The sequence below is a fragment of the Spermophilus citellus genome (assembly GCF_964194105.1).
Source record: "Spermophilus citellus genome assembly, chromosome: 4".
NCBI classification, from domain to species: domain Eukaryota; kingdom Metazoa; phylum Chordata; class Mammalia; order Rodentia; family Sciuridae; genus Spermophilus; species Spermophilus citellus.
Genome location: NC_138185.1, coordinates 173,228,654 through 173,300,742, shown reverse-complemented (window position 1 = coordinate 173,300,742; position 72,089 = coordinate 173,228,654).

Genomic DNA, 72,089 nt, shown 5'->3' with positions numbered 1-72,089 from the left:
AATTTTCCCAATATTACTTTTCTACTGCATAATTGGAAATATAAAATGAGCATGTAAAATAGTAAGTACATCAGTGGTTTATAAACGTCATGTTTAAGGGTTTAAAGACTAATTGTTAAATAATATAAGTAACTGCTCAAGAATGCTGTTTTCTGAATTCTAAATATCTCGTGCTGGTTCCTTCTCCTTTCACATGTGCCTGATAGGCACTAGTTGTTGGGATGACTTACATCTTTTCTTTACCTCTATGCAGATATCCTGCTTCCTCAGAATGAGTCTATTGCCCGATATCACTGTCTGCTACATCTTGACACAAGGAGCTATAGATCTTGATTTACCCCTAGATAGAAAGGCAAAATGCACATACAACCTCTATATTTTAAAAAGGAGCTGTAGATCTTTGATTTCCCCCTAGATAGAAAGGCAAAATGCACATACAACCTCTATATTTTGCAGATTTCATTGAAGATTAGCTATAATGAAGGGCAGAGGGCAGCTTCATTTGAACTTCCTGGGTCACCCTGTATAGTTCCTTATGCTCTTCTCCACCTTTTCCTTCTCCTTCCACTTTTAATTACTTTTTGACCTGGAACTCCTAAAGGGAAAAGGAAGATAGGAAGGTAAGGAGGAAGTGCAGAAGTGCAGAGAGGAGGAGGCACACCTTTAGATTTTCCCATGTAGTTCATATCAACTCTTTCCAGGCACATCCCCATGAGTCATTCTCAGCCTCCCTGAAAACAGCCAAAACTCATACTGATATATATTTCTCCCTTAATAAAATAAAATAAAACTTATTTTAGCTCTCACACATTTTTTTTCTAATCATAATAAATGGAAATAATAAAAAAATCTATGCATACGAACACTACACCCACATTAGAAGGCTACAGCCAGTTTTAATTTTAAAATGGAAAAATTTATTCTTTGCATTTTTATTAATAGGATACAGTAAATCCAACATTAACTTCTAATGATACTAGGCTATTGTGAGCAAATTCATTATTTTAGCATTACGATAAAATGAATAGAAATGAATAAGTAATATATGCTCAAAAGCTATTATAAGAATACTATCTTATATAGAGTAAAATATTCCTTTCAATTATTCTGAAAAATTTATATACATTCACATATTCCTAAGGCTTTGCATATAATTACATATAAGCTCATAATTTCTCGCCAACAATAGAGAGGAATAAAAACTATAATTATAGATCACTTTTTAAAATGTCTCATCATTATTCAAATGTATTTCTGTTTCTTTTGTATGCATACAATTTTCTTATAAGTAAATACATAGAAGAAATGTTTTCTCATATGTATGGCATGTGTATTTACTCTTCATAATGATATAAATATTCCTAAGAGAATTTCACTACTAAGATTTAGCCACAATATTTATGGATTCTTTAGCACTTATTGCAATAGTCATGTATGTTTGCATGTGGGAAGAAGGTGTTTAACATAATTTTAAAAGAGAAAACACATTTACATATTTCAAAAGCTAAATACATTAAGGGGGCAGTATTCATGCTTAATTCATCAAAACCTAATGATTTAACAATACTCTAAGTTATTCTTCTGTATCAAAAGGCTCTTTGAAAATTCCAGCACCACTTCTTACACTCTCAACTAATATTGTAATGATTTATTATAATTCTATTTCTCTTTTTAACTGCACACACAATTAGTTCTGTTATGTATAGTCAGCATTTGCTAAAATTCACTTACAGAATTACCAATTCATTTTTGCTTCACTCTTTCTTGTATCACAAGCATTAGTCCTGTGGTCATTTTTCTTTATCCTGAAGGATATTCCTTTAAATTTTCTTTGATAAGGAACAATTCTATGTAGGTCATAAAACATCTTTTGGAATAGAGATTATTAGATTGATTTTTCTTTTTATCAGTACCCTGTTTTCCACAGTGACTGTTCAGCAGCAACCTATCTGACTTAACCAACTCTCCTAAGGACTTTTTCCCCTCAAATTGCTTTAAAATTTTTTATTGTTTTTTTTTTTGTTGTTGTTGTTGTTGTATATTTCTTCTATTTATATTGTTAGGAATTTCTTGAGAATCTTGGGTTTGGGCATGTGCCTTTCCATTCTGGAAAATTCTTACCCAATGTCTCTTCAGTATTATCTGTGACAGTTCTTGCTGGTCTCCTTGTGGAAGGGCACCTGGACCTTCTCACTCTACTCACCATGTTTTCTAACTTCCCTCAACTTTATGGTCATTGCACTATCTGTATGTTCTGAATATTTTTCTACCCTATCTCTAGTTCCTTTGGGGGCGGTATTGAACTGCATTTAATTCACCTGGAAACCCATATATTAGATTTTTCTTTTGGATTCTCAATGGCTAATATATTCTCTTTCTTCCACTTTTTCAAATATGGTAGGTCGTTCTACCTAGTTTCTATATTCTTAGAGGTTCCAAATACTTCTTTTTCCTTTAAAGGATTTGAACAAAGTAAATATTTGATTATTTTGTGTCTAATGATTCTGACATTTAAGTCTTGATAGGTCTGTGTCCGCTGTTTCTTGGTTATTGTTTTCAAAGCTAGTTTTCACTCATGGCCTTTTCTTTCAGGTACTTTATTATTTTTCATTATCAACTTCAGGTTCTCCTTGGAAGCATTTGATTGGAATACTGTGAGCCCTAGGATGGTGTGGATCTCCAGCGAGCAGCAAGTTGAATTACTTTTTGTATTTTTAGTTCTTTTTAGCCAGATGGTTTGTCTGAATAAATCAACCTTCCATAACACAGGAAATAAAGACCTTTGTACACTCAACTTTTAAGTACAATCTTTTAAATCTAAATTAAATTTCCTCTAAAAAATAATAATGCTTTCCGTTAGTCATCCTTTAGTTAATATTCATGTTTTAATATTAATTTTTCTCTTGGGTGTGTAATGTAAAGACATTTCTGTAGCTTCCTTTTTTTCTCCTTTGCTTTTTATTTTTTAATTTTTTAATTTTATTTTTTATTGGTTGTTCAAAACATTACAAAGCTAATGATATATCATCTTTCATACATTTGACTCAATTGGGTTATGAACTCCCATTTTACCCCAAATACAAATTGCAGAATCACATCGGTTACACACTCATATTTTTACATAATGGCATATTAGTGACTGTTGTATTTTGCTACCTTTCCTGTCCCCTCCTATCCCGCCTCCCCTCACCTCCCATCTTCCCTCTCTACCTCATCTGCTGTTGTTCAATTATCTCCCTTGTCCCCCCTTTCCCCTCACAACCTCTTATATGTAATTTTGTGTAACACTGAGGGTCTCCTGCCTTTTCCATATGCTTCCTCTTCTCTCTGCCTTTCTCTCCCCCCACTCTCTTTGTTTAATGTTAATCTTTTCCTCATGCTCTTCCTCCATGTTATGTTCTTAGTTGCTCTCTTTATATCAAAGAAGACATTTGGCATTTGTTTTTTAAGGATTGGCTAGCTTCACTTAGCATAATCTGCTCTAATGCCATCCATTTCCCTCCAAATTCTATGATTTTGTCATTTTTTAGTGCTGCGTAATACTCCATTGTGTATAGATGCCACATTTTTTTTATCCATTCATCTATTGAAGGACATCTAGGTTGGTTCCACAGTCTAGCTATTGTGAATTGTGCCGCTATGATCATTGATGTGGTAGTATCCCTATAGTACGCTCTTTTAAGATCCTCAGGGAATAGTCCGAGGAGGGCGATAGCTGGGTCAAATGGTGGATCCATTCCCAGCTTTCCCAGGAATCTCCATACTGCTTTCCAAATTGGCCGCACCAATTTGCAGTCCCACCAACAATGTACAAGTGTACCCTTTTCCCCACATCCTCCCCAACACTTATTGTTGTTTGACTTCATAATGGCTGCCAATCTTACTGGGGTGAGGTGGTATCTTAGGGTGGTTTTGATTTGCGTTTCTCTGACTGCTAGAGATGGTGAGCATTTTTTCATGTACTTGTTGATTTATTGCATGTCCTCCTCTGTGAAGTGTCTGTTCAGGTCCTTGGCCCATTTGTTGATTGGGTTATTTGTTATCTTATTGTTTAATTTTTTGAGTTCTTTGTATATTCTGGATATTAGGGCTCTATCTGAAGTGTGAGGGGTAAAAATTTGTTCCCAGGATGTAGGCTCTCTATTTACCTCTCTTATTGTGTCTCTTGCTGAGAAAAAAAACTTTTTAGCTTAAGTAAGTCCCATTTGTTGATTCTTGTTATTAACTCTTGGGCTATGGGCGTCCTATTAAGAAATTTGGAGCCCAACCCCACAGTATGTAGATCCGTAGCCAACTTTTTCTTCTTTCAGACGCAGTGTCTCTGATTTGATATCTAGCTCCTTGATCCATTTTGAGTTAACTTTTATGCATGGCGAGAGAAAGAGATTCAGTTTCATTTTGTTGCATATGGATTTCCAATTTTCCCAGCACCATTTGTTGAAGATGCTATCCTTCCTCCATTGCATGCTTTTAGCCCCTTTATCAAATATAAGAAAGTTGTAATTTTGTGGATTAGTCTCTGTGTCCTCTATTCTATACCATTGGTCCACCCACCTGTTTTGGTACCAGTACCATGCTGTTTTTGTCACTATTGCTCTGTAATATAGTTTGAAATCTGGTATCGCTATACCGCCTGATTCACACTTCCTGCTTAGAATTGCTTTTGCTATTCTGGGTCTTTTGTTTTTCCATATGAATTTCATGATTGCTTTATCTATTTCTACAAGAAATGCGTTGGGATTTTGATTGGCATCGCATTAAACCTGTAGAGAACTTTTGGTAATATCACCATTTTGATGATGTTAGTTGTGCCTATCCATGAACAGGGTACATTTTTCCATCTTCTAAGATCTTTTTCTATCTCTCTCTTTAGGGTTCTGTAGTTTTCATTGTATAAGTCTTTCACCTCTTTTGTTAGGTTGATTCCCAAGTATCTTATTTTCTTTGAGGATATTGTGAATGGAGTGGTTTTCCTCATTTCCATTTCAGAGGTTTTGTTGCTGATATACAGGAATGCCTTTGATTTATGCGTGTTGGTTTTATATCCTGCCACTTTGCTGAATTCATTTATTAATTCTAGCAGTTTCTTTGTATACCCTTTTGGGTCTGTTAAATATATTATTATGTCATCTGCAAATAGCGATAATTTAAGTTCTTCTTTTCCTATTTTTATGCCTTTAATTTCTTTTGTCTGTCTAATTGCTTTGGTTAGTGTTTCAAGAACTATATTGAATAGAAGTGGTGCGAGAGGGCATCCCTGTCTTGTTCCAGATTTTAGAGGGAATGCCTTCAGTTTTTCTCCATTTAGGATGATGGTAGCCTGAGGTTTAGCATATATAGCTTTTACACAGTTGAGGTAAGTTCCTGTTATCCCTAGTGTTTCTAGTGTTTTGAACATAAAGGGATGCTGTACTTTGTCAAATGCTTTTTCTGCATCATTTATTTACACTGTTTCATTTCATTTTTTAAAAGTATATGTGTGTATATATGTGTGTGTGTGTGTGTGTGTGTGTGTGTGTGTGTGTATTACTAGAACTGAACCAATTTATCACTAGTATTTATGGAAAGGTTCCACATAAAATAAATGAAGGAGACTTGAAGATAACTTCAAAAATTCATTTCCTCTTATGCTAAATAAGTGAGGTAGCAGCAAAAGAAGAAGAAAGATTATTAAAAGCATCTTAGCTCTTATGAGTCAGAAAATAATCTCTCATCTGATAAAATCTTCAAGGAAAATCCAACTCACCATTTGAATAATTAAGAAGAATGAAATAATGGAGTGGTCACTATTTCTAGTCTACTTGCTCCCCTGGACACGTTAACTTTTGCAACCTTGTTTTTTTTTAATATGTAGAATGAAAGTGATAATACTAGCCTTTTCAAACTAAAATTTCATATTTAAAACATGATGCAAATACTAGAAATTTGATTATTTATACTTTTTCTGTTATTAATCCTTATTTTATTGACGTTATCAATTTGATTCTCTTGTTATTTCACGTGTGTAAATTTCAGAGTAAAAAATCATATTAATTCAATTCTATTTTATTTTTTTCAACAGTAAATCATGTATTTGTGTATGAACTATAGTAAAGTCAGGGAGCTGCAGAGCGAGCACAAGGGATCTCTAATTCATATAACCAACAAGGCTGGTCTTTTGACAAAATAAATAGCAACTTCCACAAATATGTGCTACTATTTTACAATCTGCGTGGCTATGATTACTAAAGCTTAATAAAATAGAAAATTTTTATTAAGAAGGAAATATTTATTGTCTGTTGTTAAAATAGTCACTAGACATGAAGGAAAACTGTATGTGTAAGTATGTTGATGAGTGATTACAAGGAAGGAGGTTGATTAATTCATGTTCAGCAAAAACTAATTGAGCACTTCCTCTGAGCTGAGCACTAAGTGGAACTAAAAGTGCTGCTTTGAGAAGATTTATAGCATAGTTAGGATTATAGACCCTTGACAAGCAAGCATGTATGCATGGTTTCATGATAGGAAGAATGAAGGGGTAAGATTCAACCCTGTATTTAGTTCTCTCATCTCCATCAGGTACTCGAGTCTAAAACAATCTGTCCATTCATCCAGGCCAGGCATGTGCAGGCAGATGTTTGTGGCTCTGTGATGTCCTGCTCTGCTGAAGAGGAGACACCCTGAGGATATCCACCTGGCTTTACAGGCTGCTGACCAAAAAGAGGTGAAACTCAGAAGCAGGACCTAGGTTTTTGTTTGCTTTGTTTTTTGATAATACATCTACAGATGCATTCATTCAACTATCCTGCAAAATATTTGCTTTGAAAATATTCCCATCTTCAGGCAGCAAAATAAGTAGTTTATAGAACTTGTGAATCAGTAACTTATTTTTTCATACAATTCTGATTTGCTCTAGTATATTTTTAAACCATTCAAAAATATTACCTATTGAAACTTAAAGAAAGTATAAAGTCAAAGGTTTGCCTCTGACCTCATCATTCCCACAAATAATACCTATTGTCCTCAATTCTGCTTGGTTTCCAATGCCTTCCAGCAATTGTTAAACTCTGCGTTGAGAGATACAAATTGTGAGAATGCACCCCAATGTGGACTAATTTATTCTCATGAAACTTATTACATGTTGAGATAAAGTAAATTCAGATGAAAAACACCTGGATAAATTTATTTTAGAAAGATAATATAGCTTTTCCCTCTTTTTTACCTTTTTTTTGTCTTTTCATTACTAGTCAGAACAGGGTATTACCCAAATTGAGACATGTACTGCGTCTAAAGGTTTTCTCTAGAGTTTTTGAAATAAAAGGTAGGATTTCAAAAAAGAAATATAACAGTGTGACATTTTTAAGCTGTTTTTAACATTACTATCTGAAAGAATAAAGTCTTCATTATTCATTCCCAACATCCCCCCTCCTATCTCTCATATCTCTAAGCTATCATTTTATGATTTCAAAAAATGGATACCATTTATGTGTGATTATTTCTACAACTCATGTAAATTCATAGAGATAGCATACTTTAATAAAATTCTGCTTTCCATGTTTTTTCTAAAACATTATTATCAAAATATAGATTTTTATTGATAATTTCCACTTGTTATAAATGATGTGAAAAGAGAGCTTGTGATTTTAAAAATCAGGTAATTCTAAAATTAATAATTATAAAATTAATAAAAAGTTTAAGGTATAAATTCAATCTTTTGTGTATTAATTTTTAAACAGATAAAATTTATTGGGTAAAACATGATACTTTGAAGTCTATAAACATTGTTGAATAGATAAATTAAGCTAATTAGCACATACTTTATCTCACAGCTATCATCATGATAAGGAAACAATATTCATTCTGTTTAGTATTTTTCAATAATACAGGATGTTGTCCTTAAGTACAGCTACCATGCTGTACTAGATCTCTTCAACCTTTTCCTCTTAAATGTAATTTTTTATCACTTTACCAATATCTCCCCAAACCTGCCCCCTTAGCCTTGTTAATATTACTTTACAAAATCCTAAACAATTACATGGAAGTCATACATATCACATTGCAAATATTATATCCTCATGTTGTAAGGGTCCGGCGAAACGTCGGAGAAGGAAAGACCACACGAGACTAGCTTCATGCAATGGCAAGGGGGATTTTTTATTAGGGATCCGTTCCAACGCGTTGGGACTCTGTGCTCACTCAAGAAGGGAGAGCAGCCCAGAGCCCAGAGCAGAGGTCAAGCAGAGCTTAAGTACACTTTTTGGAGAGGGCAGTGGGCTTTGCATACATCAGAACAAATCATCATGAGGCGCGGGGAAATTGAACAACAATTCTGATACATGATTAGTCCATTCATTGGCGGGAACAGTTTGGGTAGGGGTGATTGGTCACTTCTAAGTGGGGTACACATTCAAACTGATTGGTTCTGGGGCCTATATGCTTACGTGCCATGCTACCTGGAACCCTTAGCTATTAAACAACCAGGGAATCAATGGAGATATTTACTGAGCAGCTCCCGCATTGTCCTAACAACTTTACAGACATTACGGGTTCCGGGGATAGCAGGGGAATTGTTTACTTTTTAGCCCAGGCCTTGCAATCTAGAAGCTTTACAATGCCCTAGTCTTTTACACTTTAACTCAGACTTTTGCAGCTTAGAATCAGCTTAGAAATTTTACCCTTACAATGTTAATTGCATTTTGATGAGTACACATAATAAACTCTTTTTGCACAATGCTTTTTTCTATTCCGGTGAGTTTTTTTAATAACTTTATTTTATTTATTTATAGGGGATGATGTTTTTAAGCATTTTATATATATTACTTTTCCCTTCAGAGCTAAATGTAGATTTTTTACTATTATTGTAAGAGGTATGTTGTATTTTTTTCAGAATCATTACTAAGCATGTATAACTAGTGCATATAATAAGCTTTATGGAGATGTCTTAAAATCTTTAAAATATAATAGGAAGAAGAAAGAAAGATAAGGAAAACAAAGGATAATCTCCTCATGCCCAAAGTAGGAAAACAGGGATAAGAAATCTACCTGGTCAATAGGGAAGCATTCTTCCTTAAAGTACAATTAAAAGATATGAAAGAAGCTCCGATGTTACCAATAGTCACAATATATCTGGGAAAAAAATGATATGCTGCTATAGCATAGATGGTGAACTCGAATATCTAGAACACAAGGACAAGAGAAGCAATCCTACACTACATATTTTGTACCTTATGGTTTTGAGGCATGCTGGCCTTAAGATCACTATTTTCCCAGGAGGTGATTTCTGCTAAGAGACACAAATGGCACATTTTATAAATTATAATATATTTTTATGCAGATATGTCATTCTTCAAAACAGCCTTCAAAATTTTGTTCTTTATTTTTTTAAAATTTGTATTTAAGGTACTGCTTATAGAATGCAAGTTCTGTAACAGTAAAGGTATATGATCTAGTGAAAACTTAATGTGACCAGTCTTTGAATTTATTTATTTACTTTATGGTTTTAAGAATTTAGTGGAATATAATCAGTCTTTCTCTGTTGGTGTTCAAGTTGAGTTTTTGTACTTTTATGATGATAAGACAACTTTGAGATACGTGACTAATTACTTCTATCCTAATAGAGCCCAGTTAATTCTTCGTTTTCTAACTTTACAGCAAATATATTATGGGTTATGGAGTCGTTTTAATGTACTGAAATCCCATGTGTCAAAGATTAAATATTGATAATATGATGGGTCTAATTAAGGGGTAGAATTGTGCTAGGAAGCTCTGTCATAAACAAGTATATTGAAATGTACTCATGTGCAACTGAGAGGGTTGGAAATACAAAGAAATCCCATTTTAGTGGGAGTGGAAATCAGAAACTCATATATCAAGAGGTAAATAAAATGAATGAAAAAGCAATTCAAGGTTTTATATGTTTATATATCACATATAAACATATATATATATATATATATATATATGTATCTCATATGTGATACATATATATGAGATCATGATGTAAGAGTTCTCCTATAACAAATGATCAAATATCTGTCAATGTTATGCAAGGTAAGTGGGAGAATTCTGGCCACATGACCACAGTTGGCACTTTTCTATGTGTTTTAAGTAGAAAGAGCTAAAGAGGAAAGGAATACTGTTCTTGCCACCCAAAAGCATTCGGTAACTAATTCTCATGGGTCTGTTTACTTTGCTTTAAAGCAACACTCTTTCCTTCAAATTCTGTTGACACCTGTTATTTGTGATGGGAGGTAAGTGCCCAAAATAGTTCTTAAAATAGCTTGTTTATTCCATTAACATAAAATAACTCCTATAAACACGTAAAAATGAACCTTAAAATCCTGAAATGCTAGGTATTTCTATAGAAATGTTATCTCTTAGCATTTAACTTATTTATGCAACAACATATTGTTTATGGTTGATTAGATTGTTAAATTTACAAGCCAGTCATAAAAGGAAGAAAAGGAGCATTCTCTAAGATGTAACTGTCATGGCACATCTGTACTAGTTCCATGTGAGAGTTCATTGTTTATTGTTGTTGCTTTGACAAGGCCAATAACCACTGAAGAGGCTATTTCAGTACCATGAGCAACTTTGGAATATCTATCAGTTTGGGCAATATGTTAAGAGACATTAAAAAGATCAGAGTTTAGCAGTGGTAGCCCCTAGCGATATCCATTAAAAGGCATGGCACAAGTTGAAAAGCTCATTGTAGAGCTACCTTCAGCATTACACTGCAGGACTCCACTACTTTCCCAGAAAATGTGATCCCTCCAGGCACTCTGATTTCTGATTGTCAGCCAAAGTAGCACCAAAGGCCAGAAAGTTAAAAAAAAAAATTAATTTCTGTCTGCCACCAAAATGACGCCATAATCTTTTTCTCCTTGAAAATTGTTAGGAACTGTTTAAAGGCTTGGGAAAAAGAAATTTGGTAGAAATATCTTTCCTGAGACCCTTCCAGATACTCACTGTTCATCAAATATAAGAGAATATCTGGCCACGGACACTTATGGAAAATGATACGATAAAAAGTATTTGCTTTTTAAGGTGTAACAGGTACTATGTTAAACACTTTAGATTTATTATCTTTCGCGAGGTGGCCAGCACCCCACCAGCGTAGTTTCCTGCTTAGAAATTGTGAGCTACCTGAGAAAAAGAAAGTCTGAAATAATTAGAATTAAGAGAAAGAGCCAAAAATTAGATTTAAAAGGGAAACAGAGCACCTGATAGGTCTTCCAGTCCACATAGCAGCTGAAACTGAACAACTAGAAAATGGCTCTGTTTTTATATTTAGAGAGAGTACATCAAAGGCAGGGGTGAAGTTTCAGTGGGAGAAGTCTTGGTTCTTGGTGTGGCAGGGGTTGTGCAGTCAACTGGCTGATTGGCATCTTGGCAAGCCACACCCATTTCTGAGAAGCTGTGTGGCTCTATGGCTCCACAGGGTCACAATCTCAGGTGCTGCACAGAATGTGTCACAGATCTGGTAGGAAGTCACTTACTGCATTGGGCAGTCTCAAACCAGCAGGAGTTCCCAGATACCAGACTTTCCACCCAATGGCTTCCATGTTGTTTTGGTTCATACACAGTTCACTGATGGCTCCCGACAATTAGCCTATTTAATTCCCACACTAACACCATAAGGTAAGTAAAATTACTTCTCCTGTTGTACAAATGACAAAATGAGATGGAATGAAGTTAACTGATCTGCTCAACATTGCACAGAAGATGACAGAGGTGGGACTCAATTCACATAATCCAATGCTGAAGATTGCTTTCCTAATTACTATTAATATACTGTTTCAAAAATAGCATCAGAAGATAACATTTCAAACTTTCATCTCTTCTGTGTCAACAAGAGACTACCCTTTACTCCAAATAATCCCTGGAACGAGTACTTAGAAACCTAAGTAATGTTGAAAGAGGTTAATTGTTAGACAAAATAATTAACTAATTTCTATTCGATACCCTTTGTTCAAGAATATCATTAAATCTTGGATGTTCTGTATAACCACATAATTTTATTTGGCAGTCCTGTTTTTAATTATCCCTTTTCATTTTCCTTTACAAATTATGAAGAGGTACTTCCTATTGATACTGCATTTTTTCCTCAAACACAGAATCCTTGGAAATGGTTATGCTGCTTCTGTTTTTTAGAATAAATGTGGATTCATTAGGCAAATCTGGTGTGTTTCCCAGGAGTAGTGGTGAGACCACACCACCCATAAGAATGGAATCTGCCACAAGCTTTGTTCATTCTTGTAAAAGGCAGGAGCAGTTCAAGAACATGGGCAAAGAGTGTTCGTAGTTCTACTGGGAGATAAATAGGAACATAGACTTGAATATTTGTGCTAAAATAGTTTAAAACTGAAAAGGTAATTTAAGGTACTATACCTTGGGCTAAGATTCTTAAAGAAACAGACATTAAATGCATCTATGGAATAATTTATTTCTTATTCATTTTCATGTTTCACTTAAGTATCTTATTAATGGTAATCAATAGAAGAATGAACTCATTGCTTGAATTGGATTTTACATGTGTATTTTACCAAAGAGTCATTTTTATTATGTAAACTATTTTTTAAATTGGTATCAGTTTTCAGTCTGATTTCCTTTACAAAGTCATTCCAAGTTTATCAAGGATTCATAATTCAAGAGTAAATATTTAGGTCATGGCTAGGCACATTAACTGCAGCATTATCTTGCCACCAAGTGGTAGTTTAAGGATTACATTGCAGAAGCCTGTTGTATTTTCACAAGTATGTTTTAAATCATCTTTAATTTTATAAAAATCTTTGAACCCATTATAAAAATGAGAATAAAGAGTAGCTAATAATATTTGTTTTTCTCAAAATGTTCATATTTGAAGAGTCATGTATGATAGAAGGAGTTGGTATTCTGTACTTACCAATTTGTTTAATTAAAATCCCATAAAGTTTTAAACTGTCCAAGATCAACCCAAAATGATTAAATGTAAGCACTCTAAGAGCTTTATTAAGGACTTTGAATATAAAGGCATAGTATATTATTCTTCCCTTTAATTTCTGTTAAAGATTGAATTCTATCCTTTAAAAAGGCATATGGAAGGTGACCTTATTTTGAGGTAGAGTCATTGCACATTTAATTAGTTAAGACGAGGTCAGACTGGAATAGGGTGTCCCTGTAACCCAATATGACTAATGTGCTTGTGAGAATGAGGAAAGATTGCATGAAGACATGCAAGGAAATATGGCCTTGCAAAGGCTAAAGCACAGATCTGAGAGATGTATCTGCAAACTAAAGAACACCAAAGATTGCCTGAAAATGCCAGGATTTTCTCACACTCCCTCTTTTTCTTCCTCCCTCCCTCCCTTCTTCCTCTCTTTCCTTTACTGACACTTGAACTCAGGGCCTCACATTTCCTAGGTAAGCACTCCACCACTATGTTTTACCCAAGCCCTTTCTATTTTTTTTTTTTTTTTAAGTTGCAGGGTCTTGCCAACTTCCCAGCCTGGCCTCAAACTTGCAATCCCTGCTTCAGCCTCACATGTAGCTGGGATTGTAGGGGTAAGGCACACGTTTCAGAGGGCCCTGTTGATACCTGGATTTCAGATTTTGAGCCTCCAGACCTGTAGATTGTTTCAAGTTACCCAGTTTGTGGTCTTTTGTTACAGCAGCCCTGGGAAACTAATGTAATATCCCTTTCAAAATTAAAATGATGTGTTAGATAACTAGTTTGAAACTTATGTTGAGATTGCAATACTGTATGGAACATGTAAACCTCACTGAGCTCTTCCAAAGTGAAATACTTTTATGGAGTTGTTAGTTCACAGACTGATTTCGGGTTAAAAACCAACATAGCTTCAGAGGTGGTAATGTCAAGGTGGAGATGAGAATAAACAAATGGAAAATTAACAACAAACCATTGGGGTTATTCCCTGTGTTCATTAATTACCTCTATCAAATAGGAAATAAGCTATCAAATAACCTTTTCCTATTTTAAGTAAAAGAGGTAGTTTTGCACCTTGGAACCAAGTGCTCCCACTGCATGATTACATCTGAAAGCGAACATTCCCAGTTTCTTGAGAAAGAGAGTCCAGGACCTGTAACAAGGCAATATATTTCAAATCATTTATTCTTTAAAGGTCATTAAAGAATTTGCAACTATGAGCTAACCGAAATTAATGCTCTGGGAAAAGGAAGTATAGAGACTCCTACAAATAGAGCATCAGGATTCTGAAAAGGCTGACCAATCTGAGGTAAGACTCTCTGGATCACTCTTTATGGTTGTACCTTTTCAAATCTCATAGAAGAGATTTCTATGAGAAAAAAATCTCACATTTTCCTCTTTCTTGGGTTCAATCCTATAGACTGGGCATTTTATAACCCAATATTTATCTGGTTTATTTTTTTTTTCAAATTAGCCCCAGACACCCCATCATACAAGTTCCCATGCTTTGACATGAATCATGTCAACATTTTCATTGGTTTAATTTTCTCCACCCATTTTTCATGTTACTTAATCATTTTAAAATTTAAGCCTGTTTCTGTCATTGTACTACTTAAAGCTTTTCACTAATTCCAAGCTTTGAGAAATTTGGCGAATTGGAATATTTGTCCCTACTCCTTACAAAATAAACCCGTCATCCGTGTAAGAGGAAAACCACTTGGTAGAGACAGCCTGAGAAGATGTCACATTCTTCTTATAAACGTTGGCTGATAACAAGCTCTGCTATGTGGAGCAGTCATATAATTTATGCACACAATTATTTAATCTGTATGAAAGTTAAATTACAGAGGGACATCCTTTTCTCCTATCCCACAGTCTATTTTGGCAAAGATGGAAACACAAATATTTTCTTATTTGGTCTTTGGCCTTTCAGTCAAGTATATGTCCCAAAGCTACAGGAAGGTACAGTACCAGCTAGATCCTTTTTACAACAGTTTCAGGCACTCTGCTTCATTTTTCCTAAAATATTTGTAGAGAACATAATTCACAAGCCTATTCCCTTAGGCACTTTTTCTTGGGTTCTAATTACCTGGGCCATTAAAGGTGTTATATTTCAACTATTGCCTGTGGGTATTTGAGTGAGAATTTTTGATAACAGAATGGAGGAAAGAGTAAAGTTCATAACCCTTACTTGCTAATACACCTTCTCTGAACAAGTTCTAAGATCTCCAGGGTAAAGTTACTTTAAACTTGTTAATATCAATTTAGTATAACATTTCTCTAGAAATCTAATTTTATATATGTGTGCGGGCACGTTATATATATGGGGCAGGGTTGGAGGGATGGCAAAAGTACTTGACCTTATGAAGGTTGTATAAAGAGGACAACAATCTATTCAAAGCTAATTTTGCAGCCACATTTCTAAATAGAAAAAAAAATCAGAATAATATAACTCTTAGGACTTCAATTTCCTAACCAATTAAAATGAAATTGAATTTCAAATTCACAATATTTCAGTGCTGTGTATGTATTCCATAGTCTGATTTTATCAGAACCCTCTCAAATAATTTTTACATCATTGCCAATTATAACTTGCTTAAAGAAGTTCAAGCAATTGTTTAACTTTAACAACCAGGAAAATAGCAGTTATTCTAGTCCTCACATAATGATATCCTTACACGGAATCTACAGGTGCTATTAATGCCTCTGAAATTAGAGCAAGTTTGAATCAAACATTAAAATGTTCACTGTGAATGAACATGGGAGTGTGCGCTGTTTGTCAGCTTTTTTCGTTTGTTCCCTTTTTACCTTCTTAGGACAATATTTATTTATTTATTTTTATTTTATTTTATTGGTTGTTCAAAACATTACAAAGATTGCAGAATATTTATTTCCTTAGTTTATCCCAATTTAAGATAAATTTAAATCAGTGATGTTTATAGAGTGTGTTTTCCAAAGGTTATATGGTTTCTCATAAGTGATTTATAACTTTAACGATATAAATTTTTTTAAATTATGGTAGCATGTAAATGTCACTAAATGCATCATATCCAGATTTATTGCTTTGGAGTAAACAATGCAGATGAGAACATTTTAAATGCAGGTAGCATAGTACACAAAATATTCGTACATTTCCCTATTTGAATGTAAGACAGGTTTTATTCGGCTAGTTGGATAAAAGTGAAATTTATACTAAAAATTAAAGATACTTGAGAAAATCACATGGATAATTAGGGTCACTCTCTTACATTTTACTAATTAATTATTTGCTATAAAATATCAATTTTCCTAAATCAATTTAGGGTGATTAATAATAAATATAAAATATAAGCAATATTATGTACATTGCTATATGAATTACATATTATGAATTCTTATTAATTTGCTCACGTAAACTGTAGATTTAATTTGAACACCTGACCAGGATCACAATTTTAAACAATCCATTTATCAGAAGAATAATACTCTTTCTATAATAGATAACAGAGAAAAATTTCTTCTTTTAAGCAAAGTTCTGTTACATAATGAAGGATACAATTTATAGTATTCTTCAAGTAAACAATAACACTTACAGGTCTGGTTCCAGCAGTAAAAATAGTATCAAACATTTAAACAACACTTTTATGTGCCAGGCACTGTCTGAAGAAATTTTCATATTTTAACTCATTTATTTCCTGTGGTAATTTTATGGAATAATTATTATAAATATACCCATTTAACACAAAAGAGTATTAAAAACCAGAGAAGTTAAATAATTTTTCCAGGGTCACACAATTGGTAAATATTGGGTCTAGAACAACAAATTCAGAGTCTCCAAATTTGTTGTTCTCATAACTACATCAACTGCTGTCTGACTTAGGATGGTATAAAGCTAAAGTACCTTATTTAATGAAGGAATCACCATTAGCCAAAGCTAATCTAATTAGGATATTCAAATAATTAAACACATTATTAAGAACTTATCTTGGCCAGACACTGAATTTCTTCTGGAGGAAACCATGAGAAATATGATAGTTTAGGGTAGGAGGTGGGGTGGCTGAGGCACATGAAGGGCCTCTGGGAAAATTGTAAAAGAACCCTTACAAGGAATTGCAAAATAGCACTCTACCTTGGTAGTTCAAAAAGTACAAATGTTTTTGTAAACAAAGGAGCACAGACCTTACCAAACTTTCTTGAATGGGCACCTTGGTTCAACATACAAACTGTAAAACGAGCTTGAAATAAACATAGTCGCTGGCTCAAAGAATTAAAGAAAAAAAAAGGGACAAAAGAAAGATAATATGGAAAATATAGAAAATATAGAGCTAAATGGAGTACGGAGTGGAATAGAAAATCTTATTCTATATATAAAAAAACTTAAAAACTCCATGAAAAGATATTGAGCACTGATAAAAAAATTAATAAAGTTGTAGGATACAAAATCAACACACAAAATTAGTAACATTTTTATATGTCAATAGTGAGATTGCTAAGAAAGAAAGATGAGGCAATCCTGTACATGAAAACAACAACAAAAAAAAAATCAAATGAAATAAAATACCTAGACACACATTTTATGCATGAAGTAAAAGACTTCTTCAATGAAAATTGGTAAGTTTTGATGAAAGCAATTGAAGAGAACTCCAAAAAATAGAAATATAATCATGTTCAGGGATTGAAAAAAATTAGCATTGTTAAAATGTCCATACTATGCAAAATGAATTACTTATTCAATGTTATTCCTATGATAGTATCAATGAGATTTTTCATGGAACTAGATAAATGAATCCTAAAATTATAAGGAAAAGCCGCTAAATAGTCAAACAATTTTGAATTAAAAGAATAAGGCTAGAGGCATCATAGTAGCTGTCTTCAAAATATACTACAAAGATATAGTAACCAAAAGAGCATTGTATTGGCATAGAAGAAGACACACAAACCAATACAACAGAATGGAATAATCACAACTAACCCCATACATTTACAGTCAACTGACTTTCACCAAAGGCACAAAAAATATACACTGGAGAAACACAATCTTCCATAAGTGGTGCCGTGAAAACTGAACAAAAGACAATTAAAATTTAATTCCTACAAATACCTACAAAGTGGGCCAAGGACCTAAATATAAAACCTGAAATATAAAAATTCTAGAAGAAAACTTAAGAGAAAATAATTTGAGACATCAGATAGGCAATGCTTTTTGGAATCAGACTTCTAAAACAAAAATAGACAAATGGGATTTTGTCAAATTAATTAGTTTCTGCACAGCAAAAGAAACAACACAGAAAAGAGACAACCTACAAAATGGCAAATATTTTGTATTCTGTTAATTTAAAAAAGAATGATATCCAGACTATTCATGGAACTTCAAAAACTCAGTAAAAACAACAATAACAAAAAAAAAACACAAATAATGCAATTAAAAAAACTGATAAATTATATGAATACACAATACTCAAAAAAATCAAATGGACAACAAATATTTGAAATTTGTTTAAAAATAGCTCAACATCATACCCTAGATAGGATGGCTAATATCAAAAATACAAAAAAAAATGCTAGTGAGAATGTAAACAATAGGGAACTCTTATATATGTCTTTATGGGAAAGTAAATTAGTATAGCCTTTATGGAAAAGAGTATGGACATTCCTCAAAACATTAAAAGTATATCTACCATATGATAGTGATCTGTCAATTTAGAGAATGTACTTCCATTCTAAACTTAAATGCATTCCCATTTTAAACCTAAAATGAATTATTTCTCAATTGTTATGATTTGGATCTGAAAATATTCTCCAAAGAGCTTATGTGTTAAGCAATGTAACATTGGTTCAGAGGAGAAAGTTTGGATTATGAGAGCTATAACCTCATCAGTGTATTAAACTCTTCCACAGAATCATAGTTTGAATGAGTGTCAGGTGGTAAGTATAAGTAGGTGGGTGTGGCTAGAGGAAAAAGGTCACTGGGGGCATGACTTATGACTTTATCTGTCCCTGGCCTATCCTTAGCAGAAAGATGATGGAATTGGAGGACATTGGGTTAATTGAAAAAAGTAACAGAAAGACAAACGATGCATTTTCTTTATCATGTGTGGATGTTACAAAAAAAAAAAAAAAAAAAACAACCAACCAAACAAACAAAAAAAAAAAACCAATAAAACGAAGAAACAAAGAAACCAACAAACAAAAAACATCTATCTGAATTTAGAATAGTGTTTACTAGAGGTTGAGAAGCCTGGAGTTAGGGGATAGAGGACTATTGGATAAAACAGAGACACAAGTAATAAATTCTAGCAGAGCATAATGGGAACTGGGGTGATGATGACTCACAATAACCCATTAAATATTTTATTAATAACTGGAGGAAAGGAGTCTGAAGTCTCCAAAAATTAAATAATAATGAGATGATAACATTAATTATCATGATTTAGTAGATACACATTGTATACCTGTATTGAATTATCAAACTAAATTTCATAGATATTTATAATTATTATGTGTTCATCAAAAATTTTATACCCTACCTGAGATGAAATAATAACTACCCTGATTTGATTATTATACATTGTATACATGCATTAAATTATCACACTGCACCCCATAAAAATCTACAATCAAAATAACAATTAATTTTAAACAGAGATACATTGATATTGAAACCAAAACTAAATTATCTTTCTAGTGCCTCTTTAAAATATTGGATTCTATGTCCTCATATACACTAGGACTGGGATAGACATCTGATTGAAAAATAATATAATATTCCAGACTGATTAGTGAGGCAAATGAAGAAAAAAAATCATAAAGGGCTAGCTGAACTGCTTTTCATATTCTCATTGTACAATAAAACACATAAAACTGGATGTAGTGGCACATGACTATAATCCCAGTGACACATGAGACTGAGGCAGGAGAATCACAAATTCAAAGTCAGCCTGGGCAACTTAATGAGACTCTGCCTCAAAATAATAGAAAGGCCTGGGGATGTAGCTCAGTGATTGAGTGCCTCTGGTTTCAATCCCTAGTAGGGTAAATAAACAAACAGAAAAACACACTAAAATTGCTAATTTAAAAAGAAGTTAAAAAAGCTGAAATAAAAAAGTGCTTACTCAGAGTTCAGCGTGGATCATAGTGTCACAAGAATTGATGCCTTTTAGTGGAATTATTAATTCACATTGATGCCTTTTAGTGGAATTATTAATGCACATTGAGGCAAGACTACAGAGAATAATTTGATGTTCTTGCTGTCTCATGGAGAAGCTGTTTTCTAGGTACTGTCAAGAGAGAGGCTTGGGCTATCTGAAAAGTCTCAGATCCTCAGCAGACAGAAAGTATGGCTAATGTATCCTCAAAAATAAATAGACAAACTTTCCCCAGTGAATGGAAGAAGGAGTGAAGCATAACTGCAAAAGAAAAAGAAAAAGAAAGAAAGAAAGGAAGAAAGAAGGGTAGTCAATGAATGTTTTAAATGTTGAGAACAGGCAGTAACTTTTCTTAGATGTTAGCTGGACTATAACCCCCAAATAAAGCATGCTTCTTACCTAATTTTGGTGTCAATTTTCACTTCGGCTGTACAATTAATTCAAAAATGTACATGAACTAAACTAGTAGGGGAACAGAAATTAAATTAAGTAGCTGGTCATTCTGTGGACAGAATGTCTCTGTCCACATCGTTTTCAATGGAAATGGAAACATATTGTGGTATATGGGGAACAGCTGATCTGTCATTGCAACACACCAACCTAGTTTTGACTGGGCTTCACACTTCCATTAGCTGCGTGGCCCATGGAATGTGGCTGAAACTTATTCATTCTCTGTTGAACATTTTTGAATAGGGGATGAGATCCACTTCAAAAAGTTACCTTGGGGAATATATAGCATAGTCTCTCAAGTGTCTAGTGCAGGGCCTGCTATATATAGATGGCACCTAGGAGATGGTAGATATTACTAAATATTGCCAATTTTCTGCCACTTTGGGATGATCCATAGCATAATAACTTCATAATTTACAGGATAGAAGTATTTGACTGTCATGGAAAAATATTCTGAAGTAGTTCTTTGGAAAATAATTGATAGTTGTATAAATTTACCTTTCAATCCTGTTAAGCACTGAGCTATTATGTATCTGGAGGCTACTCCATGAATTAGACAATTTACTCCTTATCTGAAATTTCAGCATCCCAAACACTCTCAGCAAAGAAAACACAAATTTTGCCTACATTTCCAACTATAAACAGCAAAAACAAGAAATTCATTCATATGTATATATTTAGTGAATTTTTTTTTAGGTCATTCAAAATCTTTCTCCTCAGACGCTGCCTCCTCCTCCTCCTCCTCCTCCTCCTCCTCCTCCTCCTCCTTCTCTTCCTCCTCCTCCTCCTCCTCCTCCTTCTCCTCCTCCTCCTCCTCCTCCTCCTCCTTCTCCTCCTCCTCTTCCTCCTCTTCCTCCTCTTCCTCCTTCTCCTCCTCCTCCTTCTCCTCCTTCTTCTTCTCTTCCATTCAAAGTCTGCTGAATTTCCTAATCACTAGTAGATACATTGGCACTCAAAGAACATATTGTAGGCCATTTTCCTGGAAGCACAATTGAAGTACAAACCACAATGACAGGCATGTCATTCCAAACTGTGCAAAATCTACACTCAGATATGAGAAAATCCAGGTATATCTTTGGTTGCAAACCAATGTATTCAGTTATTCTGGTCAAAACAAGGAGATTTTTCTCTCTGAAACAGGAATAGTAAATGACGATTCTATCATCCCTAAAGAAAAGGAAGATAGTAAAATACCATGTCCCTGAATACCTCCTTTCTGTTCCCCAAATTCTTACCAAATTAAGGAAACAATGAGAGCAAGCCTGGGCCATAAAGTCCAGATACAAATTATCATACAAGACACCCGGTTTCTCTTTCACATACTGGGAACTAGGGCAAATTACTTCTGTATACGGAAAGCTGCTTTCTTGTATATATACTATGACAGTTGCTCCTTGGTCTGATGGTCATAGGCAAACTAAGAAAGCTAATATTAATGATGCCACTTTGCAAACAACTGAGGGCTTGTGGAAAGAATACTTGTCACTCTTCTAGCCAGCCACCGCTGGACAAAACACTGAGAAAAAGGAGGCATGGCACCATGGGAGACAGAGGTCCTATCTGTCAGCGTGTTCCCGCTGAACTAACTATTCTTGGAGCAGTCTCAGATTCCCTGTAAGATTTCCCCAATAAACCATATGTCTCCCATGCTGTCTCTAGACACCTTCTTTGGCCTGTCTGCAACCCACTCCACTTCCTTGGCACAACTCAGCTGTGGAGGAGACAACTACCATTAAAAGAAAAGGCTATTTAAAAGTCTTTCATTCTCAATCATGAACATTTGGCAAGACCAAAATATCATCTTTAAAATGTCTTCAGGGTTGTAAAACACTAACGTACTAAAGTGAGACATAGCTATAGATAAAAAATGAACAACAACAAAAAAAGATTTCTTTAAAGTACTCTCAGATAATACAATGTTCAAAAATTTAACCATAATGTAATTTTGAAATATTTTTTTCTGACCAGTTTACTCAATCCTGCATGATTAATTCTTTTTCTGTCAAATCTGGGACCGTATTTTTTTGAAATGATAATAGATTATTTTTTTTAAATAGAGCAGACATAATATGATTTTAAGGAATTTTAAGCTATTTAAGGAGTATGGGAATTCTGTCATTTGTGCACATTTCTAAAAAAAAAAATAAAAAGCAGGACAAAGTTAGCATAAAAGCACATAAAGTTATTCAGGTATGATAAGAAACTTTTCATACCTGGGCAGAATATACTACCTTTTCTTAAGAGCATACTGAATGCTCCAAAACCAATTTGTCATTTTAACAAAGAAAAAAACATATTCTAGTCTTGCAGTAATGTAACAGTTGGCAGTAACGAATTCACAAGACTTTATTTTCTTTTGAATAAATCCATCCAAACAGCCAACTTTGTCAAAATTTTAGCACATTTCATTGATTCTTTTTAGACTTGTTATTTACAGGTATTTAAACCAAAAGACATCAAGTATTCTTCAAACTTTCTATGTTTTTCTATATCCCACAAGTTGATCTTTTAGAATCTTTCTTCACTTTCTGGCACAACATACATAATTTTACTTTAAGATGTTAGAATTTTTTCCTTTGGCAATCAAAATCTACAGTCCTGATGCACCCCTCACTCACATATACATTTGTATTTATTTAATAACATTGATTCAATTATACATTTCTACTTACTTGATAACATTGATCAATTACACTCTCAATTATATTAAGTACAATTGCAATGAAAAATCATTAATTTCTATTCCTACAAAAAAGGGAAAGCCAGGAGGTAGACATTTATGCCCATCAGATATCGAGTAGCACAGCTCACAAATAAACACTTGTTTGTTCCCCTACAGTTATGGGTTATATATTTACATGATTTAAAGTGGGAAAAGATAGACCACATATACTGCATTACTTTTTACTGCTGCTTAACAAATTTCCACAATCTTTGCAGTTTAAAATAACACAAATTTATTATCTTACAGTTTCCATAACTCAGGAGTCTCGCCCTAGCTTATCTGAGTTTTCTGCTCAGTCTTACCAGGCTGAAATCAAGGTGCCCTAATGGCCTGTTGGCCTGACTCCAATCTTTGAGGGTTTTTTCTAAACTCATTGCTAGCTGTTGGTAGAATGAAGTTCATTGCATCAGTAGAACTGATGTCTCATTTTCTTGCTGACTGTTTTTAGGGGTTACTTTCAACCTCCAGGGACTATCCCCAAATTCTATCTACCTGTTTCTCACATAACATGGCATCTTACATCCTCAATGTCAGCAAAGGAATCTCCACTCAGCTGTGACAAAGTTTCTCAGAAGATAAGGTAACCACAGGAGTGCCAATTGTATTCACAACTATCCCCTAATTCAAGGTTGAATTACACATGGTTCTGGTCATTAAGAAATCATTAAAATTTTACTTACCTCATATGCTAAATTCCAAATATATGTAGATATTTTTCCTCTTATTATTTAGTGGTCTCTAGGGAATGCATACGTACCTATGATAAGGTTTGCTTCATAAATTAGGCACATACATAAATAATAGCTACTAATATAATAGGTGAAGCATCATACTGTAATAAAATTGCCACATCACTACTCTTTCTCCTTGTGGCCACAATTAAATTAAAAGGTTACTTGAATACCAGCATTGCTGTACTTCGGCAATTGATCTGATAACCAAAATATGTACTAACTGGTTCGTAGCATCCACAACCTGGATACACTGGACATAGTGATGATTCACATCCTGGTTGGGAAGAGATAGTGTGAAATTTTATCATGCAATTCAGAATGACACACAATTTAAAATTTATAAATTGTTTATTTCTGGAATGTCCATTTAATATTTTTCAATTGAGGAAATTAAAACCATAAATAAGAAAGGAATACTGTATAGGGAGTTCAGGAATTTTGTGTTGGACTAGGGATTGAACACAGGTTCTCACAAATGCTCACATGCTAGGTCAGCACTTGACCCCCAGTCCCGTTTTTTAAAATTTATGTTGAGACAGGGTCTCACTAACTTTCTCAGGCTGACCTCAAAAATGTGATTCTCTTGGGTAGCTGGGTTACAGTGTGCATTACCATGCTTGACTTGAGAGTTTTGGAATTTTTGATTAACAACATGCTCCATGAAAACACATTAAATATTAAAATGTACCTTCCCAGTTTATGTCACAAAAAACTAAATTACTCTCTGATCTAGCAGCCTCTTTGTTAAGGCATTTTTTTTCTATGAAGAATAACACGTTTACAATATTAGAAACATTCTTCTTCATTTTGAATTCTCAGATTCTGTTGGATTAATACAAGTACTTTTCTCTGTCAGCTGTTCAAGATAGGAATTCTTTAATGTTACAAAAATTTATAATCTGCAATGTAACATCCTAGGAAAGATTTCACGCTAATAGAGGCACTCTTTTCTTACAGATAAAATGTACAAGATAAGAAAGAGTTTGCAACTTTCATTTCCCTTCTTCATCCAGACATGAAAGAAACACAGGTACCTAAAGATATAAAAAAAAATTCCTGTGGAGTTAAATAAATGAAAATAAACCCTTTTAAGGAAGCAGACATCTAAGAAAATGTAATTTGTATCCCTGTTAAATGTCTATACCTTTTTTTTTTCAGTTATTAGACATACAGACCCTTTGGTTTCCACTTCCCCTCCCACTTGCTTTGGGATGTCAAACCCCCAACCCATGAAATTCCTTAAACAAAGGAAATAAAAGACAGACATCTGAAAGTTCATTATTGTATTTCGGCTTTCAAAGCTTTCTCACTAAAACAGTGGTACACCATGCCCTGTGCAAGGCAGGTGCTCAAACACAACCACATACACATTCTCTGACTGTGCAGGCCAGACTGGAACCATCTGCTGCATCACAGACCAAACCAGGTATGTCATACTCTTGCTGTGATACACAATGATTAGTAGTGTGGTCCTAGCCACATTTGAACCCGGTTTCAGTCCCAGCTGAGAAACTCTTTTTCATTTCCTGAGCTTTAAAACACAAAGGCATGGCAGGTCATAGGTCTTGGGATAAAAGAGCTGTTCAAACAAGCATTCTGTGAGCACTCAGGGAGGACTCAATGATAGGGAACATTTGGAGCTTCACAGTTGTGCTTATCATGTTCCTTGACCCATGGTTCTAGTTTCCAATTCAATAAAACTTTGCAAGAGTAACATCTCAGTGGAACTTCTGTAAGATTCAGTTGTAACCTTTAAAATATTAAAAAAATACAATGCTCAAAAAATAGAAAGCATGTGTCAAAATTTCCCTTATGTAATGATAAAAACAAGAACATGCATACCTCATTAGACAGAAGAACTGACATTTTACATAGATCAGCCAAAAAAAAGGAACAATAAAATGAGATCAATAAATTGCAAACTGTACAGTATTTTGTAAACTCTGGGGACAGTCTCCCTTTACTGGAAAGTAAATTTTATCAGTTTTACAGATGATAAAATATTGAAACCCCAAGCAATTATGCAAAGTTGCATTCCCACAAAGAGTGAGATAACCTAGAAAATGCAATAGCATAGGCTTTAATGATTACACAGCTATGTGTTACCTTATTTTCAAATTTTGACAATTTTATGAGCATATGCAAGGGATTTTTTTTCTATAACACAAAATTCATATACAAATATATGTTGTTATACACATATATGTACATTGTTATATACACATAATTAGTGCATTATAAAAACATGAAAAACACATTAACTCACAACTAAAAACAAGGATGAGAAAATGGCAAAATTACAATATTTTTGGAGCCTCTTTTGTAAACAACTAATGTCAAGTCTCTCCATTTTCACCTAGGAGAAAGTACTTGCCAGAAATTTCATGTTTATTATTTTGTGGTTACAGATTTTGTAAGTACCTACATGTGCCTAATCACATTCTCTTTAGTTTTGTGTGTTATATACTATATATTTAACAGCATTCTGCTTATTATTCTGAATAAATATAAGATTTATATATTTTGACGCATTTCATCAATGTTCACTATATGAACATGTTGTGATTTATTTTTTCCATTTCCCTATTAATGAAAAAATAATATTATTTTACCCTATTATAAACAAACTTTCTGGATGCATTAGAGGTATTATCTAGTGCAGATCTACTAAACATTTAATAAAGAGCATAGGGTCATAAGTAATTAACATCTTCAACTTTACAGGATATTAAAAAAGGATCATCAAAAGATTTACACACATTTTTATTCTCAAGGAGATAACTTAAACATTTTTTAAATTTATTTTACATCTTACATTATGTTTTTTGTTTATAACATATTTAGAAGAAAATGTCAACAACTAGAGACCATCAAAAAAGTACTGAGTTGAACAACTTAAGTTTATTAGCTGTTCCAATGGGGGAGAATGCTTAACTTAGGGAACTATGGGGCATCTCAGTAAAACAGTGTAAGACAAAAAAATTCATTTATGGTTTAGTCCTCTGTTGTTTAATTTGAGGGAGTGTCTAAGTAAACAGAGACTTAGCCTGGATCGGGTATTGTGTTTATGGAGAAAATTGTATTATTGCTCCTCTCAATAAGTCATATATGCAAGAGTGCAGACCAGAGTAAAGATAAAGCTATCACTAGTAACAAAATACCATTCCTCAGTGAGAATAAGGGATGTTTGTTGGTAATTTGTGAATTGTCTAGTAACCTTATTTTTATGGCACTTTAGCATGGTTTTAAATTAACCTAATTTGGTATAAATATTCTGTCACATTGTCATGTTTCCCACAATAGAACAAAATAATTTATTACTAAGTAGTATATTAGTTTTAATAATGGGTCATAAAATATTGTGTTCATTCTTGGACATCAAGAACTATTTGATCTGCTATTCTTGCCTTTTAAACCCAAATATCACAAAGTTTAGGAAAAGATACATGTGAGTATGTAGTTTGGGATTCTTCTATTAGCCACAAGATGGTAAAATCTCACATAAAGCTGCAGTGTGATAAATCAAAGATACACATAAATAAAAAAATAATGAATACAAGATATATGGATCCCAAATGAGCATACTAATACATTCTCAAAATCTTTTATCCTGGAAAACACAAGTTAATTTCTGTTCAATGAAGCTAATTCTAATAAGCCCATTAGAATGCCTTAAATTCTACCCAAAGAAGCATACCTACTCTGGGTAAAGATGTAGAGCAACTAGGTCACTTATGAACTTAAAACCTCCACTTGGAGCAAGGAAGAAGGCAATACTATGGAGCTTATTGAAAGGTAAATCTTTGATCACAGTGTGACTCAAGACTTTCTACTTGTACTTCTACTTTTCAGTTTACTCAAGTGAACTGAAAGCCCATGTCCACACAGATTTCTATGCAAATTATCATAGCAGATTTCTTGAGAGTCATCCACAATTATAAAATCTTACATATTTATTAAATAGTGAACTGATAAACAAATTGCAGCTTATTCTATGGTGGAATATTACCTAGAAATAAAGAAGTTATAAATTATCAGTACATACAAAATGGATCAATCTCAGAATAGTTATGTTGATTATAAGACACCAGAAAAAAATGAGCATACCATATTAAAATTTCACTTATATAATGTTCTAGGAAATGAAAATTAATATTTAATGATATAAGGCAGATCCCTAGATAGCTGAGGGTTGGGTGAATGGTTGGGGATGGTGACGGAGAGGGCGAGTAGCAGGTTGCATGGAGAACTGACAAAGACACAGGAGGAAACCTTTGGAGGTGATAGATAAGCTCAGTATCTTGATTAGAGTGATGGCTTCATATATTTATTCATACATCACACTTATTAAATTGTACAATTTACATTTATGGGTAAGCCTTACTTCCATAAAGCCATTTAAATAATTTGTGATTCCTTTGAACATGAAGTAGAGCATCCTAGGTAACTAATACAACATTATTAGCTCTCGGTTTTTCCATTTCTATGAAACAGTGTGTCCAGGTCTAGCTTTAGGGCCAGTATTCCACTTCCCTTTAGGACACTAATTTCCTTAACAACACATTTATAATACATCTATTGTAGTTTATCCAACTCCTAGAAGATTATTTTTTATAATAGCTAGATGTTATAAGTGGATGTCCTAGATTACAAATGTGTACATAAGTGTGTGTGTGTGTGTGTGTGTGTGTGTAATACTAAAGACAAATATGTGATAATACAATTCTGCTGGAACCCTAGAAAAAGAGGAAGGAGATCTTGGATATAATCCAGATGTTTATAAAGTTTTCACAGGGATTATTTCAAGTCTTTTCATATATGAGGGTATTTGCAAATGATACAGAGAAGACTAGGCTTTTCTTAGAAATGTTTTATGTTTCTTTTTCTGTGAAAGATGGAAATCCTCAGAGGTACCTATAGGAAAGAAAAGGGTAAAACTAGGATGCAAAAGAATTATGATGGATCATAAAGTGAACATAAAGAGATTAGCACAGATTTTAAAAGAGAGATTAACAAGTAGGAAATCTGCAAAACTACAAATATGTAGAAAAATGAGAAATCTCTAAATCATAGAGCTTTGATATGCTCAGAATGTCGGAGTCAAGACGTGCTTCTGCCAGTTATGAAATATTAAATTGGGGAAAATGCTAAATCTGAGAATCAATTTTCCTCTTCTACGTTGGCATTGGTCATTGTATATAATACATAAATTTTTGGGCATCATTGTTTATTGTGATTATTGAATCAGATAAAACAGTGACTTTCAAATGTTTTACTCAGGCAAAATTATACTACATCAAGCACAGAGGTACACCCACAAACACATACACATGCACATGCATGTACAGATACACACACGCACCGTACACACACACACAAACATGGTATAAAATTGAAAAAAGTTACATAGACTAATATCTAATCTTAATAAATGTCTCAAAGTTTTGAACTCTGAATATATTAGATTTCATTCTTTATTTTAGAAAATATTGTATGAAAGAAACACACTAAGATGATTCTCAGGTAGAAAGTGGGTATAAATCACAATTTTATAAACACAGAGATAAGACACATGTGTCACTTTTATCTTATTTATGCTAATCTTTTCACATAAGGGAATTTACAAAATGGTAAGAAGATCATGCTTATCTTAAAAATATTTTATTTTTATTTTTCTCTGAAAAATGGAATCCCCCCCAAAAAAAAGAGGAAAAAGAAAAAAGAAAGAAAGAGTAAGACTGAGCAGAATTATAATTTATAATTATTCTTGACCATAAAGCAAACATAAAGAGATTCATATAGAAGAAGAGAAGACATTAAGAACTAAGAAGTTTGCAAAGATGCAGATATGCAGAAAAAAGAGAACATTTAAAATTTTTAACATTTTAATGTCTTTGTTGCACTATTCTAAATTTTTTGTTCTTTTTGGTTTTCTTTTGTTTTTAATGATTTGTTGAATAGATTTCAATTTCACCATTCATAATATGAACATGTATTTCTTCTATATATTTTGTTTTAAGAGTTATATACTTCTGAGTTTTTAAATAATGATAAAAGTGAACATAATATTCCAGGAAATTGTTATTAATGAAAAGCAAATTATATTTTTAAAACTTGCCTATGAAATTACAAATGAACATTTCAGTGATTAAGCATAGAAACTTGCTCATTTAAAAATTAACTCAATTATTGTATCTGAAATAGTGTTGACTCATTTTTTTTTATTGTTGGTCGTTCAAAACATTACATAGTTCTTAATATATCATATTTCACAGTTTGATTCAAGTGGATTATGAACTCCCATTTTTACCCCGTATACAGATTGCTGTATCACATCAGTTACACTTCCATTGATTTACATATTGCCATTCTAGTGACTGATGTATTCTGCTGTCTATCCTATTCTCTACTATCCCCCTTCCCCTCCCCTCCCCTCCTCTTCCCTTTTCTCTCTCTACCCCCTCTACTGTAAATCATTTCTTCCACTTGTATTATTTTTCTCTTACCCCTCCTTTCCTCTTATATGTAATTGTGTTTAACCCTGAGGATCACCTTCCATTTCCATGCGATTTCCCTTCTCACTCCCTTTCCCTCCCACCTCTCATCCCTGTTTAATGTTAATCTTCTTCTCAAGCTCTTCATCCCTACCCTGTCCTTGGTTACTCCCCTTATATCAAAGCAGTCATTTGGCATTTGTTTTTTAAGGATTGGCTAGCTTCACTTAGCATAATCTGCTCTAATGCCATCCATTTCCCTCCAAATTCTATGATTTTGTCATTTTTTAAAGCAGAGTAATACTCCATTGTGTATAAATGCCACATTTTTTAATCCATTCATCTATTGAAGGGCATCTAGGTTCGTTCCACAATCTTGCTATCGTGAATTGTGCTGCTATGAACATCAATATAGCAGTGTCCCTGTAGCATGCTCTTATTAGGTCTTTAGGGAATAGACCGAGAAGGGGAATAGCTGGGTCAAATGGTGGTTCCATTCCCAGCTTTCCAAGAAATCTCCATACTGCTTTCCAAATTGGCTGCACCAATTTTCAGTCCCACCAACAATGAACAAGTGTACCCTTTTCCCCGCATCCTCGCCAGCACTTGTTGTTGTTGGACTTCATAATGGCTGCCAATCTTACTGGAGTGAGATGGTATCTTAGGGTGGTTTTGATTTGCATTTCTCTGACTGCTAGCCATGGTGAGCATTTTTTTCATGTACTTATTGATTGATTATATGTCCTCCTCTGAGAAGTGTCTGTTCAGGTCCTTGGCCCATTTGTTGATTGGGTTATTTGTTATCTTATTGTCTAATTTTTTGAGTTCTTTGTATACTCTGGATATTAGGGCTCTATCTGAAGTGTGTGGAGTAAAGATTTGTTCCCAGGATGTAGGCTCCCTGTTTATCTCTCTTATTGTTTCTTTTGCTGAGAAAAAACTTTTTAGTTTGAGTAAGTCCCATTTGTTGATTCTAGTTGTTAACTCTTGCGCTATGGGTGTCCTATTGAGGAATTTGGAGCCCGACCCCACAGTATGTAGATCATAGCCAACTTTTTATTCTATCAGACGCCGTGTAAGACGTCTTATCTATTCAATGAATGAACATATATTGAATGCAATCAGCATCTGTTCTGACTACTTAAAAACTGAAGTTTTTGTCCATTTATTTTCTTTACAAATAAAGTAGCACCTGCACTATAGAGATTTAATGCAATTCCATCAAAATCCCTGTGAAATTCCTCAGAGAAATTATATCCCATCTGATTTAAATGTTTGATATGTCAACAACATTGTACTGCCGTGTGTAACTGATTAAAACAAAATAAAAAAAGAAATAGAAAAAGCAGTTATGAAATTCATAGGGAAAAATAAGAGACCAAGAATAGCTAAATCAATCCTTAGCAAGAAGAGTGAAGCAGGTGGCATCACTATACCAGACCTTAAACTATACTACAGAATAATAGTAACAAAAATGGCATGATATTGGCAGCAAAATAGACTTGTAAACCAGTGGTACAGAATAGAGGACATATAAACAAACCCATATAATTCCAGTTATCTTATATTAGACAAATGCACCAAAAACCTATATTAGAGAAAAGATAGCCTCTTCAACAAATAGTGCTGGCAAAACTGGAAATGAAATTCATGAAATTAAGCTCCTATCTCTCGCCATGCATAAAACTCAACTCAAAGTGGATCAAGGACCTAGGTATTAAACCAAAGACCCTGCGCTTAATAGAAGAAAAAGTAGGCCCAAATCTCCATAATTTTGGATTTAGGCCCTGACTTCCTTAATAAGACTCCTATAGTACAAGAATTAAAATAAAAAATCAATAAATGGGATAGATTCAAACTCAAACGCTTCTTCTCAGCAAAAGAAACAATTGGTGAAGTGAATAGAGTGCCTACATCTTGGGAGCACCTTTTTACCATATGCACATCAGATAGAGAACTACTCCCAAGATATATAAAGATCTCAAAAATCTTAACATCAAAAAAAATAAATAACCCAATCAATAAATGGGCCAAGGACTTGAACAGACACTTCTCAGAAGAAGACATACAATCAATCAACAAGTATATGAAAAAATGCTCACCATCTCTAGCAATGAGAGAAATGCAAATCAAAACTACTCTAAGATTTCATCTCACTCCAGTCAGAGTGGCAGCTATTAAGCATACAAACAACAATAAGTGTTGGTAAGGATGTGGGGAGAAAGCCACACTTATACATTGCTGGTGGGACTGAAAATTGGTGCAGGCAATCTGAAAAGCAGTATGGAGATTCCTTGGAAAACTGGGAATGACCTATTTGACCCAGCTATTCCACTCCTCCTCTATACCCAAAGGACTTAAAAAGCAGCATACTACAGTGATACAGCCACATCAATGTTTATAGCAGCACAATTCACAATAGTTAAACTATGAAACCAACCTAGATACCCTTCAGTAGATAAATGGATAAAGAAAATGTGGTATATATACACAGTGGAATGTTACTCAGCATTAAAAGAGAATAAAATCATGGCATTTGCAGTCAATGGATGGAACTCAAGAATATAATGCTTCATGAAGTAAGCCAATCCCCCAAAACAAATGTCAAATGATTTTTCTGATATAAGGATGCTGCATCATAGTAGGGATGGGGGGGCAGTGTGGGAGGAATAGATGAACTTTAGGTAGGGCAAAGGGGATGGAGGGAAAGGAGGGGGCACAGGGGTAGGAAAAAATGGTAGAATGAGACAGACATCATTACCCTAAGTACATGTATGAAAACAGGAATGGTATGACTCTACTTTGTGTACAACCAGAGACATGAAAAATTGTGCTCTATTTGTATAATATGAATTGAATTGCATTCTTCTGTCATATATAACAAATTAGAATACATAAAATAAAAAAAATAAAAATAAATTAGTACTTAACATTTATAATTGTTTCTATAAAAGAGAAAATACATTTGCATTTTCCTACAACTACAAGCTATCCATGATTATGAATTTAAAAAAAAAAACAACTTTTAACAGATTTATGGGAGCTAGCCACAAAAAGTTTCAAATTACAAATATCTTAATCATTAACATAAAGAATGTTTGTATTTAAAATTATTTGAGTTCTTATATGTTGAATATAATTGTGCTTCCAATGTATATGGATGGGGAGAGGTATAAAAAGCAAGGAAGGCCTTCAAAAGATTCACTGAAACCTTAGTTTCCTGCTAGGAGCCACAAGCAAATATACGATGTATGGCACCTTTGGTTGTAAAGTGATGTGACGCCAGCTAGCCACTGAGATGATTATGTTAAGATTTACATTCATATGGAAATTGGACTCCCGCTGTTCACCTTGGCCTGCTACCGGACTCATGTTCCGGACTCATGTTACCAGACTCTTGGAGAGTTCCCATTGGTTGGGGAAGGATAGTAGGAGGAAATTCCAGGGGAGGTCCGGGGGACCCCGGTTCCGGGAGACGCGCGGTTCCGGCGGACGCCCGCGTGGGAGGACCAGGTTTGGGCTTGCCGGCGGCGGCGGTTTTTTCGAAATAAAGTTTTGTTCCTGCTTGAGTGGCTCGTGATTCTGTGCCCAGCCAAGACTGCGGCAGTTTCCAATTTAAAGTAACATGAATTATTTTTATTGTAAAACCGAATATATATCCACACAAGAACATTTTAGAAATTAAAATATGCTCATAAACATGGCTGTATAACCAATGTGATCCTGCAATCTGTACACGTGGGAAAAATAAGAATTCATACCCAATTTGAATCAAATGTATGATATATGATATGTCAAGATCATTGTAATGTTTTGAGAAACCAATAAAAAAAAATATGTGCTCAAAAGATGTCCATTTGGAAAATTTCCAATAAAATAAATCCTGCTAAAAAATCCTTATGGATGCATGTACCATAATCCGTTCAAACAATTCCTTACTATTAGAGTACTTTTCAATTTTAACTCTGTGGATTGTAAAGCAAGATTCCCATGCATACACATGTTTGTGCAAAGGTAAAAACAAATTTTATGAAAAATAGAAAATACACTTTAAACATAGGCATGAATATCAATGATTTTTGTCTTTGGAAATGAAAATTATTTATAATTTCATCATGCTTGTTTGTTTTTTCTGATTTTTCTATAGGTTATATTTTGTGCAATACAAATACAACATGTATACAATAACAACTTAATAGATATTTCTGTCTATGTATCTTGAATATATTTATGCTACAGAAAAATCTCAGATAAATGTAATTTCTGTATTAAGTGTTCTTATCTAATATTAAGGATTTTTTAGTCTATCATGATAAAATTTTTTTACAGTAGATACTATTGTGTCTATTAAATATTGGAAATAACTTACATGAATTACAACACATGAGAACTAAAATAATTTTATATGTAAGTTTTCTGTATGTTAATGATTAAGATATCTGTGATTGGAGACTTTTCTGACTAACTCCTATAAATCTGTCAAGGATTTTTTTTAGAATTCACAACAACTTTTTACCACATATTCATGAATATTTAGTGCTATCTCTCACAGTTTGAAAGACTTACTTTCTATTTTAATTCATATTTCTTTGATTTCCACAAAATATCCATATCTTTCAAAGTATATGTGTCATTTATTTTTTTAGTTGTCTCTATCTATTCCATGACTACATTGATTGATTAATGTTGGAGTATTTGTTTACATTTTCTATTTTATTGCTTTAATGGATAAGTTTGGCAAAAGTCTAACAAATTTTACTATACTTTACTGTCTATTTTAGTGACATTTTCCCCAGCTTTTCTTTTTTTCTTTCTTTTTTTCCTCTATCTAGCTTACATGTATAAAAGAAAATTTCAACCCTTGCAATTTGAGTCTGGCTTCTACCAAATTACTCCATGTCCATGTACAATCATACTTCAGTGATTCCCACTTTATATTTAACTATAATGTACTAATAAAATAATAACAATAATGATCAGTAGAGTAAATGGATCAGGTAAATGGAAGAGTGAAGTAAAAGTGAAGGTAATAAGATTTATCAAATTATGCTATGTGAAGTACAAATATGGCATGAGGAATACCACTGATAATGTATATCTAATATATATCAACAATAAATTAATGTAAAGGGGCTGAGGTTGTGGCTCAGTGGTAGAGCACTTGCCTAGCACATACAAGGCCCTGGGTTCGATCCTCAGCACCACATTAAAAAAATAAATAAATAAAATAAAGGCATTGTGTCCAAGTACAAATAAAAATAAACATAGTTTAAAAATTTAAATAAATAAATAAATGCAAAGATGTTACTATATTTCTCAATTGAGTTTAAAAATTATCTATTTTGAATATTAAAAACATGAAGTGCTTCATATTATAAAACTTCTGTTAGATATCTAAATAACTTTTAATACTTTATTTGAAATACAAATAATATATCATGTAATTCACCTCTTTAAAAATATAGTCCAATTGTCCTTTGTATGATCCTAGAGTTGTACCTCCATACTTTAGTATATTATCACCATATAAACCAGAAACTTCATGACTATTAGCCATCATTCCCCATTTCCCTCCTTCACCTTGACTCCCAGCAAGTAATTATTTACTTTTGTCTCCATACATTTGCCTATTCTGGACACATGCACACATATGCATATATGTATACATGTACACACATATATGTATGTGTACATATGTATATATTCCCCTCTCTCACTGCAATTATATATCTGATGACCAATATCTTCCCATGCCCCATGCCAACCCAACCACCCAATCTTCTAGTAACCATCATCTACTTTCTGCTTTTATAAGATCAACATTTTTAAATTCCATTTATAAGGGAGTTGGAGTATTTGTCTTTCTCTGCCTGCTTTATTTTACTAAACATAATGTTCTGCAGGTTCACCATGTTGCCACAAATGGAAATCTTTCTTTCTGTTCATAGCTGAACAGCATTCTGTTGTGCATATGTGCCACATTTCTTTACCCATTCTTTTGTTGATGGACACTTAGGGTGATTTCATATCTTGGCTATTGTGAATAGTGCTACAATAAATATGAGACTGCAGACATCTATTCAAGATATTCATTTCGTTTCCTTTGGATACATACTGAAGAGTGGGATTGCTGGATCACATGGTACTGGCATAAAAACAGGCACAAAGACCAGTGGAACATAATAGAGAGTCCAGAAATAAATCCACAATTTAGGGCTAACGGATTTTTAACAAAGTTGCCAAAAACACATATTGAGGAAAGGACAGTCTTTTCAGCCAATGGGATTGGGAAAAACCGGATAGCAGCTTGAAAAAGAATAAAATTAGACTCTTATCTCTCATCATATTAAAAAAAAATCCACTAAAAAATGGATGAAAGACTAGAATGTAAGATCTGAAACTATTAGATAAAGAATTTTTAAATGAAAGTAAAATAATGTTACTCAATGATAAGCTTTGTAACATTTAGAAGTTCTTATTACTGAGGAAAGCAGATCAGCTATTTTGCATTTTACTCTTACCTCTATCTTGAATTTTTGAAGAGGATTTTTTTTTGGTATTAATTATTATCCGTAGAATCAAATCCTAATTACTGGTCAGTTTTGGCAAGATGCAGCCATTTAAATGTGTCTTATTTATCTGTCTTCTCAGTGTCTAAAACACATAAGCCATGACACAGGGCACAATAATCTTGAGTAATTGGGCATTTTAAAAATCACTGGAATAAATGCAGTATATAACTTAATAATTTACTACATATTTACAAGGAGTTAGTATAATTCATGTCTTAGAACAAGGTAAAGGAAAGCATTTATACACTGCGTTAATAAATTAAATGTTCCAATGTCTGTTGAACATCTTTTTCTTTAAATATAATTGATCCCATTGGACAATGAACTCTTCTGAAACTAGGACCTTGTCTTTTTCATCTTTACATCTCGAGCGCTTAGCACAACCCTTGGAATACATATTACACTCAAAAAATATGATTTAAACAACTAAATCATTAGGTTTATATCAAATAGATGGAAAAATAATGATTGAGCCATACTAACACATTAGAAAAGTATGATCATCAATTATCACCATTTTATTTTTAAAGTCCACCTTTAAATATGAGTCATAGGAAAAAATAGGAGACATTTTATTGGGTCAATGTAAGTTTTATTTTTGAAAAATGTTTTCACACTCCTTAATGTAACTGAAATTATCTTGCCTAATTAATTCAAGGGCATAAAAGAAAAGAAAAATATCTAAGTTTATTAATATAAAAAACAAATTTATTAGGGAACATAATTATTAACTATATTTTTCATATTGATATAACTATATATATTTAAATTCAATCCAGTTGCCTATAGGAAATCACTGCTGATTGTATATTTTTTTTCAATGTGGTACTATTATGAATTTTTTCTATAAAACATAACTATATTTTTGTCATATTTTAATATATATCTGATAGTTGTTTTAATAAGGGAAAACATTCAAATGAAATAATGTTCTACAAATTATTTAACCATTTTTGTTTAATAAGGTTTGGCAATTTCTGGACCTTATAAAACATATTAGTATTAAATTCAGTATTAAACTCAACTCAAACTCTTTATTCATCCATAAAAGGGTGAAATTCATAGCATAAAATGAATTTTTTAATAGGGGGAATCAGATGATTTATCAAAAATACTGAGCAGAGCTTGACACACCATTTGCAATGACTAAACATACTGATATTATCAACATTACCTGGAATAATAATGTCATTTTATAAGACATGACCCAGACTAAACTCTGTTATCAATGAGATTAAGTGATAATTCTTATAGTTCATCTGTCCCCAAAGAGTCCAGATGGAGACAGGTTATTTAAATTAAGTAAGCAACTGAGCCTACTCAAGGCCCTTGGTTTTATGCATTTATTTATTGTTCACTTTGACTTTCTTTATGATATTATTGTCGTCTGCTTGACTGAAGGTGAAACAGCTCACTAATAGACATCTGTTATAGTCTCCTGCCATAGACAGAGAAAGGCAAGCACATTCTTTTTGAGCACTTGCTCTCATCTTCTCCAACTAATCTGATCCTATTGATCACAATTCAGTAACATTTCTGGGAAATGGAATTTCTGGATAGGAGGCTGTATGCTCAGAACTTGGGACATTATTATTGAAGGGGAAAAAAACGAGATAATGAATATTAGGAGATAATTGTCAGGCTTTCTCACACTCCATCTCTCCAAACACAAGTGTCCACAAATCATATATGGGTATATGATCTTTCAATATCATATACCCAACTCACTCCTCCAAAAAAAGAGATAATTTTAAAATTCCATATCTATCTCTAAATCCATGATATCTGGACAATATGCAGAAGTATAATGTTTTCTACTAGATCTGGATATACAAATCTCTGTTTTCTGCAAATTATAAACTAAAGTCTGTATTTTCTGCCTTACATATATGTGACTATTGGCATAGCTGTATGACTTCAATAAAAACTCTCAATCTGCAAATACCCATTTTGAAAAGATAGGGATGGAAGTGATTTCGGGGAACACAGAGGCTTTTCCATGGTAGTTATTAAATTCTGAATTGTAAAAAATGCAAATTCTCCCTATCTTGACATATGCACTTCTCCTTCTATACTAAAAATATTTTTTTACAAACATGAACACCTGTTCATTGTTCTTTATCATCTATGGCTCTGCCAGATGGAGGGTTCTTCCCTACCATTTTCATGCATGGCCACAGAAGCTGGTGTGGGGTGCACATTTTCAACTGTAGCAACACAGCTCCCAGCCTGTTTTCTTGGGTGAAAGTCATAGGACTAGAGGCTGCAAATTGCTTTAGGAGTTAAGTCTCAGGTCTTGAGGCGATTTTTCCACTTTCTTTGGCAACATGATTATCAGAAAAACAGTAGTTTCTGAACTATTCCTTCATTTTAAGTCAGCTTTAAATATAATTTATTAAGGCCAAATTTATAATATAAGTATAAAATCTCTCATTTATTTATTTATGCTGTTTTGCAATTTAATGAAAACTTAGAGCCATTGAAGCACTAAGTTCGAGTAGGAAGGATGTTTGCTGGGGGGCTGGATCCTATTGTGTGGTAAAAGACACTTACAGGGAGGTATTTGAGAAAGTCTCTGAGTTTATTTCCTTAACTCAGGCTTCTGGGGATAGAAAAATCACTTTTTTCCCCTTCCACTAACATTGCAATGATTCATATTGCAAGGTATGAAACCCCAGTAGATTTAGACTGCAGGCAAGCTGAGAGAGTTCCCTTAGCAGGATTAAGTCAAACTGTTTACAAAACACGAAACTGCCTGAGGTTTCTATGACATTGCTTGCATTTTGAAATCATAGGCTAATTAACTGAGATTGTCATTCAGTTGGTTTTGCCTGATGTGTGTGTGTGTGTGTGTATTCTGTTCTCATTATACTTTAATTTCATTTATATTTGATATTCATTTATTATTATATGGACTTATGTTTTGCTTTTGCAGTTAATGTGTTGTAACTCATTTTTATAATTATTATTTTTTCTTCTAAGTATCCCCAATTTGGTCAGTAGTAGTCTCTTTAAGTGGCATTCTATGTCTCAGACATGTCTTATCATGTTTTAAACATGTATTCACCTTCTGGAGTAGGATACTCCAGGTTTATCTTTCATCTTCCTGCAGGGGTACTGCTTTCCTTTAACAGCTCAGGGATGAATCTAGGTTTCTCGATTCCAAGTTTGAAACTTTTCTTAGCATAAGAAACCTGCCCTCCACCATGGTCACCATTTTAAATTTGAAAGTTCTGTTCTCTTTTCCTAGATGTAATCAATCTCCATCTCCATGAGCTCAGAGCTCAAGGTGTATCATGAGGGTGCCTCATGGAGGCTTGGTAAGAACAGATGTTATGGTTTGGATATTAGGTGTCCCCACAAAGCACACAAGTGAGACAATGTGAAGGGTTTCAGAAGAGAAATGATTGAGTTGTGAGAGACTTAACCCAATGGGTGAATTAATCACTGAAGCCATTAATTGAGTGATAATTGAACGCAAATAGGGTGTGGAGGCAAGAGGGAGGAGGTAGGACATTGGGGGCATGGTTTGGGGGTATATATTTGTATCTGGCAAGTGGTGTCTCTCTCTCTCTCTCTCTCTCTCTCTCTCTCTCTCTCTCTCTCTCTCTCCTTCCTCATCATCAAGTGAGCTGATTTCCTCTGCCACATTCTTCTGCCATGATGTCCAGCCTCACCTTAAGCCCCAAGGCATGAAGCTCGCTGTCTATGGATTGAGATTTCTGAAAATATGAGCCCTCAAATAAACTTTCCCTCCCCTAAAATTGTTCTGGTCAGATCTTTTTGTGGCCGCAGAGAAAAAGCTGACTAAAACAACAGGGCAGCCCAAGGATGGCGAAAATATGTCTATGAAAGGCAACAGTCCGCTCAGGAAGCCTTAATCTGAGCAGGGTCAGGAAGATGACCATGATAAATGGTATGAGAAGACAGTTGACCCATGAGGGTGGGGACCAGCCCAAGTGAGAAAAGGTCATCCATATGGATAAGCATCCTCATATGGGTTGACTGAACCCAAACAAAATGAGGAAAGAATCCAGAGGGACAGAATGGGAAAGTCCTTGTACAAAATACAAAAGCTGAAACTAAGTGAGAAAATGCTAGTGATGACCTTAATGAAGTGTTGGGTCCTACCAGAATGAAGAGGGCAACTGCATGGGGTGTGAAATGGCAAAGGGATACAGCTCAGCCTGGGGTGTCAGAGCCCAAGAATGTGGAGGAAACAGCGAGACAAAGACCGCACGGCCTTGCAAAGCTTAAAATATCTACTATCTGATCCTTTATAGAAAAAGAGTGCTGCTCTCTTACCCAGAGAATCTATAAATTCCTTCAGTAAAGTATATCCTCAAACTTTGTACCAGTCTTTAATATAGTAGTTGGAGTTTTCCAAAAGCTATTTCTTAGGACAGAAATATGTTTTTGTGCCTCTTCCATGTGATAAAACTTTTTGAGACTCAGCTTAATTATCACTTATTTTGTGAAGCATTTTTTATTACCTCTGGCCTCTAATAAATAAATATTCGACACTCCACTAAGGTAACCAGCGGCCACCATCTTGGACAGCTGAAGTAACCACCACCACTCGCCGACAGATTGCAACAACAAACAGGTGTGTGTCACCCAGCTCAGCCCCCATACATAGGGGGATTTCGCTTAAAATCTCTCCTAGACTTTCAGGGGGAGGGACTATCAGAGTGAGCCTGCATAAAGACTAAAGGAGAGCTAGAGGCACCTGACCCCCAACCCCCCACTCCCATCAGCGGCCAAAACAAAACCTGTCTAGCCAGCGCTGGGGGAGGGGCAAGCAGAAAAAATCAAACCATAGAGTGCCGGGGATCCCAAAAGCCAACGGTGTGACCCCGGAGATCCAGGCTGTCTGATTCGCGCGGCCTGCCCCGAGGCTACAGAAGGCGTGGCGCCCCAGAGAAGGGGTTAGCTAGTCAGCAGGGAATTAAGTGGCTGCGACACGGTGGTATCCCACCAGCCAAGCCCAAGCCCGCACTGACCCCTGGGCTGAGTTCGGGATTGTTGGCGGGGACGGAAGCGGTACAGCCCCACCCCCCACAAGGGACACTCCACTAAGGTAACCAGCGGCCACCATCTTGGACAGCTGAAGTAACCACCGCCACTCGCCGACAGATTGCAACAACAAACAGGTGTGTGTCACCCAGCTCAGCCCCCATACATAGGGGGATTTCGCTTAAAATCTCTCCTAGACTTTCAGGGGGAGGGACTATCAGAGTGAGCCTGCATAAAGACTAAAGGAGAGCTAGAGGCACCTGACCCTCAACCCCCCCCTCCCATCAGCGGCCAAAACAAAACCTGTCTAGCCAGCGCTGGGGAGGGGCAAGCAGAAAAAATCAAAACCATAGAGTGCCGGGGATCCCAAAAGCCAACGGTGTGACCCCGGAGATCCAGGCTGTCTGATTCGCGCGGCCTGCCCCGAGGCTACAGAAGGCGTGGCGCCCCAGAGAAGGGGTTAACTAGTCAGCAGGGAATTAAGTGGCTGCGACACGGTGGTATCCCACCAGCCAAGCCCAAGCCCGCACGGAAGCGGTACAGCCCCACCCCCCACAAGGGACACTCCACTAAGGTAACCAGCGGCCACCATCTTGGACAGCTGAAGTATCCACCGCCACTGTCCGACAGATTGCAACAACAAAACAGGCACAGAGTACAGTTTGAACTGCTGAGAATCATCACTGAGGGGAAATCTGGTCTAGCAGGAGAAACCAAGGCTAGCAGGAGAAACCAGGAGCCTAGAGGCAAGGCCCTTGCGACTGGGCAGCTGTAAACTGCAGGCCCACCGGCGACAGTTCACCCACTGCCCGCGTAACTGGGCGGTAGGAGAACGCCCTCCCTTTGGTGACGGATCACCTGCCCGCGGCCTGTGATACTGGGCGGCTGGAGTCTACCCGCCTGCCACGACCGGGAGCTGAAACCACACAGAGACAGTCCAGTCACACCCCCCCATTAGGGCACCCCGGCAAGGAGACTGGGGCCCGTCATAGCAGAGTAGTGTCGTCACTGGAGCTCGAACGTCGGAATTCCTTCCAAGCGGAATCCACGTTAGCAGTCATACTTCAACAACACAAAGGAGAGACATCAGAGTAATACAGAAACAAAACAAATCTATAGAGGAGAGCAGAAACATGACAATCAAAAAGAGCTGGAAAGTAACGTGGACAACATGAGAAAACAAGGGAAAAAAGGATTACAAACAATGCAAGACTACTCAATTCTACAGGAGGACATAGAAACTTCAGAAACAGGTATAGGGAAAGAACTCAAGGCATACCTAACTCGAATGGAAAGGAATATTAGAGAAGACATGAGACAGCAAGTCCAAGAAATAAAAATATATTTTGAAAATGAATTAAACAAACAAATTCAAATGGCAAAGAACGAGCTCTACCAGGAGATAGAGATATTAAAAAAAAATCAAACAATAATCCTAGAATTACAGGAAACTATAAACCAAATTAAAAACTCAAATGAGAATATTACAAATAGACTTGATCAAGTAGAAGTCAGAACATCAGATAATGAAGACAAGGTTTATCAACTTGAAAAGAATATAGTCAACACAGAAAAGATGCTTAAATCCCACGAGCAATCTATTCAAGAGATATGGGATGTCATAAAAAATCCAAATCTGAGAGTCATAGGGATAGAAGAAGGCACAGAGATTCAAACCAAAGGAATGGACAGCATATTAAATGAAATAATTCTAGAAAACTTCCCAGAGATGAAAGATGGAATGGATTGCCAAATCCTGGAAGCCTACAGGACCCCAAACATTCAAAACCATAATAGACCAACCCCAAGACATATAATTATGAAGATAGCCAACGTACAGAACAAGGAGAGAATATTAAAAGCTACGAGAGAAAAGAGGCAGATTACTTTCAGGGGTAAACCAATTAGGTTAACGACAGATTTCTCATCACAAACTTTGAAAGCGAGAAGATCCTGGAATAACGTATTTCAAACGCTGAAAAATAATGGATTCCAACCAAGAATACTATATCCAGCAAAATTGAGCTTCAAATTTGACAATGAAATTAAAATCTTTCACGATAAACAAAAGCTAAAAGAATTTGCAGCAAGAAAACCAGCTCTGCAAAGCATTTTGAACAAAACACTACAAGAAGAGGATGTGAAAAATAGTGCCCAAAACTAACAGCAGGAAGTATCTCAGTAAAGGGGGAGGAAAATAACCAAAAAGCAAAACTAACCAAACTAAAATAAATAAATAAAGAAGCATGACTGGAAATACAAATCATATCTCAATTGTAACCTTAAATGTTAATGGCCTAAACTCACCAATCAAGAGACATAGGCTAGTAAACTGGATCAAAAAAACAAATCCAACAATATGCTGCCTTCAAGAGACTCATATGATAGGAAAAGACATACACAGGCTGAAGGTAAAAGGTTGGGAAAAATCATATCACTCACATGGCCCTCGGAAGCAAGCAGGAGTGGCCATACTCATATCGAATAAAATCAACTTCAAACCTAAGTTAATCAAGAAGGACAAAGAAGGTCACTATATACTGTTAAAAGGAACCATCCACCAACAAGACATAACAATCATCAATTTGTATGCACCCAACAATGGAGCTGCAACGTTCATAAAACAAACTCTCCTCAAGTTCAAGAGTCAAATAGACCACAACACAATAATTATGGGTGACTTCAACACACCGCTCTCGCCATTAGACAGATCCTCTAGACAAAAACTGAATAAAGAAACTATAAAACTCAACAGCACAATCAATAATCTAGACTTAACCGACATATATAGAATATATCAACCATCATCAAGTGGATACACGTTCTTCTCAGCAGCACATGGATCCTACTCAAAGATAGACCATATATTATGCCATTAGACAACTCTTAGTAAATATAAAGGCGTGGAGATAATACCATGCACCATATCTGACCATAATGGAATGAAATTGGAAATCAATGATAAAAGAAGGAAGGAAAAATCCTACATCACATGGAAAATGAACAATATGTTATTGAATGATCAATGGGTTATAGAAGACATAAAGGAGGAGATGAAAAAATTCTTAGAGTCAAATGATAACACAGACACAACATACCGGAATTTATGGGACACAATGAAAGCAGTTTTAAGAGGGAAATTCATTTCTTGGAGTTCTTACCTCAAAAAAAGAAAAAACCAACAAATAAATGAACTCACACAACACCTCAAAAATCTAGAAAAGGAAGAGCAAAACAACAGCAAATGTAGTAGAAGACAAGAAATAATTAAAATTAGAGCAGAAATCAATGAAATTGAAACAAAAGAAACCATTGAAAAAATAGATAAAACTAAAAGTTGGTTCTTTGAAAAAATAAATAAGATAGACAAGCCCTTAGCCACGCTAACGAAAAGAAGAAGAGAGAGAACTCAAATTACTAACATACGGGATGAAAAAGGCAATATCACAACAGACACTACAGAAATACAGAAGATAATTAGAAAGTATTTTGAAACCCTATATTCTAATAAAATAGAAGATAACGAAGATATCGATAAATTTCTTAAGGCATATGAATTGCCCAGATTGAGACAGGAAGACACACACAATTTAAACAGACCAATAACAAAAGAAGAAATAGAAGAAGCCATCAAAAGACTACCAACTAAGAAAAGCCCTGGACCAGATGGGTATACAGCGGAGTTCTACAAAACCTTCAAAGAAGAATTAATACCAATACTTTTCAAGCTATTTCAAGAAATAGAAAAAGAAGGAGCTCTTCCAAATTCATTCTATGAGGCCAACATCACTTTGATCCCAAAACCAGACAAAGATACTTCAAAGAAAGAAAACTACAGACCAATATCTCTAATGAACTTGGATGCAAAAATTCTCAATAAAATTCTGGCGAATCGAATACAAAAACATATCAGAAAACTTGTGCACCATGATCAAGTAGGATTCATTCCTGGGATGCAAGGATGGTTCAATATACGGAAATCAATAAATGCTATCCACCACATCAATAGACTTAAAGACAAGAACCACATGATCATCTCGATGGATGCAGAAAAAGCATTTGACAAAGTACAGCATCCCTTTATGTTCAAAACACTAGAAAAACTAGGGATAACAGGAACTTACCTCAACATTGTAAAAGCTATCTATGCTAAGCCTCAGGCTAGCATCATTCTGAATGGAGAAAAATTGAAGGCATTCCCTCTAAAATCTGGAACAAGACAGGGATGCCCTCTATCACCACTTCTATTCAATTTAGTTCTCGAAGTACTAGCCAGAGCAATTAGACAGACAAAAGAAATTAAAGGCATAAAAATAGGAAAAGAAGAAATTAAACTATCGCTATTTGCGGATGACATGATAATATACTTAACAGACCCAAAAGAGTCTACAAAGAAGCTGCTAGAGTTAATAAATGAATTCAGCAAAGTGGCAGGTTATAAAATCAACATGCATAAATCAAAGGCATTCCTATATATCAGCAACAAAACTTCTGAAATGGAAATAAGGAAAACCACTCCATTCACAATATCCTCAAAGAAAATAAGATACTTGGGTATCAACCTAACAAAAGAGGTGAAAGATTTATACAATGAAAACTACAGAACCCTAAAGAGAGAGATAGAAGAAGATCTCAGAAGATGGAAAAATGTACCCTGTTCATGGATAGGCAGAACTAACATCATCAAAATGGCGATATTACCCAAAGTTCTCTATAGGTTTAATGCGATGCCAATCAAAATACTAACGGCATTTCTTGTAGAAATAGACAAAGCAATCATGAAATTCATATGGAAAAACAAAAGACCCAGAATAGCAAAAGCAATTCTAAGCAGGAAGTGTGAATCTGGAGGTATAGCGATACCAGAGGTCAAACTGTACTACAAAGCAATAGTAACAAAAACAGCATGGTACTGGTACCAAAACAGGCAGGTGGACCAATGGTACAGAATAGAAGACACAGAGACTAATCCACAAAGTTACAACTATCTTATATTTGATAAAGGGGCTAAAAGCATGCAATGGAGGAAGGATAGCATCTTCAACAAATGGTGCTGGGAAAATTGGAAATCCATATGCAACAAAATGAAATTGAATCCCTTTCTCTCGCCATCCACAAAAATTAACTCAAAATGGATCAGGGAGCTAGATATCAAATCAGAGACACTGCGTCTGATAGAAGAAAAAGTTGGCTACGATCTACAAATTGTGGGGTCGGGCTCCAAATTCCTTAATAGGACACCCATAGCCCAAGAGTTAACAACCAGAATAAACAAATGGGACTTACTTAAACTAAAAAGTTTTTTCTCAGCAAGAGAAACAATAAAAGAGGTAAATAGAGAGCCTACATCCTGGGAACAAATCTTTACCCCCCACACCTCCGATAGAGCCCTAATATCCAGAATGTACAAAGAACTCAAAAAATTAAATAATAAGATAACAAATAACCCAATTAACAAATGGGCCAAGGACCTCAACAGACACTTCTCAGAGGAGGACATACAATCAATCAACAAGTTCATGAAAAAATGCTCACCATCTCTAGCAATCAGAGAAATGCAAATCAAAACCACCCTAAGATACCATCTCACTCCAGTAAGATTGGCAGCCATTATGAAGTCAAACAACAACAAGTGTTGGCGGGGATGTGGGGAAAAAGGTACACTTGTACACTGCTGGTGGGGCTGCAAAATGGTGAGGCCAATTTGGAAAGCAGTATGGAGATTCCTGGGAAAGCTGGGAATGGAACCACCATTTGACCCAGCTATTGCACTTCTCGGACTATTCCCTGAGGACCTTAAAAGAGCGCACTATAGGGATACGGCTGCATCAATGATTATAGCGGCACAATTCACAATAGCTAGACTGTGGAACCAACCTAGATGCCCTTCAATAGATGAATGGATAAAGAAAATGTGGCATCTATACACAATGGAATATTATGCAGCACTAAGAAATGACAAAATCATAGAATTTGCAGGGAAATGGATGGCATTAGAGCAGATTATGCTAAGTGAAGCTAGCCAAGCCCTAAAAAACAAATGCCAAATGTCTGCTTTGTTATAAAGAGAACAACTAAGAACAGAATAGGAAGGAAGAGCATGTGGAAGAGACTACAGTAAACAAAGACGAATGGGGGGAGAGAAACGGAGAGAGAAGGGAAAGCATATGGAAATGGTAGGAGACCTTCAAGGATACATAAAATTATAAGAGGCTATGAGGGGCAAGGGGGAGGGAAAAAAAAGGGAGAGAATTGAACAACAGCAGGGGAGATAGAGAGGGAAGATGGGAGGGGAGGGGAGGGGAGGGGGGATAGTAGGGGTTAGGAAAGGTAGCAGAATACAACAGACACTAATATGGCATTATGTAAAAATGTGAATATGTAACAGATGTGATTCTGCAATCTATATTTGGGGTGAAAATGGGAGTTCAAAACACAATTTGAGTCTAATGTATGAAAGATGATATATCTGAGCTATGTAATGCTTTAAATAATCAATAAAAAAATATATATATATATACGGAGTAAAAATGCGAGTTCATAATCCGCGTGAATCAAATGTATGAAATATGATATGTCAAGAGCTTTGTAATGTTTTGAACAACTAATAATAAAAAAATTTAAAAAAAAATAAATAAAAAAAATAAAATAAATAAATAAATAAATAAATAAATATTCTATTTTCTTTGATTATTATTTTTAATTTTATGTTACAACTTATAACATCATTTGAGATTTATACACACACACACATATATATGTACATGCACACACACACACACACACACACACACACACGCCACTCAAAAATACACACCTACTCATATATACAGTGTATCCCTTAACCCACACTTTGGATATGTGAGAAGAGATTAAATATTTTTTCTCCATTTTTCTCCACAGTGTGTAATGAATATTAATACTATAACATCTACCTTTACTGGTATCTTTGAGGAAAAAAAAAGATGATCATGTAAACTTCTTGTTTATCAAAATCTTGTTCATTTAAGCAAAAATGTCACTTTAAATTTTATACATCTTTCTGGTTATTTTTTTTCCTGAAATTTATTATATCCTTCTCTTGCTTCATAAACTGACCTGATAATAGATTAAACTTGATTAGATGACTCAACAGTCTTGTTAACCATCTTCTGCTGTATGATTGTATCACTTCAAGACAGCTTCTTATGTTACATTTCTTTCAATCTCAGTAGTGCTGGTTGGTTCACATTTACCTGCCTTAATAGTCCTACTAGAGTACTCTGCTCCAATCTACTCTATGTGAATGCCAAGTTTAAGAGTTATATGTTAAGTGTTAGTTAATAAGCTCTGAATAATAAATAAGCGTATTAGATGTATGACTTGAATGAGCCTGATGACAAAATTTTACATCTTCTAAGGCATTCTTTTTTTTTTTTTTTTTGCTACTGAGTTTATGTTTGTTACTAAACAGGAAAATTTTACTATTGAACATACAACTTTGAGACATCACTGTCTATATTTTCAAAACAACACTTTTAAAAGATTACTTTTATATTTCTTGGTTTCAAAATTCACTTACAAGAGATGTCAAATAGTCTATGTGATTTTTGCAGACAAATTTGAATTCAGAAGGTTAACACTGAACTGTATATAGCTATTTTTCTGCCATCAACTCTAATATTTTGTTTATACTATGCACTAGTGACTCAGAAAGCCATGTTGCTGTTGTAAACTCTCCAGCTTCTGCCAAATATCCTTGCTTTTCTGTCCCTGCTTCAAAATGTCATCTCTCTCAGCTGCTCAACTTCCAGGTGCCAAAAATCAATGGGTTTGCATCTGCTGTTTCCATTTTTTTTTGTTATAAATAGAAAGCCATTGCCAACTGGAAACTTAATCAATAATAAATTATCTATATGATATTACTGTTGGTAATAACAATAGTAAATACATTAATTTTAAAAGGTAAATGAAGCATTTAAAATTACACTTTTCTATTTATATGTTTCAGATAGGTGAAGGATAAAGTGAAGAGAGGTTTGCTTAGTCTAATAAATTTTCTTAGAAATTTCTATGATATATATATATATATATATATATATATATATATATATATACATTTTATGTGTGTATATAGAATAAAAAATTATATATTATATATAGTTATGTTTTATATATATAAAATATATATATTCAAAATACATACAATAGGGATTATAGATAGACATTATATATACAGACTAAATGATAGATAGACACTAGATAGATAGAGAGGCACTGTGTGTGTATGTGTGTGTGTGTGTGTGTATTCTATCTAAATTCCTTATTGTATATATTGTTAATCCCATTCATGGATTTCCTGGTTTTATGGAAATAAATCAAAGTCCAAAATTTATTACTGTTATTAGCAGAAGAAGTAACTAAAGTAGTGGTATTATTTGTCACTACAAACTCATATACTTGTGTTGTTATAAATTTAGTTTTGTAAACTTTTTTTGATATTTTCTTAAAATTTAGCGAATTTCCATGTAGAGAGTAGAAATTACATCAAATTCTATGACTGAAAGTTTTCACACTAGTACAGTATTTCAAATTTTTCTGGTAGTTTTTCATATAAGTGATTTAACAAAATGATTTTTTATAAAATCCAAGTGCCATTTTCCATTTATAATACTTGCTAACATTGTCGATTTTGCAATGCCTAAATTTTATACATTAAAATTAAAGCTAGGCTTTGATATATTGTTCAATGGCATGAAAATGGATATAAGGAAAATATTATGTGTACATACTTATCTATATTTTTGTGATCTAAGGAGAAACTGCATACTCAAGCCAAATTTTTAACCTATTCAGAAGTAGATGTAGTCCAAGTTTACAAAAGAATGCTTTTATGATGTTTTTATTAATCTACCCAACTGCTATTTCTCCAAATGCTTAAGGCTAATATTAGTTATCTATCTCATGATCTAATACCTAAAAATGGTTAAAATTAAGAGAATCATCTACAAGGGACTAGAAATAGCAATTCTTTTTCTTTTTCTTTTATTTTTGTTTCTTTTCTTTCTTTTTTTTTTTTTTTTTTTTTTTTTTGGTACTGGGGATTGAACTCAGGGCCATCCATCAACCAACCACTGAGCCACATCCCCAGTCCTATTTTGCATTTTATTTAGAGACACCATGTTTTTGCTGAGGCTGGCTTTGAATTTTGGATCCTCCTGTCTCAGCCTCCTGAGCCACTAGAATTACAGACATACATCACTGTGCCCAGCTAGAAATAGCAATTCTTAACACAGAATATGAGTTCTAATTAAGATGTTGTCTTATTCCCTCATATCCTTTGCACTGCTTGTGTGTTATCAACTACTATCAGCTGGAAATCTCTGCCAAGCATGACTAACATCTTATTTTAAGAAAACAACATAGGCAGCAAATATTTTCCAGCTGGATTAACAGAATGAGACCTGGAAACACTGAAGTTTGCATTTCCATCTAAAAAGTCTTCGCATATATTTATTTTAATTGAAGGAAAGCTGAGGATGATCTGCAGAGGAAGCCTGAATACTCCATCATGTAGATTTGGTAGCCTCTGACTTCACTATGCTTAGCTATACATAACGTGGATTAATTATTAATCACTTATTAATGAATTGCACTCCCACGGGCCAGAAATTTAATTTATCAGAAAAGACAAAGAAAATATTTATAAATTGTTGAGAGCCACAGCCAAATGGGCCCCAGCAAACTTCCAGCTGCCGGCTGATGATTGGCTCACAGCGGCCCCAGCAACATCTAGCTGATTGGCTCCTCTGCAGTGATGTTCATTGGGCTGTTTCCCCGCCCTTCAGACTGCCAGCTGATGATTGGCTCACAGCGGCCCCAGCAACATCTAGCTGATTGGCTCCGCCACCGAGCTGCTCATTAGGGGACTTCTTTGGCTCCGCCCACGCAACCCAGGCAATCAGCCTCAAGAGCAGGAGGATTGTGGGAGGTGGTGAGGTTTGTGTGGGGGTGAGAGGCTTGGGGAAGCCGGTGGTGGCAGTTGGGCTCTGAGGGTTTTTTCCTGAGGAGCTGTTTTGTTTGGCGTTTGTAGTTCTAAAAATAAAGTTAGTTTCTTTTGACAAGTGGCTCCTGAATTGTGCCCAGCCAGACTGCGGCAATAAATTGTACTCTAAAAATTGAGGCATTTTAAAAACCAACGCTTTCAGAATTAACTTACTGTTTCTCTTTTTGTTTCACAGCCAACCATATGGCACTGTTTATTGATCATATTAATTCAATGTGTTTTCATTTATGGGAATAATGTATAAATAAATCAAAGTTTCCATTTAAGGTATGGTAACAGATAACAATAATTAAATTTTAGTTATTATTTATAAATTATTTTTAATTTCTTTTACAAAAGAAAGCTTTTCCCCACAAATTTGTTTTTTCATAGTATAGCTTTTTTTCTCTACATTATTACTATCTATAATGATATCAAATGACAGTAACATGAATAGAGCATCTTTATAGCTATGTATTTTCAGAAAGTAGCCATAAAATAATATAACATCAGCTCTAATAAGTGAAAACTCTGATTATTTGCTTAGTTTTGTTTTCCAAAACTACTATCCTATTTTCAGCACATAACCTCATGGTTATTTGCTCTTCAAAAGAGTCTATTTTGGAACATGTCATCAGTTCTAGTGGTGTTGCCAGCAACAAGTTGGCCAGATTCCCTCGTAGAATTTTATAATTTATAATCTTTTAAAATTACAATTATTAATGCATATTAATTATACAAATTAATGGTTCCACTGTGATTTTCCATACATGTATATATTGTGCTTTGATTATATTTATCCTCCCTTCTATCCTACTCTCTTCTTCCCCCATCCCATTCTAATAATATTATAGTCCTGTGATACTTGTCTTTCTGTGTCAGGATTATTTTGCTTAATATGATGTCCTCCTGTGCATCCATTTTCCCTGCAAATGACAGAGATGAACAAAACTCCACTGTGTATACATATTATTTTTATCTATTTATCTGTTGATAGATACCTAGGCTGATTATGTAATTTGGCTATTGTGAATGGTATAGTAATAAACATGGGTGGGCAGGAATCTCTTTATGTATGCTGACTTCATTTTCTTTGGATATGTACCCAACAGTGGGAGAACTGGATCATATGTGGCTTTATTTATTTTTAGTTCTTTGAGGAACATCCATGTGGTTTTCCATAGTGGTTGTAATAATTTGCATTTGCACCAACAGTGTATAAGGGTTCTTATTTCTCCACATCCTAATCATCATTTTTTATTATTTTTTATCATAGCCATTCTAATTGGGTTGAGATGGAGTCTTAATGTAGTTTTGAGTCACATTTCCATAATAGGTAAGAATATTGAACATTTTAACATACTTATTGGCCATTTGCACTTCTTTTAAGAAGAGTCTATAAGTTTTATATTTTAGAACAGTCCAGGAATTTTTCTGGACTGCTCCGTAAGTGTGTAGTTCACCAGCCATTATATCTAGTGTTTATATTTTTATATGCTCTTTAACTTTCAAAACATTTATGAAAATTCATGCTTGGAGAAAGGATAGTCTTCAAAGAATGGTGCTGGGAAAAATTCATATCCACACACAAAAGAATGAAACTGGACCAATTTCTCTAAGTAGCTACAAAATCATTCAAAATAGGTTAAATATTTAAATATAAGACCAGAAAATAAAATTACTAGAAGAAAATATAGGGTAAATACTTTAGGACATTAGAAACACCACAGAATTTTTGGAGAAACCCCAAAACCACATGAGACAAAAGCAAAAATAGACAAATAGGACTACATTAAACTAAAAAGCCTCTGTGCAGCAAAGAAAATGCAGAGTGATAAAAATAATTGCAAAGTATACATTTGGATAATATTTGATATAAATATTGAATCAAATAAGCTGATTAAAATTGAACAATAGACCTAAATAGGTATTTCTCTAAAGAAGATGTAAAAATGTTCAACATATATATGAAAAAATGTTCAGTATCACTAATCACCTGGAAATTCAAATCAAAATTCCAATGATATATCACCAAACCCCAGTATGAATGACTATTATGAAAAAGACTAAAGACAACAGATATTATTGAAGATATGGAGGAAAAAGGAGCTCTTGCATACAGGTGAAAATATAAAGTATCTTAGTCATTATTGAGAGCAGTGTGGAGACCCCCCAAATACTTAAAAACATAAACATCATATGATCTAGCAATTCCACTATGTAATATATTTCCAAAGGAAATGAAATCAGCACAAAGAATTGACATTACTACTCTGTTCATTGTAGCACTATTCATAATAGCCAAGAAATCCAAATAACCTGTGCCATAAACTGAGGACTGAGTAAAAAAAAATGTGGTATATATACACAATGGTACATACATGATTCATTTAATAAAGAAATCCTCGTATTTGCAACAACATGAATGAAACTTGAGATAATTAAGTGATAGAAACCAGACACAGTAAGGCAAGTATTGCATGATTTTACTCATAGCCAGAGCCTTGAAAGGTTTATTTCATCAAAATTGAGAGCAGAATGGTGTTGCTATTGACTGTGAGAATGGGAGGAAGGAGTTCAGAGGAATGGGAAAATGTTGATATATCTAAGTTCCATTTAGTTAATTAGGAGCAAGAAGTTTTAGTGTGCTATTGCACAAAAGGGTGACTATAGATAGAAATAACGCTCTGCACATTTCAAAAAAGTAGAATAAAAAGCTTTGAAAGTTTCACCATAAAAATGATAAATGCTTGAGAAAATAGGTATGTTTAACCTGATTCAAACATTACATAGTGTATGCATGTATCAAACATTATGTTACCCTATTAATAGGTACAATTTTTATGTTTTATGAACAAGTTAAAAATTAATTCTCTAAGTTGGTAGGCATTTCAGGACAGAATTCAGAAAGGAATGTAGACAATCAAAGACAGAGAATCTATGAAAAGTTAGATATTTTCAGGACCAAATGTGTACTCTATGGTAGAGTGCTTGCTTAATGTGTAAGTCCCTGGCTTGGATTCCTAGCACTGAAAAATTAAAGGAGAAGATAAAAATCATTAAAATTATAATACAGACAGAGTAAACTGGCATCAAATGAGATAAAATGAATTTTAGAAAGTTTATATAGATTGTTATTGGGGAAAAGTTTCTAAGTAAGGAACTGGAACTGCAAAGCCCTGCATTCAAGTCTTAAACCCCACTTGGAAGTCATGATGACAAGCATTATTCTCTGATCTGCACAGTCGAGGAAACATCAGCTAACTGAGGACATGACAAGGAGACCAAATGAGCAAAGTACAGTTTATGAATAATTTTATGTATTTACTTTTTTTCAGATTTGAAGACATCATTTGACTCTGTTTAAAAAGTCCTTCAAAAATGTTTTAGATGTATTAAGATACATGAAATTTTTATAATCATTAAGTCTGTTTGTTTTAGTCCTGAAATTATAGACTGCCTCAGGGCAGAAACAATGACTTGTGTTTTTTTATTACCTCCCATTGTCTCTTTTCTAATGATTGTAAGATAGTATTTTAGCATTGGGTTTTAATTGTTTGAAGTCTGCTGGAAAGAATATTCCCTCTGGTGGAGATTCATAGCAATGCCCTCCAGAAAAATCCCACATAGCAACTAAACAAAATTCCAATGCTAGTTTTGTTTTTTAATCCATCAGCAGTATTTCTTTAATTCATATCAGTTCTTCAAAGTTATCTATTGAGTCAGGTGCCATAAGGGAAAAAAAGATGAATAAAACAATAGTATTATAGTTAAGTACTCAGTGAAAGAAAAGAATGCAACATCATACATGTCTGATACATGATGCACCAATTTGAGGAGGGGAGATGAAGTGTGCCTGTGGTTTCCCAGGGGAAGTACACATCCACTCAGTTCTTGCAGGATGGGTATAAATTTAGAGGTGGACAAAAATGAAAGGGAATTCCACGTTAAGAGAAAACCATGCACAAAGCAGTGGAGGAGTGAAAGAGCATCAAATACACAGAAACCTACAAATGGTCCAGTACTATTCAAGTATAGAAAGATAATATGAAGGGCTGGATTCTACAGAATATGTCTTCTTAAGGAGTTAGATTTTTTTCCCCTAGTAATGAGATTTGGTTGACAGATGTTAAAATAGTTAAGTGTTAGTTGAAATTTTGAGATAATTTTGGTAGTTTTCACAGCAGGCATGATGAAGGAGATAGGGTTATTAGACAAGAGTAGATAAGGGATAATAGTCTGGTAGAATTTTGCAGTTCTTATGTACAACCCCATTAATTATTAAAATTGGTCTATGTCCTATGTAGCTCTTAACTCTAGTACCAGATTTTAATAATTTATGAGGTATACCCAAGGAGAATGGGTAAGGGTTCCCTGGAAGAAGATTCGATGTTAGAGCTGTGTAGAAAGTTCTTTGGGAATGTTCTAGGGATCAACCCAATGCAGAAACAAAAGATGCAGAATGGAGCAGAAGTAGCAACTGAAAAAGCCAATAAGGACTTCTTATGCCACATCAATGAAGATACTTTCTCATTGCATAATCAGAAACATCCTTCCCCAGAGAAACTAAAAAAATTAAAGGCTTTGTGTGACCCCAAGATTGGCAGCCATTATGAAGTCAAACAACAATAAGTGTTGGCGGGGATGTGGGGAAAAGGGCACACTTGTACACTGCTGGTGGGGCTGCAAAATGGTGAGGCCAATTTGGAAAGCAGTATGGAGATTCCTGGGAAAGCTGGGAATGGATCAACCATTTGACCCAGCTATTGCACTTCTCGAACTATTCCCAGAGGACCTTAAAAAAGCGCTCTATAGGGATACGGCTGCATCAATGATTATAGCGGCACAATTCACAATAGCTAGACTGTGGAACCAATCTAGATGCCCCTCAATAGATGAATGGATAAAAAAAATGTGGCATATATACACAATGGAGTATTATGCAGCACTAAGAAATGACAAAATCATAGAATTTGCAGGGAAATGGATGGCATTAGAACAGATTATGCTAAGTGAAGCCAGCCAAGCCCTAAAAAACAAATGCCAAATGTCTGCTTTGATATAAAGAGAACAACTAAGAACAGAACAGGAAGGAAGAACAGGAGGAAAAGACTACAGTAAACAAAGACGAATGGGGGGAGAGAAACGGGGAGAGAAGGGAAAGCACACGGAAATGGTAGGAGACCTTCAATGATACACAAAATTATAAGAGGTTATGAGGGGCAAGGGGGAGGGAAAAAGAGGGAGAGAATTGAACAACAGCAGGGGAGGTAGAGAGGGAAGATGGGAGGGGAGGGGAGGGGAGGGGGGATAGTAGGGGATAGGAAAGGTAGCAGAATACAACAGTCACTAATATGGCATCATGTAAAAATGTGAATATGTAACAGATGTGATTCTGCAATCTGTATTTGGGGTGAAAATGGGAGTTCAAAACACAATTTGAGTCAAATGTATGAAAGATGATATATCATGAACTATGTAATGCTTTAAATAATCAATTAAAAAAAAGCAACAGCAAAAAAAAATAAAAATAAAAAAAAAGGCTTTGAGAATTACATCTAAGAAAGTTTAGTCAAACATCTGAACAAAGCATTTTTTAATCTAATATGAAAATGCTAACTCATCTTTGCCCTAACAGAGATGGGACTATATTAATAGTTAAGCAAGTAGCCCCTCTTAAGAAAGGATAAAATTTTTGTCAAACATTTGTAAATTTGATGTTGGTGTGCTCAATGACAATGCTATCCAAATATTTTTGAAAGCATATCTTTAATTTATTAAAAACATGTCTATCTCCCTGGAAAATTTGAAGATTTGATGAAAAAGTTTTCTGGCCTATTAGATGTTGCTTAGGTTTTTAAGTGTATTTTAATCAAACTGTTAGAGTTATAGGTTTAGGTCATTTAATTTATGAAAAAAAGTTCACTATATAACTTAGTGGGTACAGCCAGTCCTTACTATCAAATCTATCAATCAAATTAAGTTGGCCTCTTTCCAAGAAAGATACAACTATCATTTCTTCTTTGGAAATCATGACCCTTCTCACTTTTGAATTCTTAGACCAAGATAGGTGGTATGATGGAATGAAGAGGGAGAGGGAGGGAAGGAAGCATATTTAGGCTGAAGAAGTACTTTGGATGTAGAGGATACAATAGATTTTTTAGTTTGTAATTTTTACTTGTTCTTTATATATATATATATATATATATATATATATATATATATATATATGACAATAGAGTATATTTTAACAAACATGCATGGAGTATACCTTCTCATTCTTGTGCTTGCACATGATTAGGAGTTACACTGGTCTTGTATTCCTATATGTACATAAGAAAGTTATGTCCAATTCATTCTACTGCCTTTCCTGTTCCCATCCCCCATCCTTTTCCTTCATGCCCCTTTGTCTGATCCATGGAACTTCTGTTCTTCTCTCCTCTTCCCCATTGTGTTAGCACCTGCATATCAGAGAGAATATTTGGCCTTTGATTTGGGGGATTGGATTATTTCACTTAGCATGATAGTCTCTAGTTCCATCCATTTACTGGCAAATGCCAGAATTTCATTCTTATTTATGGCTAATATTCCCTTGTGTATATGGAGCTCATTTTCCTTACCCATTCATCTGTTGAAGGGCCTGGATTGGTTCCATACCTTAGCTATTGTGAATTAAGCTGCTATACACAAATGATGTTACCATTTCATTAAATGTGCTTGCTGCAGTCTGGCTGGGCACAATTCAGGAGCCACTTGTCAAAAGAAACGAACTTTATTTTTAGAACCACACACGCCAAACCACACAGCTCTTCAGGAAAACCTTCAGAGCCCAGCTGCCACCACTGGCTTCCCACAAGCCTCTCAACCTCCCCCACTCCTCCTGCTCTTGAGGTCAATTGGCTGGGTCGCATGGGCGGAGCCAAAAAAAGCCCCCCAATGAGCAGCTCCGTGGTCTGAAAGGGCGGGGAAATAGCCCAATGAGCATCACCGCAGAGGAGCCAATCAGTTGGCAGCTAGAAGTTTGCTGGGGCCACTGTGAGCCAATCATCAGTTGGCAGCTGGAAGTTTGCTGGCAGCTGGAAATTTGCTGGGGCCCCTTCGGCTGTGGCTCTCAACATCTCCCCCTCTCTGTTTAAACAAGCATGTGGCTTAGGGACCATGCCTGCCTTAGGTTGTCCAATAGTACATATGGTCCTTACCATTCATCAGATCAGCTGACCTCAAGGCGTCAGCCTCCTGTCTTAGGTTGGTACCATTGTTATTGGATCTTACCCATCATTGACTACCAGTCCAGCATACAGTCACACCTGTGGATAGGTGTTTGTACCAGCGGGGGTGTGAGGTTCTTTGCCTCACCTCTGTTGGCCCCCAAATTTTAGTTGAATGACCATGACAAGCAGAAGGGAGGAAGATACACCAAGCTAATTGATGGCTCCTTTTGAAAAAATTGTACCACCGATGACACCATCAGCAAAAATACCCCAACACTACCACACGTTGCTACACCAACAGATAGTTCACAATGCATACAAGTGAGTTCACAATGCATACAAGTGACACATAGTTTAGGCAAGTTCTGCAAGCAGTTCAGTGATGGCTATTGCAGAAGCTGTAGATTGGTTTTATCTTTGTCTTCATGGCACTGGGATGAAGATAGGAATTCTGGCAATAATGGCTAAAGAAAAAATTATATAACATTCCAGAAGGCACTAAAAGAAAACATTTTTTCCCTTGGTTTATTTTTTCTTTTTTTTATTGGTTGTTTACAACATTACAAAGCTCTTGACATATCATATTTCATACATTAGAATCAAGTGGGTTATGAACTCCCATTTTTACCCCAAATACAGATTGAAGAATCTCATTGGTTACACATCCACATTTTTACATACTGCCATATTAGTGACTGTTGTATTCTGCTACCTTTCTTATCCTCTACTATCCCCCCTCCCCTCCCCTCCCATCTTCTCTCTCTACCCCATCTACTGTAATTCATTTATCTCCTTGTTTATTATCCCATTCCCCTCACAACCTCTTATATGTAATTTTGTATGACAATGAGGGTCTCCCTCCATTTCCATGCAATTACCCTTTTTTCTCCCTTTCCCTCCCACCTCATGTCTCTGTTTAATGTTAATCTTTTCTTCCTGCTCTTCCTCCCTACTCTGTTCTTAGTTGCTCTCATTATATCAAAGAAGACATTTGGTATTTGTTTTTTAGGGATTGGCTAGCTTCACTAAGCATAATCTGCTCTAGTGCCATCCATTTCCCTGCAAATTCCATGATTTTGTCATTTTTTAGTGCTGCGTAATACTCCATGGTGTATAAATGCCACATCCTGGTTCTGTCGCAGATGTAAGGATAGCCAAACTGGAGTTTTGGATATCAGCTGTTATGGATTTGAGCCAAATCATCTTCTTTTTGGTCTGTAGAAATCGCTTTAGTTAATCTCTCTGAAATCCAAATCGGCTGCTGTTCTCCCTGTGGAAACACACAAACAGACCCCCGACTCCAGACAATTACTGGGTCAGGACCTTTCCATTGTCCTGTTAGAATATCCTTCCAAAGTACCTTGGGCTTATGTACATTTTTTGGACACATATGCCTGTCCGCAGCACTAAGCCCTGATGAATCCAAATTTAAAAAGTTTAGAGTAAAAAGGGTTATTTTAAGTTTATCTTTGGGGAATATATACCCCTTCCCAATTCCCTCTTTTTGCTTTAATAAGTACATTTTAATAGTTTGATGAGCTCTTTCAACTATGCCTTGTCCCTGTGGATTGTATGGGATTCCTGTTATATGAGTAATGCCAAATGATGAGCATAATTGTTTAAAAGAGGTAGAAGCATAACCAGGACCATTATCTGTTTTTAACTGTTTTGGAACGCCCACAGTGGCAAAATTTTGTAAGCAGTGAGTTATAATATCATTAGTTTTTTCTCCAGCATGAAGGGAGCCCATCAAAAATCCAGAAGAAGTGTCAACTGTAACATGCAAATATTTTAATTTTCCAAATTCTGGCAAGTGTGTGACGTTCATCTGCCAAATATGGCTAGGTATCAGTCCTCTAGGATTGACTCCAAGATTAACTTGTGGTAAAAAGGTCACACAATTTTGACATTGTTTTATTATTTGTCTAGCTTGTTCCTTAGTTATTTTAAAACGCTTTTGTAAAGTATTATCATTGACATGGAACTTTTTATGAAAATTTGCAGATTCTTCTAGTGTAGAGAAAATTTGTATGTCATGTGTAGTTTTATCTGCTAAATAATTGCTCAAACTAAGGGCTCCAGGCAATCCTGTATGTGCCCTGATATGTCCTATAAAGAATGGATCTTTTCTGTCCCAGATTACACATTGTATAGTGGAAAGCAAAGAGAAAACAGTAGAGGAAGGGGAAATCCTACCAGCATCTTCAAGGGATACTATAGCATTAACTATATACTGACTATCAGAAAATAAATTAAATACAGAATCTTTAAACATCACAAAAGCTTGTAATACTGCATTAAGCTCTACCTTTTGAGCTGATTGTTTGGGTACTAAAAATGTAAAAGTTTGATCAGGTGTAACTATTGCTGCTGTACCGTTATTTGACCCATCAGTGAATATATTTGGAGCATTCATGATAGGCCACAGCTGAAGGGGCCCCAGCATGTGCTGAGTCAATAACTGAGTTAAATTAGTGGTTTTATTCCATGTTTTCTGAGGAATCCCCATACAGCTTTCCAGAGTGGTTGCACCAATTTGCAGTCCTACCAGCAATGTATGAGTGTATCTTTTCTCCCATGTCCTCATCAACATTTCTCTTACTTGTATTCTCAATAATTGCCATTCTGACTGGAGTGAGATGAAATCTCAGTGTAGTTTTAATTTGCATTTCCTGAATTGCTAAACATGTTGAACATTTTTTCCAATATTTGTTGACCATTCATGTTTCTTCTTCTGTTAAGTGCCTGTTCAGTTCCTTTTCCCATTTATTGTTTGAGTTATTTGGGGTTTTTTGTTGTTGTTTTTGTTTTTTGGTGTTAAGTGTTTGTATATCCTGGATATTAATGCTCTATCTGAGGTGTAGATGGTAAAGATTTCCTCCCATTCTGTAGGCTCCCTCTTGATGCCCTTGATTGTTTCCTTTGATTGTTTTCTTTGCTGTGAAGAATATGTTTAATTTGATAACATCCCATTTATTTGTTTTTAAATTAAAGTCTTTATTTGTTTATTTAATATTTATTTTTTATGTGTAGATGGACACAACACAGTGCCTTTATATTTATGTGGTGCTGAGGATCGGACCCCGGGTCCTGCCTATGCTAGGCGAGCACTCTACCACTGAGCCACAATCCCAGCTCCCAATTTCTTCATTCTTGATTTTACTTCTTGCACTTTAGGTGTCTTGTGGAGGAAGTCACTTCCTGAGCCAACATGATGGAGATTTGGGACTACTTTTCCTTCTGGTAAGCACAGGGCCTCTGGTCTAATGCCTATGTCTTTGATCCACTTTGAGTTGAGTTTTGTACAGGGTGAGAAATAGGGGTGAAATTTTATTCTGTTAAATATTTATTTCCAGTTTTCTCAATACCATTTGTTGAAGAGACTATCTTTTCTCCAATAAATATTTATGATGACTTTGTCTAGTATGAGATAACTGTGTGTGTGTGTGTGTGTGTGTGTGTGTGTGTGTGTTTATCTCTGTGCTTTCTCCAAGTTCCATTGGTCTTCATGTCTATTTTTGTGCCAATACTATGACATTTTTGCTATTATAGTTCTGTAGTATAATTTAAGGTCTGGTATTGTAATGCCTCCTGCTTCACTTTTCTCGGTAAGGATTGCTTTGAATATTCTGGGCCTCTTATTTTTCCAAATAAATTTCATGACTGATTTTTCTATTTCTATGAAGAACATCTTTGGAATTTGAATAGGAATTAGCACTTCTGGTAGTATGGCTATTTTGACAATATTAATTCTGCCTATCCAATAACACTGGAGATATTTCCATCTTCTAAGGTCTTCTTTAATTTATTTCTTTAGTGTTCTGTACTATTTCATTGTAAAGATCTTTCACCTCTTTTGTTAGATTGATTCACAAGTATTTTAATTTTTTGAGGATATTGTCAATTAAATACTTTTCCTAGTTCCTCTTTCAGCTGATTAATCTTAGGTGTATAGAAACACAATTGATTTATGTTAATTTTATATCCTGTAACTTTGCTGAATTTGTTTTGAGTTCTAGAAGTTTTCTGGCAGAGGTTTTCGAGTTTCATAAATAAGGAATCATGTCAGCAAATAGGGATAGTTTTAGTTCCTCTTTTCCTTTTTGTATCCCTTTAAATTCTTTCTTTTGTCTAATTGTTCTGGCTAGAGTTTCACAAAATATGTTGAATAGAAAGTGGTGAAGGAGAGCATTCTTGTCCGGTTCCAGTCTTTAGAGAGAATGCTTTCAATGTTTCTCCATTTAGAATGATGTTGATCTTGGGTTTAACTCATGTAGCTTTTACAATTTTGAGGTATATTTCTATTATTCCCAGTTTTTCTACTGTTTTGAACATGAATGGTTGCTGTATTTTATCAATTTTTTTCTTCGTTTATTGAGATAATTATGTGACTCTTGTCTTTAAGTTTACTAATGTGATAATACCCTGCATCCTATCAGATCATAATGAAATGAAATTAGAAATTTCAATGAAAAATTAAAAAAAATAAAAGCTACTCTAATATCTGAAGACAAAATAATATGCTCTAAATGACCAATGAATAGCTGAACAAATCAGGGGTGAAATTTAAAAAATGCTTAGAAGTAAATGAGAATAGTGACACAACATACCAAAATATCAATAAATGTAACAAGAGATTCTTTTAAATAAATCCACACACTGGGAAATGTGCTGAAATTCTTTGTATCTTTATAGGAATACATTACATTTACCCCAATAAGATGATTGCTTTGTGGAAAGTAGTGTGCGTATATTTAACTTCATACTAGTTGGTAAAATAATGACTTTCTTGTGGTGGCTAACCATTTGATTTTAGACACATGCAAAGTTTGGGGCAAAACAGTTATATGATATTTTTTTTATAATTTATAACTATGCTTCACCTTATCATGTATTCATTTTCATATTAATTGATTATTTATTTCACTCCAGTATAAGCCACCTGGGGGTAGATTTGTTCACAGCTGTAATGCTATATCTCAGAACAATCAAAAAATCACCTATTAAATATGTTAACAGATTGAAACAGATTTTTCTTGCTGTAGAAACCACTATGGATAGACATCTTGGGAAGATTTTTAAAGGAAAAAGCTGTCAAAGCACAAGAAACAGTTCAAATAATCATGAATTTCTCTTTAGACATTCTGCCTAAATAGTAAAATAATTATAAGCTCAACCAAAGATGCAAGGAGAATATTTTTCATAACATTATCTATTTTTTCTTTATTTGCAGATGTTATTTTAAATACAAATTCTAAAAATATGTTTTGCACTTAAAGATGCTGATTCCTTAACTGTACATACAAATGTCAAAACACAAGAAAAAATAAGTTTACAAAAGGCATAAATATGATGCTTTCAAATTCAAAAGCTAGTTTTAAAATCTGATGTTTTGCAAAGTTTTGCTTATGGTTATACATATAAACATTAAGTTATTATTAATGAAACAATTTAAGAATATGGAGTTTTTGCATCTTGACTTCTCCTGAAAGTATTTGCCAAAAAGTATAATGAATGTAATCTATTACTTAGAATTCCATATTTGTGTGTATGTGAATGAGTATGTATATCTGTATGCATGTGTGCGTGAGAGAGAAATTCTATTGCTTGTTTCACTGCTATTTGTTGACTGTTTTACAATTATAGATGTTCTCTGGGTCTTTTCTATTTAAATGTGTCTAGCTAACCAGTAAAATAATATTATGCTTTGTGGTATTACTTAGCATCAATGATTTTCCAGTGTTTACAGGTATTATTTTCAGGATCTGAAATGTTTCCTAAAAACTCACTTGTTGAAATCTTGGTCCCCAGTGCAGCAATGTTTACAGGTAGGATTTTGGGAGGATAATTGGCTCATGAGGATTAATCCATTGATGAGGTCATACCTGATAGCATTATTTAGAAGTGATAGAAATTGTAGAAAGTGAGACCTAGTTGAAGACTGTGAGCATGCTATAGTTTGGATGTGAGGTGTCCCCCCAAAACTCATGTGTGAGACAATGCAAAAAAGGTTTATAAGAGAAATCATTGGGTTATGAGAGCCTTAATATAATCAGTGACTTAATCCCCTGAAGGGTATTAACTGAGTGGTAAAAGAAGGCCAGTTGGTTATGGCTGCCACAGTCCAGCTGGGCAAATAACGGGGAGGTGACAAGCAACTTGAAGGTTCAAGCGGGAACTGCTTTATTGAGCGGGAGCTGCTTTAATGCAGGACAGCAGAGGTATATATACCTAACTGATTACACACAGCTTGACTCAATTAGCATCATCTAAATACAGCAATCAGCCAATAAGGAATCCCCACCATCTTAATGGCTCGCTGGCATTGCTTCACAAACCACTCCTCCTGGCAATCTGCCAGGGGCCATCTTGACTTGATTTGCATCCCCAACATCTCCTCCCTTTTGTTTTATTAAACAACAAGTATGTGGCTTAGGGACCCTGCATGCCTGTCTTAGTTTGTCCAATACTACATATGGTCCTTACCCGTCATTGGATGATCTGACCTCAAATTGTCAGCCTCCTGTCTTACGTTGGTACCACTGCAATTGGATCTTACCCATCACTGACTACCGGTCCAGTATACAGCCACACCACATTCTTCTGCCATATTGTTCTGATTCACCTGGAGACGTGAGGAATAAAACTGCTGTCTATGGACTGAGACTTCTGAAATTGTGAGTTCCCAATTAAACTTTTCCTCCTCTAATTTTTCTTGTCTGGTCTTTTAGTAATAGCAACAAAAATGCTGACTAAAACAAGTTCTTGGAAGCATGCCCTTGGGGACTACACCTTGCCCATGACCTCTTTCTCTCTCTCTTTTTCCAGACAGTCATGAGATGAGCAGTTTTTCGTGCCCTTCCACATAGGGTCCTTTCTACCACAGGCTCAAAAACAATGGAGCCAGCTGATCATGGATGGAAAATTCTGAATTTGTGAGCCAAAATAAATCCTTTGTCCTTTACATTGTTTCTCTTAGGTATTTTGCCACAGTGACAAAAAAGCTAACATAGCATGTAATTAAATATCTCTAAAGCTGAATTACACCATTAAACTATTTCAAAATACTACAATTGCACATTACTCTGTGAAATTTTCTCCTTGATAGACATTATGTGTTCGAAGAGTGATTATGATTGTATGAGTATACCAAATTCAAATGAGCAAGCTGATTATCTACATTCTAGTCTCTTCCCCCCCACCCTTAGGTCCTGAAATCTTTTTGTTTTTATTCTGAGTACACAGGTTGCAAAATCACATTGGTCATACAGTCATGTATATACATACAACAATACTAGTGTCTATTTTATTCTGCTGTCCTTCCTATCCCCCCTTCCCTTCCCCTCCCCTCTCATCACTTCTCTCTACCCAATCTAATGTGACACACTTCTAGTCTCTTCTTCACCAATATTAAAATTTCTATATGTAACCTACATTAGTAATCCAAAAACAGCTTTCTCATGCCTTGCACAAACTTCAGTTAAACAACAACACTGCATGACACTGTTGAATATTTTATTTCCCCAATATTACCAAACTACAATCAACAGCAAAAGAATTGAAAACCTAATGACTTCTAATGTACTTTCTGTGCTGTATCTTCTGTTTTGGACTAAACTTATACCACATTAAAAAGTGTTTTGTTTTGGTACTAGAGATTGAAAACAGGGTGTTTTACCACTGAGCTACCTCCCATTTTATTTTTAATTTTTTTTTTTTAAAGAGAGAGTGAGAGAGAGGAGAGAGAGAGAGAGAGAGAGAGAGAGAGAGAGAGAGAGAGAGAGAATTTTTAATATTTATTTTTTAGTTCTCGGCGGACACAACATCTTTGTTGGTATGTGGTGCTGAGGATCGAACCCGGGCCGCACGCATGCCAGGCGAGCGCGCTACCGCTTGAGCCACATCCCCAGCCCTTATTTTTAATTTTTAGACAGGGTTTTTCTAAGTTGCTGAGGCCTTGAACTGGAGATCCTCCTGCCTTAGTATCCTGATTTGTTGGTATTACAGGTGTGTGCCACCACACCCACCTTGAAAAAGTTATTGATAAGTTATTGAAAAATAACTTTTTCAAGGTATTGACTTATCAGAATAATTTTGTTTCTATATCTGAAACATCACAGCTTCTCTATTTAGTCTTTGTATTTACTCAACTATAGTTTAATCACCCTAACTAGATATTCTACAATATATAAATCTTGATATCTCTCAAATTTTTCCACAAAATAGTCCTAAATATTGCATTTTTTGGAAAAATACCATATCAATTTAATTGAAATAAATACATTTTCAGCCTTGAACAGCAGTCAACTTACTAAATTCATATTATTTTCATACCAATTTTTGCTAAAGCAGTAGTTCACAAACCTTGTAACTTTCTAATATTTGCAATAATGAATAATATATAAAAACTGACATATATTTGAAGTTTTGACAGTAATTGTGACAATTACTATTAGATATGGAATTTGAAATTAATTCTTTGATAATTTTACATCTGTATTTTTTATAATTTATTTTCATAACAATGAAAGAAGTGATGTAGGTCCATGAAGACAAAGAAAGAGATGCTAAAAGAGATGAAGAAAGAATAGTTCTCAAGTAGTGGATTTAAATATTGATATATTATTTTTAATATCTAAAATTTAAAATAATATGCATATTTCACTGTTATTTTATTAAGGAAGTTATTGTTTAATAAAATAGTGTTTCTTTCAATAAACAAAGCCTTAAAGAGTAAGTGCTTCAAATACTTGTAATTGATGATTAAATATATTACCAACCAAGAGTGAGATTATTGTAAATTATATCAACAGCTTTTATAAGAATAGAAGTTGATCTAGTTAGTATATGAGAGTCTAGGGACAAATGAGCTCTTATGAGATTAGAGAATTGTAGAGGAAGATAAAAGGACAATTGTTCCATAAACACATTCATGGATTGTTTATAAATGGGAAATTTAAAAGCAAATAAAGGTTTCTAATACTTGCTAACCAGGTTTCTACAGACCAAATATCCTACTGAAAACAAGAAGAATATATTCAGAAAATTTTTCAACATAAAATTTCTTGGATGGCTTTTAAGAGTTACCAAGGCAATAATAATTTAAATGGTCAAGATCTGGAAAGAGAAGAACCTAAGAAATGTGACAAAATTGCCAACATGAAAGCTAACACTGGTTAGAAGGCAAAGTATGGAACAAGCTTTCAAAGGTCTACAGCACTGGGAAACAAAAGAGCCAAATTCTTTATTTCTACATCATTTTTATTTATGGAAGCTTGAAAGCATTCACCTTACAACCTACTAAATAAAAATATGCATGCATCAGTAGTGTCCAGATGGTAAATTAATTACTGCGGTTAAAAGTACAGGCTTCAACTTCATGCCCTTAGTAGCAAGGATGGGCCACTTTTTTTGGATTAGAATCCTTACCTAAAGTCAACCAGAATTATACCTTTACTGCTATTTTCACTTTGACTATGATCAAATGAACAGCTGTCCAATTTCCTATGCCACTTTTAATTCTGTATGAAGAAGATCTTTTACTGATAACATAATTTCTCACAGTGGTTCTGAATTACTAAAATTACATTAAAAGTAAAACTAAAAAATAAAAAGCTAATCCTCAACTTCTTTGTAACAACTCATCATCATACACATAGATAATTCTTTCTTGAGTTTTTTTTATTACCTTCAAGCCCAACCATCTAGTCTAGCAAGTATTTCTATATTGTGTAGTATATTTTAAATTGATATAAAATTACATTTGACCTAAAGTCTATTTTGAACTTCTAAGTAGCCTCCTAGTTGTAATTTACCAATGCTGACAATTCTATAATTCTATATTTATTCTGTTCTCCATGATTTTAAATTATTTTGGCCTTATATTCTCCATTTAAATAATTTTAAATATATTTTTAGCATTTTTTTTGGAATTGGCTAAATTTACTTAGCAATATTCTCCAACTCCATCCATTCACCTGAAAATGCCATGATTTTATTCTCTTTTAGTGTTGAATAATATCCCATTGTGTATATAGACCACATTTTCTTTATCCATTCATCTACTGAAGGGCATCTAGGTTGGTTCCACCATTTAGTTATTGTGAATTGTGCTGCTATAAACATTGATGTGACTGTGTCCCTGTAGTATGTTGTTTTTAAGTCCTGTGGGTACAGATCCAAGAGTGGGATAGCTGGGTCAAATTTTCAAGGAATCTCCATACTGTTTCCAAATTTCCTGCACCAATTTACAGTCCCACCATCAGTGTATGAGTGTGCCTTTTCCTCCCACATCCTCGCCAACACTTATTGTTTGTATTCTTAATAGTTGCCATTCTGACTGGAGTGAGATGAAATCATAGAGTAGTTTTGATTTGCATTTCTCTAATTGCTAGAGATTTTGAACATTTTTTCATTTTGACTGATTGTATATCTTCTTCTGAGAAGTGTCTGTTCAAGTCCTTGGCCCAATTATTAATTGTTTGTTTTTGTTTTTGTTTTTGGTATTAAGATTTTTGAGTTCTTTATATATCCTGGAGATTAGTGCTGTGTCTTATGTGAATGTGGTAAAAATGTGTTCCTAAATTGTAGGTTCTCTATTCACCTCAATGTTTCTTTTGCTCAGAAGAAGCTTTTTATTTTTAATCCATCCCATTTATTGACACTTGATTTTAATTCTTCTGCTATGCAGGACGGGCCCCACCTCACCTCTCTGTGGTGGGTTCTTCTGTTGCACTGTCCACATTCTTTGCTGCTTACCACTTAGTTCTCAGTTCCCCCAGGAGAGGTGTCCTCAATGCCTAAGGTACACCTAAGGGTGTCCCCTGCCCTGACTTATTTAACATCGTGACTGTTTATGCATCTGACCACCTATGGTTATGTCTGTTGATTTTCTCTTCAATTCATCCTCAGCTCCTTGGTCTCAAAAACATACTTTGATGTGCTCTATTCCCAAATCAATTCTGAAGGTCAAAACTCCAAATTATGCCTCACTTATCTAAATGAAATCAAGGTATCAACAAATTTGGTTTCCTCTAGCAACTCTAAAAGAGAATCAGTTTCATTGGTTTCATCAGCTTCTAGAAACAACAGGAGTCCTTGAGTTGTGGTACCTTCATTCCATCTTCTAAGCCTGCCATGTAGCTGGCATTTGACTATAAAAAGCATACTGTACACTTTGTAGGAGTCATTAAGGAAGTCAGGGCCTAATCCAGATGATGGAGATTTGGGCCTACTCTTTCTTCTATTAGGCCCAGGGCCTCTGATTTAATTCAGAGTTAAGTTTTATGCATGGTGAGAGATAGGAGCTTATTTTCCTTTTGTTGCACATGGATTTCCAGTTTTCCCAGCACCATTTGTTGAAGAGGCTATCTTTTCTCCAATATAGGTTTTTGGTGCATTTGTCTAATATAAGACAACTGGAATTATGTGGGTTTCTCTGTGTGTCCTTTATTTGTACCACTGGTTTACAAGTCTATTTTGGTGTCAATATCATGCTGTTTTTGTTACTATTGCTCTTTAGTGTAGCTTAAAGTCTGGTACAGTGATGCCACCTGCTTCACTCTTCTTGGGAAGGATTGGTTTAGTTATTCTTGGTCTCTTATATTTCCAGATGAATTTCATGACTGAATTTTCCTATTTCTATGAGGAATTTCATTGGGATTTTGATTGGAATTGCATTAAATTTATACAGTGCTTTCAGTAGTATGGTCATTTTGACAATATTAATTCTGCCTACTCAAGAATAAGGTATATCTTTCCATCTTCTAAGATCTTCTTTAATTTATTTCTTTAGTATTTTGTAGTTTTATTGTAGAAATCTTTGACCTCTTTTGTTAAATTGATTCCCATATATTTTATTCTTTTTGAGGCTATTGTAAATGGTGGAGTTGTCCTTGTTTCCCTTTCAGAGGATTTGTCACTGATATACAGAAATGCCTTTGATTTATGGGTGTTGATTTTATATACTGCTACTTTGCTGAATTGATTTACTAATTCTAGAAGTTTTATGGTGGATTTTTGGGGAGTCTTCTAGGTAGAGACTCACATCATCAGAAAATAGTGCTAATTTGAGTTCTTCTTTTTCTATGTGTATCACTTTAATTTCTTTCATCTGCCTAATTGCTCTGGCTAGTGTTTCAAAAACTATATTAAGTAGAAGTGGTAAAAGAGGGTGTCCCTGTCTTGTTCCAGTTTTTAGAGGTAATACCTTCAGTTTTTCTCTTTTAAGAATGATGTTGACCTGGGACTTAGCATAGATTGCTTTTACAATGTTGAGATGTTTCTGTTATCCCTAATTTTTCTAGTGTTTTGAACATGAAGGGGTGCTATATTTTGTCGAATGCTTTTTCTGCATCTATTGAGATGATCATATGATTCTTATCTTTAAGTGTCTTGATGTGATGAATTACATTTTTTGATTTCCATATGTTGAACCAACCTTGCAGTTAATTCTAAGTTATTGTTTGTATTATTGAGTTCTATAGTTTTGTTGTTGTTGTTGTTCAGCTTTTGTTTGGAAGATCTATCCAGTGGTAAAGAGGTCTGTTAAAGTCACCCAAAATTATTGTGTTGTGGTTAATTCGATTCTTGAACTTGAGAAGAATTTGTTTGATGAACATAGATGCTGCATTGCTTGGGGCATATATATTTATAATTGTTATGTCTTGTTGGTGTATGGTTCCCTTGAACTATATGAAATGTCCTTCTTTATCCATTTTTATTAATTTTAGCTTGAAGTCTACTTTATTTGATAGGAGGATGGATACCCCTGCTTGCTTCCACAGTCCATGTGAGTCGTATGATTTTTCCCAACCTTTCACCTTCAGTCTGTGAA